Source organism: Arvicanthis niloticus, chromosome 16 (assembly GCF_011762505.2).
Source record: "Arvicanthis niloticus isolate mArvNil1 chromosome 16, mArvNil1.pat.X, whole genome shotgun sequence".
Lineage (NCBI taxonomy): Eukaryota > Metazoa > Chordata > Mammalia > Rodentia > Muridae > Arvicanthis > Arvicanthis niloticus.
The window spans coordinates 19,148,419-19,217,418 of NC_047673.1; the positions used below are offsets into that span (position 1 = coordinate 19,148,419).

Consider the following 69,000-nt stretch of genomic DNA (forward strand, 5'->3'; position numbering starts at 1 on the left):
TAAATAAATAAATAAATAAATAAATAAATAAATAAATAAATAAGCAAGCCAGCCAGCCAGATAACAATGCTACCTCAATCAGAAAGTGAATGGTTACCACTGTAACGTGTATGCCGTTGTTGCCCCAGTAGGCATACCTACTCAGGCCAGTTGTTGCTGTAGTTTTCAGGGTGAGATCAATGATTTCTTTTCTCCTCTGATAATGAGCATGGCACATTCCATGGCACGGCACCACAAGAGCTAGCCAGTAGGAATGAACCTTACAGGTGACTACAGCCTGATCTCTCCATGTGCTGTGACTCAAGTATCCCTTATTGGTCCTGCTTCCAAGAGTGGCCAAGACGGAGGGAAAAGGGAGGACAACCAGCTGGTGCAGAGAGGGGTTGTTTCCACAACATGCTAGTTACACACAGAACTAAACAGATAAGCATAGAGTCTCTGTTTTAGCTAGAAGTTAGCAGCAGCAGATGAGGAGAGGCAGATAGGGAGAAGGGTTGACATTTAAAAAAAAAAAATACATGCTTCCCCAAGACTGGGTACCCAGTGTGGATGTGTGGTGATGGTGTGCTTGACCTGCTTTAACCTAAGAGGAACCAGAAGGTCAAAAACAGTTTGGGAAAGCCAAGACCATCAGGGATGAACAGTTGGGGGTGGGGTGGGGATTGCTCTCCCCATTCTGAAATTTCCCCCAGACTCTTAGTCTAGCAGGAAAGGGACAGCCTGCAACACCCAAGAGCAGGTCTGAGGCTGTACCTATAGAGATGTTCCAGGTTGAGGGGGGGATGGAGGTAGGTGACAGAGGCTTGCCCTCCAGGGAGATGACAGTATTGCCACCTAGTTTTTCTGCCATGATGCAGCTGTCCTTGACTGCCTTGTTGCAGTTTTCCTGTGATTCATGCTTGATCCCTGTTGGCTTCTTCCCGATGGCCCCTGTGGAGCTGGCATAGCTAACTTTGCTCTTAAGGGTGCACCCTCAGGGGCCCAGAAGATGAACACCAGTTCTCCTACCTTACTCTCATTGCATCAGAGAAGACGACAGAAGCCCTTGACTGGCAGCATCTGGACGAAGGTGGTGGTCATCTTCAGGTGACTCTGTATCACCTACCAGGAACCCCTTGCCTTCCTGCAGAATGGTGTTCTTCTTGTCCTCTCTTAGACAGAAGGACATCGTCTTCATACATTTCACTTTCTCTGGCACTGAGGACTCAAACACCTTCAATGTCACTGAACGACCTGATCCCACCATCAGAGACAGTCACTTCCCGAAGTACAGAGGCCATCGTTCCCAAAGTGAAAGGGAGATGAGAACACAGAACTGAGTCTCTAGCTGTAGCTAGGTTCTGACTGAACCACCCCCGTCATCCCCCATCTCCCCCCCTCCCCCCGTTTCATAATGTCATCGAATTGATAATCACAATGAACATCACTGAACCCTAACCCCACCCACCAAGGTGGCTCACATTCTCTTCCTCTGTCTTCCATAACCTTGAAGCCTCAAGTCTATCTGGCTGATTAAAAACTCTGGCCTGCTTTTTCTCTTGGTCTCCTCTTGGCCACAGCTGCTTCTATTTCTGGGACCTGAGAGATCTGTACATATTGAAGTTGGGAAGAAGGGTGTCTGTCCTCAGTTGGGCCTCTTTACCGTCTTGGGAAGAAAAGCCCCGGGGGACCCAGAACAGATCACAGACTTCCCAAACGAGATGAGAAATTAGTTCCTTATGGACACACCATCTCAGTCCTCCAGGAAGGGCCCTTCCTTCGTGACCTCATGAGGCTGTGGAGGAGGAGGCACATCTTCAGGGCTCTCTTACACTCACACTTACCCTGCCTTTACCTTGTCCCCTCTGCTTCCTCGAACCTGGATCTTCTGTGTAAGGCACCAGGCTCTTCCTGCCCAGGGGTAGGCAGAGCTTCGGAGCCCCCAAGCTGCCTGAGTGCCATTCATCTTTTTAGTCATCTTACCTAGAACTTCCCAGGACTCTCCTTTTGTGCCACAGGGGAAACTGGAGGTCTTCTGCTCCATTCTTTCCTCTAAATCTCCTCTACCCTTCCCCCTTTAAAGTATTTCCCACGGTTTCTAACTAACCATCCATGTCCTTCTCCACTGAGTAGCTGCTGTCCTACTAGTCAGGTCAATTCCATTAAGGGACTGACATATTTTTTTCCACTCACTTAGCAAAGTGAAGAGCTAAACTTTGTTTGCTCCCCAGAAATTCTTCTATTTTTTGTTTGTTTTGTTGTTGTTGTCATTTTGTTTCGTTTTCTATGAGTGTGGAAGAAGTGGGAAGGAGAGACAGTCTTCTTCTGTTACCCAGGCTGGCCTGGAACTAATGAGCCTCACGTCTCAGGCTCTCCAATGCTAGGATTATAACTACACTGCACCAACTAGCCTTAGGGGGTTAGGTTTTTGGTTTTCTTTTTTAAATTGTTTGCTTTGTTCTTTCCTTCCTTGGTTTGCATGTAACTCTGGCTAGCCCTGGACTCCTGATCCTTCCTACCTCCACCTTCCAAAGGCTAGGATTAGAGAGAGGAGCAGCCATGCCTGGTTCCCACCTGATTTGGATGTCAACCCAAGTCCCAGGAGTGCTTCTGACAACTGGCTATATGTGGGTCCCCAATTGGGGTTTGATCAAATCGCTGGAGCTGTTCAAGAGATGTCAGGGGGAAAATGCTTATGCACATTTGCTTGGTTTGATGAAAAGATTCTGTGGGTGAAGAGGCAGGGAAGGGCTGAGAGCTCCGCTCTACCTGCTCAGCTACTTGGAAGCTTGACAGACTCCTCCAGTTTGGGCTTTATAGTGGCATGGTTACACAGGCATGATTGATCAAGGCATTGGCTATTAACCTCTTACCCACTTCCCAGGAGATTGGTGGACAGGACATGAAGTTCCAGTCCACTGATCCTTGTCCTGGTCTTTCCTCTGTCCTATCCCCTTTGGGAGCTGTCTACACTCATTCAACTCATTAACATACAAAAAGACTCTTATTTCAGAGACTCCCAAGGATTTTAGACTCTATGCCAGGAAGTGGGAACAAGACCAAATATTTATATCATGGTGTCACTGTGCTCCACTTTCATTACAAACATCTTGGTTCCCTCTCCCTCTCCCTCTCTCCTTCTTTCACCCCTCTCCTCTCTAAAACAGGATCTCTCTGTAGCCCTGGATATCCTGTTACTCTTTGTGTAGATCAGGTTGGCCTTGAAATCATAGAGATGTGCCAGCCTCCTAAGTGTGCCACCATGCCTGCTTGGTTTTAATTTCTCTTGTCCACTTTCAGCACCTTCTGTGTCTAAGACTCTTCATTTCTCAGACGGTCTGAGGTATGGTTTTCCTTATTGTCTCCTGTGAGTCCCATTTCTTCCACACTTGATGGGTCTCCAAGAGAGGGTCAATTTATATCTACTCCACAACCCACAGTGATGGTGGTGGTCCATGAAATATAATTCCATCACTCAAGAAGTTGCCACAGGGTCTGGAAATGGCTCAAACTTGGAGGAAATAGAGAACCTACTTGCACAGTTTGTCCTCTGACCTTAACATGCATACCATGGGGCATCCCTCCCCAACATGAACATAACTCTAAAGAGTAGAAACTGAGCAGAAAGATCTTAAGTATGAGGTCAACCTGTGGTGCACAGTAAGATAGCCCATCGTGAAACCGTCTCAAGATAAACAGGGCTGGGACATAGCTTAGTGGTAGAGGACCTGCCATTCGTAGGACTCCCTGAAATGTAGTTCAGTGCCTAATCCTGTTCTCTCTGTCTCTCTGTCTCTCTGTCTCTCTCTCTGTCTCTCTCTCTCTGTCTCTCTCTCTCTCTCTCTCTCTCTCTCTCTCTCTCTCTCTCTCTCTTCATACATACATTCCTCTTTCTCAAATTCTCTGGTCCTCTCTTCTAATGAGAACAAACTCTAAAGTCCTTCACTTATCTGTATATGTCCCCAAATCACTGTGACCAGCTCTTTCTCCTCTCCTGGCTCTTCTTGTTTCTGTCTTACACCCTCCATCCACACTGGCCTCCACTCTTCCTTGAACACACCACGCTTCCTGTACTGGGTTCAATCCCTAGTACTGAGGGGGGACACATCGCCTGAGCCACCACTATGGTGCTGCAGACTTGTAAACCCAGAAGCAGGAGGGCATCTGGAAGACAAGGCAGCGTGGTCTACATAGCAAGACCTTGTCTCAAAACAAACAAACACCCACTCCAGACATTCCAAGCATTTTAGAATCCCTGTTAGGAACCAGAAACTAAAACTAAGTGTGTGCCAGGCATGCCTGCAGCTCACCGTAATAACATCAGCGGCCCCAGCAAGTGGGTGGGAGCAGGGCTGGAACGGAAAGAGCTCCAGTTTGAGACCAACCTGAGCTAATAGTGAATGTGATTTGACACCAGCAGTCTATTGTACATAGTGAGACCATCACACACACACATACACACACACACACACACACACACACACACACACACACACGGACCAGCTAATATATAGCCTATAACACAATGCTTATCATCATCACATGTCCTCAGAATAAATATAATTGTTAAGTAAAATCTCCAGGTGACTGACTGGGCTGGGCATGTAGCTCAGGGTAATTATGTTTCCCTCACACATGCAAGGGCCTGGGTTTAACACAAAAGAAATTGTTGTCTTTGGAAGCCATTGGTTTGAACTGAATTCTTGCACTAGGTCCAGTAGAACAAAACAAAATGGAGTCTGTTGAAGCTCCATGTCTGCAAGCTAAGTGAAGCTCTTTTCTAGAACCTTCTGAGAAGCCAGGAGGTATGGAGAATAGCCAAGTCCCAGGCAGGCCGGCTTTTGAACATGTCCACACTCTTCATTCATCTGCGATCCTGCTAAGCCTCACATCCCCAGGTAGTGGTCCCTGCTACTTACACATCACTTTGTTTATTATTATTGTACGTATATGTGTGCGAGCCTGTGGTGTGTGTGAGGGCAAGCATGCTTGTGCCATGGCAAACATGGCACCAAGAGGTCAAAAGACAGACAACTTGACTAGTCCCTGCTTCCACCATGGGTCCCGAGGAGCAAACTCGGGGGCCAAGCACTTTTACCCATTGAGCCATCTTGCCAGCTCCTTCACGTCCTTTTATTTTTAAAAATATTGATTCCACGCATGAAAGAAAGCATGCTATATTTGTCTTTCTGAGCCTGACTTACTTTTGCTTTATGTGACATCCTCCAGTTCTTTCTATTTTCTGCAAATGACTTACATTTGTTTTTTATGGTTGAATATGTATATGTAATGTATACCACATTTTCTTTATATATAGAAAGAAAGATTATGATGTAATTACGTTTCCTCTTTCCTCTCTCTAAACCCTCCCATATACCCCCATCCCTTGTTCTCTTTCACATTCATGGCCTCCTTTTTCCTTGGTGTGTGTGTGTGTGTGTGTGTGTGTGTGTGTGTGTGTGTGTGTGTGTACAATGCTACTTACGTATTGGATAACAATTGCCGTGCTCTTTCCTGGAAGACTATTTTGATCATTCCCCCACCCCCATCTCAGTACTTCTTAATTACCTGTTGTTCTTTGCCTAGGGTCAAGACCTCATGGGCTTCTCACTTCTGTGTTAGCATATCTATTAGTATTGTCCATGTTCAGGTCACACTTAGGCAGCCGTGTTGGTGAGACTCAATGAGGATAGCTTCTGATGTTTCTAGGAGACAATCTCACAGCAGACCCCCTGTTCATCTGACTCTTACAGTCTTTCTGCCTCCAACCACATTTCCTTTATCCATCAGTCTATTTGGTAGGCACCTAACCTGATCCATCACTTGCATCACTTGGCTATTGTAATTAGTCTGCAATAAGCATGGGTAGATAATAGCTTTAATTCTGCTGCCTTGATTCATTTTGCTGTATATACAGAGTATATAGCCGGACTGTATGACCGTTCTGGTTTTATTCCTGCACTCCTTTGGGGAAATTCCATACTGATTATATTACTGCACCAGTTTATCTTCTCACTAAGGGTGTTTGAGTTTCTCTGTACCAGCCCCACTTATATTTCTCTCCATCTCTCTTTCTCTGCCTCCCTCCCTACCTCCCTGCCTCTCTGCCTCTCTCCTTCCCTTTCTCTCTCCCCCAACCCTGTCTCTCTGCAGGCTCTTACTATGTGCCTCTGGCTAATATGTAGAAATCCATATGTAGACCATGCTGGTCTCATATTCATAGAGTGCCATCTGCTTCTGCCTCTTAAGTGCTAGGATTAACAGCATGCACCACCCCTGTCTCTCATCTTTAAAACAAGATCTCCTGTAGCCCAGACACCTGCAAACTCTCCATGTAGCCAAGGATGGCTTTGAACTCTTGGTCCCTCATCCATCCTCCTACTTTTGTCTCCAGAGTACTGGGATTACAGGTGTATACCACCATGCTTGGTTTCTGGGGTCCAAAGGATTGAACCCAGACCTCATGAATGCTAAGTTAGCGGTCTACAACCGAGAGACATCCCTAACCCTGCTGGTTCTTTCTTTCTTTCTTTTTTTTTTTTTTTTTTTTTTTTTTTTTTTTTGGTTTTTCGAGACAGGGTTTCTCTGTGTAGCCCTGGCTGTCCTGGAACTCACTCTGTAGACCAGGCTGGCCTCGAACTCAGAAATCCGCCTGTCTCTGCCTCCCAAGTGCTGGGATTAAAGGCGTGTGCCACCACCGCCCAGCCCTGCTGGTTCTTTCTTGATGATAGACATTAGAACTGAAGCGAGGAGGAGTCTCAACACAGTAGGTTTTTGTTCTTGTTTGAAACACAGTCTCGCCCTGTAGCACAGGCTGGTCACAGGCAACCTAGGATGCCTCAGCCTCCCAAATCACACGTGTATAACACAATGCTCATCCTCAACTCAGCGTAGCTTGAATTTATATTCCCTTGATGGCTAAGAATGTTGGCTATTTTCCTATGCATTTAATGACCATTTGTACTTTAGAGTACTGTCCAGTTCTTTGTCTCTTTAATAACTGGATTATTTGCTCTTCTGATTTGTGTGTTTAATTTTTTTGAGTTTATTATACATGCTGGATATTAATCCCTTATCGAATGAATAGAATGCAGAGATGTCCCTCCAGGCGGTAGGAATGGATGGAATTACAGTACTTCCCCTTTCCCTTTCCTTTCCAAGCCCATTATGCTCCATCCCTTGCTCTCGTTCACAGTCATAGCCTCCTTTCGTTGTTGTTGTTATGTGTGGTTGGTGATGATGGTGATAATTGTTTCCTTTGCTGTGCAGATCGTTAAAGTGTGATGCACTTCCGTCAATTTCTAATGATCTCCTGATTTGTCAGACTCCAATTCAGAAAGTCTGTACTCATGCTTATAACTTTTTAAAAAGAGTTACTGTTAGTCGTGTGTGTGTGTGTGTGTGTGTGTGTGTGTATGTGTGTGCACACGCGTGCATGCATGCATGAGTGAGAGAGAGAGGGAGAAGGAGAGGGAGGGGGAGGGGGAGGGGGAGGGGGGAGGGGGAGGGGGAGGGGGAGGGGGGAGGGGGAGGGAATGCCCAAAGAGACCAGAAGAAGATGTCACATCCCTTTGGAGTGGGTATTTTAAGTGGTTGTGAGCGGCCCAACATAAGTGCTGAGAAACAAACTAATCCTGCCAGAGCCAGGATGCTCACCCCTGAGCCATTGTCCTAGCCCATCCTCCTGAGCCATTGTCCTAGCCCATACTCCTGAGCTATCATCCTAGCTCAATCTCTTTATATCTTAAAGTGTTTCCTTCTAAGAGTGTCAAAGTTCTGCATCTTATATTTGGGTCTTACATCAAAAACTCTGCCCAATTTTAAATATATATATATATATATATATATATATATATATATATATATATATATCATGAGAGACAGAAATCCTGTTTCATTTCTCTGCACATGGACCCAGTTTTCCTGGTACCATTTCTTAGAGCTTGCTCTTCTCCCCATGCTTCTGCTTGACTCCTTTGGCTCGACTCAGACGGTGGTAATGACGGGTTCATGTCTGTTCTGCTGCTGCTGTTGTTTTATTCTAACCCAGGCAACTATATGTTTGTTTTTGTGTCAAGAGAAATAACTTTGAAGCTGCCAATCACTTTTCTTTTCGGCTTCTGCTTTTCTCAGCCCTTTTTGGTCTGTAAAATCAGCATCCTCTGCCTGGCTAAACTGACACACTCATTTTATAGAATAAAGTATTGCCTGATTCTAGAACCACAAACACACATAAGAGAGAACAGGAATTTAAAAAAAAAAAAAGAATGACAAATAAAAGTCAATTAAACTTTTTAAATTAAGTGTGTTGTAATTATGGGTATTTTTTCCCCACTGTATTGAGATGGCATTTCTTGTAGGTCAGGATGGCCATCTATCCAAGGATGACTTTGAACTCCTGATTCTCCTGACTCTACTTCTGGAATGTTGACATTACAGTTTATATGTTTCTAGAGATCCAACCCAAGACTTTGCACATGGTAAGCAAATACTCTATCAACTGACCCACAGCCCCGACTCAATTACAGCTTTTGATATTTAATTTTATCCTCATTCAAAGAGGAGAAAGAAGAAAGAACAATAGAAATGTGAGATCAGAATCCATCAGTTCATCCTTAGCTTCTGCCTTCTGCCTGTAGGGTCTCATCCTTTGCCATGCTACCTTGGGTGAATCCAACTTGAATAAAGGCATAGTGTAAGCTTTTCCTTGGGAAACTGTGAACTTCTCCTGAGTGTTTTATATGTGGCAGCATTTGACTGCCAATGAGAGACGTGCTCACTGGCAGGTAACTATCTGGGTAGCTCCTGACAGCCTGGGTTCAGTTCTTCTAATTAAGGCACAAACTCTCAATTCATGTGCTCCAGCAAGGCGGGTACAGGGCAGTGCAAAGGGCTTAGACATCTGCCTTCTAGAGTCTCTGAAAATAGGGCTGGGCAGCACTAGCCATGTGCCTCATGGTGGCTCAGAGTTAATTGGAAGCAATGGTCCAAGACCACATTACATATCAAGCCAATGACCCACCATTATTCCCCCTGTGGCATTGTCAGGACCCTGCCTCTGAAAGACAATAAAACACAGAAGGGGTCTTTAAAAGTCAACAGAGAACATGTGAACAGCCTGAGTACAAGCCTCAGCTAGCAGGAAGATCAGGCAAGGCTGGGTTCCCAGGAAATAATACTGCAGTGGACTTCAGAGGCCCCTGTGTGCTTGTGATGTGTGTATTCTTGCATCCCATGCCCCTGTAGAGTATGCTAACCATATGCTCTACCATTGGGCTAAAGCCTCAGCCCCCAAATTATAAATTTATTTTACTCATTTTTCACCTTTTCCATCCTTTTATGTATTTCTATTTTGTATGTGTTTACTTATTTTATTTTATTTTATTTTTTTGAGGATGCTAGACATATACTCTGCCACTGAGCCACACCATTTGGGGCCCTTCATGGGGGCTTTTTTCCTCCTTTTAAGGTGTTGTTGTTGTTGTTAGATTTATTTATTGCTATTTTATGTGTACAAATGTTTTCCTCGTATGCATGTACGTATGCATGTATGTATGTACACCATGTGCAGGACAAGTGTCTTCATACACCATATGAGGATGTAGGAGCCTCTGGATTGGAGGTAAAGAGGGTTATAAGTGGTTGTGTGGGTCCTGGAAACGGAACCCAGATCCTCTGCAAGGGCAATGTTGCCAATCTCTCCAGCCACTGAGAATTTTGAGACAAGATCTTTGTTTCAATTAGGGTTTCTATCACAGTGACAACACATCATGACCCAAAGCAACAAAGGTTTATTTAACTTACATGTCCACACCACAGTCTGTCATGGAAGGAAGTCAGGGCAAGAACTCAAGCAGGGTGGGAACCTGGAGGCAGGAGCTGATGCAGAGACCATGGAAGGGTGCTGCTTACTGACTTGCTCTCCATGACTTGCTCAGTTTGCTTTGTTATAGTACCCAGGACCACCAGCCCAGGAATGGCCCCGCCCACAATGTGATGGGCACTCCTACATCAATCATTAATCAAGAATATGCCTGACAGACTTACCCACAGGCAGTCTTATGGAGGCCTTTCCTCAATTGAGATTCTTCCTCCCAGACAACTTTATCTTATGTTAAGCTGAAGAAAAGAAAAAAAAAAAAAAAAAACCTCATACACACATAAAATAAAAACATATTAATCTTTTTTAGAAAGTATTCTGCTGAGAGAGAAACCCAAAGAATGAGCGTATATAAACCCACGGGGGACGTGAAACACTTGAGGGGGGCCTTGAAACCTTTGTTTTTCCAGAAGATCATAGAGAGAAGGAAAGTTAAGAAAAACCTACACTTTCTGGGGTGTAGGTGACATGCCCCTGTAATCTCAGCACTCAGGAGGCAGAGGCAGGAAGATCGGAAGTTCAACAGCAGGCTAGAAAGATGTCACGGCAAGTTAAAAGCTTTTGCTGCTTTTAGAGAGAACCTGAGTTTGATTCCCAGAACCCACAGTAAGTGGCTCACAACCACCTGTAACCTAAGCTCCAGGAGGAACCAACACTTCTTGGCCTCCACAGGCCCCTACATTCACACACACACACACACACACACACACACACACACACACAGACATTTTGGTTTTTTAAGACAGAGTTTCTCTGGGTAGCCTTGGCCGTCCTAGAACTTACTCTGTAGATCAGGGTGATATCAAAACAACAGCAGCAAACACCACCAAAGTTCAAGATCATCTTCAACCACGTATTGGTTTTTGATGCCAGCCTGTCGTACACGAGGCCCTGCCACAAAAATAAAATAAAATAAAATAAAATAAAATAAAATAAAATAAAATAAATTGTTGACCAGATGTGGTCATATACATTTTTGATCCCAGTATTCAGGAAGCAGAGGCAGGTGGATCTCTGTGAGTTCAAGGCCATGCTTCCTAAACAGCAAATTCCAAGCCAGTCAGGGATACACACAGATAACCTATCTAAACAAAGAAAAGACGTTGTTTTTGGACCCAGGGCTGGAGTGTGTACCGATCAGCAACAGAGCACATGTTTGTGCTCAGTCTCCGGGTTCCAGCCCATTGCTGGAAAAAAATTTTAAAATTCTTGGCTTCTGTTCAAACCCTAGTTGTTTCGTTTACTATGGAAGTTTGGTGTCCTGCACTCTTTAGTTTCTGCTCTGTTAGAATAATCATCTTCAGGGGTTAAAGATGGCTCAGTGGTTAAGAGCACTTGCTAAGCAATCGTGAGGATGACCAGAATTTGGATTGTGGCACCCTTGAGTAATCCTATCCCTAACCTAACCCTATTCCCATCCCATAACCCCTAACCACTAACCCCGCCCGAGTTACCCTAACCCTAACCAACAACACCCCGCTGCATGCCCATATCCCAAGCCCTGGGGTGTTTGGAGAAAGGGGGATCACTGGAGCTTGACAGCAGGAATGCTAGCCTCCTGGTAGCTAAAAAAAAAAAGAAAAAAAAAAAATCTTGGTTTCAGAAAGAGACCCTGCCTCAAAACAATAGGCAGAGAATGATAGAGGAGGGTGTCTGTCTGTCCTAGTTTCTTTTACTGCTAGGTAAACACCATGACTGAAAGAAGCCTGGGGAGGAGAGATCTTATTTCACTTTATAGCTTATGCTCCATCATAATGGGAAATCAGGGTGGGAACTCAACTCAACCCCCAGGGACACAAAGCAGAAACGATAGCAGAAACCACGCCTGAAAGCGGCTTACTAGCTTGTTCCTTATAACACCTTGCTCAGTCCACTTCCTCATATCACCTAGGACCACCCACCAGGGGTGCAATCCACCCCTGAGTAGGCTGGGCCCTTCTGCATAAATCATTAATAGAAAGAAATGTCCCATTTGCCTCCAACAGGGTCTTTCTACATAGCTCTGGCTATCCTGGAACTTACTCTTTAGACCAGGCTGGCCCTGAACTCCAGCAATTCTCCTGCCTCTGAGTGCTGGGATCAAAGGCATGCACCACTTCACTGGCTGAAGGTGTTTTCTCAATTGAAGTTTCTCTTTCTGGATGAGTCTAGCTTGTGTCAAGTTGACAAAAAAAGAAAAAAAAATCAACAAACAACTAACCAGGACAATGTACAACACCCTCTTCTGGGCTTCACAGAGCATACCCACACATACATAAGTCACACAGAAACACACATACACAGGTAATTAGATGATTGATTGATAAATAATTTGAAAACAAAGAAAAGTTCAATTGTTCCTCCTCTGTTGTGAGGACTAACAAGCCAAGTCTTATCTCTTCTACCTTTGAGACAAGCTCCTGGTACACACTCTGGGCTACTCTATAACTCAAGGTCCCCCTATCTGGGTCACCTAAGTGCTGGAGGTTCAGTCATGCTGCCAGGCTAGACTCAGAAAATTTTAGATATAGTATTTGTATGTGTTTGTGCAGAACAGCACAACAATTTTGTTTTTTGTATTCAATATGTAATTGTCAAATTAGTATAATAAGCACTTCCCGAGCTGAGTATGATACATGCCTGTAATCTCAGCACATGGGAGATGGAGGCAGAAAGACCAGGCATTCAAGGTCATTTGAGGCCAGCCTAGGCTACATAAGATCCTGTCTCAAAAAAAAAAATTCCAAAAGTAAAAACTGAAAGCACTTCTGAACTCCTTACACAGTGATATTAATAATTCCTATGTACTGGTACTTTCATTGTTATCCTGAAAAATGTCATATAAGCCGAGTGTGTAGCTAAGTGGAAGAGTTCTTGCCCACCACATGTGAGCCTTATATTTGATGCCCTGTACTACAAAAGAAGACAAAACTGTATCATTGACTATGATAAGCAAGTTATCCTGCTGTGCTACAGAAAACCAGAACCAAGGTGCCTATCAATGGATAAAGGCAGAATATGTACATAATGGAGTATTAATTGGTCTTAAGGAAAAAAACAAAATTATATAATTTCCAGCAGTACAGTCATTATATTGGTGAACCAAACCAGGCATGGAAGTCAGTTAAATCCTACCAACGCTTTTTAAGAATGTGGCAAGAGGTGAGAGCATGGTGAGATGTGCCTGTAAGACAAGCACTCAAGATATGGAGACCAGAAGATTTTGAGGTTCAAGGCTACATAAGAGTATCAGTCTAGCTGAGGCCACAGAACGGGAACCTGTCAAAAAGGAAGGGGAGGAGGAAAGAAGAAAGGGGGGAACTAAGCCAATGTATGTGAACTCTGTATGGGTTTCGATTTACTAGAAGAAACAGGTGGGTTAACGTCTCTGTTCTTGGTCAGACTATAGTCAGACTATTCCATTATCTTGTACATAATCCTAACTTTTGCTCAAAGGTCTATTAAGTACAGTTAGAGAGAATGGTATGACGCAGTGGTAGAGCTTTGTAGGGTATGTGAAGCCCTGGGTTCAACCTCAGTGTGTGTGTGTGTGTGTGTGTGTGTGTGTGTGTGTGTGTGATCCCGACCAAGTCTGTGGAGGAAGTCTCTCGTCCCACAAACCATCTAAGTCTGAGTTGAATGCAAATGACATTGGCATGATGTTGAGAGAAGATGCACCATAGTATAGGCATTTAGTGCATATGCACACACATATATTACATTCATTGAATGCATACACACATATATACACATACATGTATATTACATACATTGAGTGCATACAATATTTACATTTCTTGAGATAGTATTGAACACACACACACACACACACACACACACACACACACAAATGTTTATTTACATTTCTTGAGATAGAAATTCAGATATCCTAGGTCAGTCAAGGCCAACTGTTGATCTCCCTGCCAATAACACAAATTTACTTGGTCAGGCTCTTTAACTAGTGGGGTTAGAGTGGAGTTGTCACTCAGTTGGTACGGTGCTTGCTTGCCTCACAACCACGAAGCCCTGGGTACCATCTATTCCCAGCATTGCATAATTGGGCAAGGAAGCATACTCCTGTAATCCTAGCACCTGGGAGGTATGGATAGGAAGGCCAGGAGTTCAAAGTCATCCTTAGCTATACGGTGAGTTCCAGGATATTCTGGCTGGTTTTGTGTGTCAACTTGACACAAGTTAGAGTCATCAGAGACGCAGGAGCCTCGGTTGAGAGAATGCCTCCATGAGATCCAGCTGTGAGGTATTTTCTCAATTAGTGATCAGTGAGGGAAGGCTCAGCCCATGGTGTGTGGGTGGTGCCATCCCTGGGCTGGAGGTCCTGGGTTCTATAAGGCAGGCTGAGCAGGCCATGGGAAGCAAGCCAGCAAGCAACACCCCTCCATGGCCTCTTCATCAGCTCTTGCCTCCAGGTTCCAGCCCTGCTTGAGTTCCTGTGCTGACTTCCTCCAATGATGGACAATTGAACTGGAAGTGTAAGTCGAATAAACCCTTTCCTCCCCAACTTGCAGTTGGGTTATGGTGTTTCCTCGCTGCAATTGAAACCCTGATTAAGGCACAGGCCAACCTGGATACATGAGACCCTGGTTGTGTTAAAAGACACAGTCACGGTAAGCCCCCCAAGTAGTGGGAAATGTAGGTGAGTACCAGGTTGCAGCCATTTCACACAAAAAGAACTGTACCCACACACAAGTACAGGCAGGAGAATACGATTGGGGGGGGGGGAGGGAAATGCATCAAGCAGCTCAGTTTGGGGGGGCACTTAGAAAGGATTTCAAAGGGAAGAGACGGCTCCTGCACTTCAAAATTTAGGTTTCTTCTTCTCTATATACAAAATGGAGGCGGACCCCACACTCTGTACATTGTGCAAAAGTGGAAATGATGCCTGTCAGAAGAGGAATGCTGTGTAAATGTCCCCACCAGGAATCTCATTCCATGACGGTGCGTCTCCCCTCAACAGCCTGCCGGTGTCATCTGAATTTGTGAGCCTGGGGTGGGGCAGGGGGTGTTCATGGGGCAAGAGACTTTGCCCTGAGCCTTTGTCTGTTAGCAGAAAGAAATCACAGAGACTGTGACTCTGTCAGAGGCCTCTCAGCCCTTCTCCATCTCTAGCCCTTGCGTCTGTGTGCCTGTTCTCTGCCCATCACTGGCCCCTTTTCTGAGGAATGCAGCCTCCACGAGGCCAGCCTAAAGCTCCTGCTGGGAGTGTCCATTCCATTCCTCATTTCCTCCGTTTGCAGCCACTATTTATTTATCTTTGGAGGCTCAAGGAAACAGAGCCTGCAACGAGGATTGACCAGGGACTCTAGTGAGGGAAAGCGAAGAGGCTGGTGTCTGTGGCCCTCAGGCCAGGGAGAGAGACTACTTCCCTGGAAAGGAGATGGGAGATCTGGCTCACAGGCCACAGTGGTAGAAAATGCATTGAGCAACCCAGTAGGACCAAGGTGGGGTCACTCTGTTGGCACAGAAGGGTCATGAGCAGGAGTTCTGCCCCAGTCCTGAAGCTGGCTGGGTACCTAGCTAGCTACAAGGGTTCTATTGAGTGAAGAAAAAAAAAAAAAAGTCATCGTTTCTGGGGAAACTGGGATGGCAGCATCCTGGGTCCTCTGACCCCAGCCTTCTCTCTTCAGTCGGCACTGCAGCGCCTCTATCACCCATAGGCGCTGGTTGTTGGTCACTGTTACTGTTGCTTTTTTAAGGCAGTTTGACTCTCCTCCCCAGCGGTCGAAGGTCAGATCCTACCTAGGACTGGCCCTTCTTCCTCTTTCTCATGCTAGTTTATATTCCTCTACAACACGACAAGCAAGGCCCAATAGACTACACACCCCTAGGTGTTATGTACAGTGTCAAGCCAAACAGCCAATAAAAGGCATCGGCTGGGCCCTGAAACCTACACTGGGATAACCTGGCTGGTGGTACAGTCTGCCCACACCCTGTTATAGTTCCCTGGGCCTTCTCTTATTTTGCCATTATTCATTTACTGCCTCCCCAAACACACACACACACACACACACACACACACACACACACACACACACACACACACAGGTTAACAGGAGGATAGCTTTGGCAGTGTCTGCCTTAACCTTTGACCTCTCCTTGGCCTAATGACATGCACCTCCTGCTGGGCAAGGTCGTTGCTCACGGGGTAAGGTCTATGGCCTCCTTGTCTCAGTCTTGTGCCCTCCTGCTGTGACTTCAATCCAAGTCTGAGGGGTGGGAACAGGACTGTGAGAGTCAACTTTAGATCAGCGCATCGCTGTTAGGGGCCAAAGAGAAACCTTAGATCTTGAGCAAAGATCAACCCCTAACAGGGAGCACCAGACAACCTAGGCCAAACTCAAACTTCAACAAAAGTCCTAGGATGTGTAGGCTGGATGAGAGAGAGAGAAAGTTTTGTGGAAAGTGATGGTTGCCTTAGAAGTCTGAGCTGGGTGGTGGAGAGAGAAAGTCCTGGCCAGTAGAAAGAGTCAACACTGGAGAGCAGTCTTGGTTCAGGGTAGGTGACGGGTTATAGGAGTGGGTGGCTGTTCAAACCGCCTTCTAGGCTTGCACTTGAAGGAGGGCAGCCGCCTGGCAGGGTATCAGGCGGCGCTAGGGCCTCGCAGAGTGACGAGGTGGTGATGGAGGCGGGCGGGGGCTGGCGGCGGGAGCGGCGCGGCGCCTAGCTGCCCCCATCCATGGCACGGAGCTGCGGCAGAGGCGGCGGCAGCAGCAGGAGCCCGGCACGATCCGCTAGATCTCAGCGGCGCGCAGAGCGAGCCGGCCACGCGCAGGGGCCAGGCTTCCGTCGGCTCGGAGCGCTGCGCTGAGATTCCGGCCGCGGCGATCGGGGGGCCACCAGCGCGGCGCTGTCAGCGGCGCCCGCGTCCCGCCCGGCCCCGGTGCTCGCAAGCCATGCCCCCGGGGCGCAGCAGCGGGGACCCCGAGGCTTGCCTCCGCCCATGGCCCCCCGCCCCGCCCTCGGGCGCCCGGGGCTCCCGCTGAGCACTCCTCCCGCACGCCCGGGTCCCTCTGGCCGGCGAGCCGTCCGGCCCCTGCGCTGTAGGTCCCCGCGGGGCGATGGGTTGATGGGCGCGGGGGGACGCAGGATGCCGGTGCCGCCCGCGCGTTTGCTGCTGCTGCCGCTGCTGCCTTGTCTTCTGCTCCTGGCTCCTGGAACTCGGGGTGCTCCTGGCTGCCCGGTCCCTATTCGCGGTTGCAAGTGCTCTGGGGAGCGGCCCAAGGGACTAAGTGGCAGCGCCCACAACCCGGCTCGAAGGAGGGTGGTGTGTGGCGGTGGGGATCTCCCCGAACCTCCAGATCCCGGCCTTCTGCCAAATGGCACCATCACCCTGTGAGTACCCTAGTCTGTGCCGAGTCAGGTCAACTAGTGGGACCTAAACGGGAGGGGTTGGGGGGAGGGAGGGGAGACGATCTTGCCACTTGAGAGCCTGGGGAAAATCTGAGTCAAGGCGTCAGCCGGGAAACTTGAAATAGAAGGATCGGAGTTTCGAGAGCCCCGGTTTGCCTCCAGAACAAGAGGCATCGCGGAAGCCCGCTCACCTGCACAGGTGAAGTGCGAATGGACGCTGGAGGGACCACTCCGTGTTCCTTGTCCTAGGTGGGCTAGTATTGCAGCCTTACGGGGCCCTGAGCTGGGTGGGAGTGGGAAGGCTAATCGGCGTCAGGGACCCATTAGGTGGCTGTGGTCCTCACTACCGTTCAGGCTTCCGAGCCTGAATGACCCGGAGCTTGCTGGTTTCAGCTGGCTAGCCTGGTTCCTCTAATTGGGATAACTCAGTCTGCTGTGCCCCGCCCCGGGCCTACGAAGCTCTGCTCCCAGTCCGGCTTCCTAGGGCAGGGGGAGCCTGAGCCCCGCTTAGCTTGTCCTTGGAATGCAGGCGCTTCTGGTCTGAATGAAACACCCGGTGTCCCAACTCCTCTTGGGCTCTCTCCTACTGCGCATATTTGGGAAGTAAGCTTCGGTTGAGCCCCAGGTCCCGGCCTATTCCTTGCCCACCCCCGCCCCCCAGGCCTCCCATGGAAATGGTTTGGCTGTTTATCGATTAACTTAATTAATCAAAGATTTGGTAGAAAACCCTGGCTGAAAGGAGGCACGTGCCTCCCGGCCTCCTTTTCAACTCGGGCCTGATTAAGCCCTTGCTTTACTGTGCGAGTGCCTGTGCTCTTTAACCCGAGTCTCAAGTTCCTGCAACCGCACACGGAGAGCCTCCCGCACCCCAGAGGTTTCCTGTGCTGACCATGTGCTCCAAGCTCCACGCACAACGTGGAGTTAAAGGTCGTGCCCTAGCGGCGGCTCCTTGCTTTCCTGTTCGGGATGTAGCCTAAAAGCCTCTTCCCCTTCCACTGTCATCCTGACCCTGGAAGCAACCTTTTCTCCAATCACCCCTCGCCCAGAGCTGGGGCTGGTTTCATCTCTTTCGATTGTGCCCAGAACAATACAGTAAGTTCTGTGGTGGGTTCAGAGGCAGCTGGCTTCCTGACAGGACACGACTGGTCAGCTTGTGATGTTGGCCGGCTGGCCTGCATTTTCTCCAGCTGGGATGTGTGCCTCGCCGTGCAGACTGTATTTCTCCTCTCTCCCACCTCGGCTTGCAGCCTTAGTGGCTGCTAAGTCTGTTCACAGTAGGTCTGAGTGTAGTGATATTTAAGGGTCCTGGAAAACTTGAGCATTCCCCAGCCTACTTAGTTCTGGAGGAGAAAAAAAATGCTTTGCTGTGAGAAATAGCTGGCCAATGTTTGTGACACACAGCTGCACAGTGATAGCTCGCTCTCGGCTGGGGGTGGAGGTGATTTGTGTGTGGGTACATGCTTCAGAGGTTCAGCGAACTCACATACGTGGGAGCTGTCTCTTGTGTGTCTATTGGTAGGGATCAGGGCATCCTAACATGGTCAAGGCAGAAGGAAGGGAGGGGAAAAAAATAGAAAAGTGGTTTTGCAGGACATCTTAGAATGATTTGGCAACTGATATTTTCCAGCCATGGCTAATTCCCATTGACGCCACTCGAAAGGTAGCGCGAGGGACCAGCTCTTGGTGAGAATATATCATGGGAGAGTAGCAGCAGACTTGACTTCCCTTCCTGCTCCAGCCTTCAGATCTTACCTAAGGAAAGGCTCCTCTCTCCTCTGGGCCATTCACCTAGCTGGCTTACAGTACCTTCCAAAGAGACTGGTCCCCAGCCTGGCAGGACCCTGGAAAGGACAGGACAAGGAAGCCCACTCATCCACCAGCCTGGAGTGTAATGGAATCTGAATCTCCCTCCAGATGTTTTTCTCAGTTTTCCACATTTATGATCCTGATGGGTTGCCCCCACCCACCCCAGCCCAGCCCAGCAGTCTCTGAAGGGAAAAAAAAAAAAAAAAAAAAAAATCAAACCAGGATCTCAGTGGAAGGTAGGAAGGAGACTCAGCCCAATCACCTCAGCCCAATCACACTGTTATCTTGGGATAACGGTGGGGCTGGAAAGGGGCTGCTGTTTCCAAGGAAGAGCATGGAAACCCTCTTACTTTTTAAAATCTTATTTATTGTTATTTTATATGTTTTGGGTTTTGCCTACATGTATGTCAGCGTGAAGATGTCAGATGCTGGAGTTGTTAGCTGCCAAGTGATTGATGAGAACTGAACTCAGGACCTCTGGAAGAGCAGTCAGTGCTCTTAACCTGCTGAGCCATCTCTCCAGAAGTGGAAGCCCCCTTATTAGTGAGGAGTTTTTGCTAGGTGTGGGGGCTAGTGCTTTTAATCCTGAGAAGACAGTGAGTTCCAAGCCATCCTGGGCGACATAGGGAAACCCTGTCTCAAACAAAACAAGACGTTAGTCTTTTTCCCACACAGATTTGCCCTTCCATTTTTTTTAAAAAGAAGCTTGTCACCAGGTTGAGCAGCAGGACTTGAGCCAGCTGTTTTTGCCTTGTGGCTGTGTCCTTCCTAGACATGTGCTGCATTCCCACTGAGGACCTTCTTTCCCCCTCCAGAATGGGTCCCCAGCTTCCAGTCACAGGAACCCTCCAGATAGAGGCCAGGCAGACACTTAGGGGTAGAACTCAATGTGCCAGATAAGGTCCCTGTCTGCTAGGGGGCCCTCCCTTTGAGCAGTCCTGTTTACCTCATTGAAAAATCCTTCCTCCAGCCCGTTATCTCAAGTCTGCCTTCTGTTTTTGTACACTGCAGGTCCCCTCTCCCCCACCCTTTGCTTTGCTTCCCCCATGGTGGACTTTTCGTTTGCAGTTTTCCAGGAAAGCAGAGCTCTTGGCTTCCTTCCTGATCCATTTCTCACCCCACCCCCAGCTTCACAGACCAGTCTGCAGGGCAGCTGTGGGTACAAATGCCCAGATCGAGGGCCTTTATGGGCCTTCTCTCTGAGCTTGATGGTCCTAGGGTAGGTGGCCTATGCTGGGGAGGATTTTGTTCTCAGTGGGAACCTCCCCCAAACTGGGCAGTGGCTAAAGGCCGGCTTTTTTGGTCCTTAGCTCTGAGAGTTAGAGGGGGTGGTGGGAGGAGGCTTGAGGATAAGGGATTCCAGGAAGGGCTGATAATAGATAAGTACAGAAGGAAATCTCCCCAGGAGGACCCCAGAGGACACAAGCCAGTGCCATAAATTCCTAGTTCATCTGCACTGAAAAGGGTCTTAGAGATCAGCGAGCCCAGGCCCACAAGTTAAGGCTTTGTAGCTGAGGATGGAGAAGTCAGAGAGATTGCTAGGTGGGATCGGTGTGGAATTAGCTCATAGGATCTCAATGTTTCTACAAGATGAGGATCTTGCTGTTCGGAGTCCAGTGGACACAAATGCTTCTTTAAAAATCCCCCACCCCTCCCCAGCAGGACCAAAGTCCTTTTGACCCGGGAACATTTCAGGCTGAGGGAAGAGGTGCAGACATGGGGTAAATCACTCCTCATTCCTTCAGAATAGGCAACCTGCTCAGCCTAAACAGATGTTCCTGTACAGAGCAGAAGGGGCTGTCTGCACAGATGTGCCCAGTACTAGCTGGGTGCTCATGTTGGGAGTTTGATGATCCTGGGTTGGGAGAGTCAGGGTCCTTATTGGACCCTGTGCAATGCTCCTGCCTCTTGTGCAAAGATCTCCCTTGGGACTCTCAGCTCTGGCCTGGGACTCAGTGCAACCACCACCGGGATCTAGTTAGGAGAGTGTGGGGCAAAGTGTGCCAACCAGCAAGCACACCGCCTGAGGGCAGTGGAAAGATGCTGGCTATAGGGGCGGGCCCAGCCTGCCTCCCCACCCCCTTCTTTTCTACCCTCTTTCCCCCATATGGTTCTCATAAGGTCTGGGCTCCGAGACAGCGGCCAGAGGAAGTGGCTGTGTACAGAGAGCTTTTGTGAGCAGGGGAGGGGGAGGGAGAGAGCAGACAGAAAGAAGGAAAGAAAGGAGAGAAGAGGCCAGAGATGAGGAGATGAGGGAGGGCTGAGTCTCTTAACACACTCCCAAGCCCTTCAGGGTGAAGGTCTCACCTCATGAACTCCTGGACCCCTTGTCTATACCAAGTGAAGGCCCAGGAGAATCCCAGGGCCTCCCTGACTCCTCCCACCTACCTTCTTGAGAGGCTGTAGGTGGTGAGCTCAAGTACCAGAGACATTGACTGTCCATGCTTGGTGGTCTTAAGAACCCCTATCCTTCAGACTCCTGGAGGGAGATATTAGGGTGCAATGCATAGTCCTGTTTCAGGAGAGCCCTGTGAGAAGAGCAGAACCACCAGGAATGGATTGCTGGCCCATTATTTACTGTGCTGAAGAGACTGGGACCCATTAGACTGGGTCCCAAAGATATACACTTCAACCCTAATTGGTACCAGGACCTGGCTTGGGAAGTCACTAGGATGGGGTAATTTGCCAGGATTAAGCGAGATATGTGTATGGACCCTCTGAGCCCTAAGGCCCTTTCTATGGGCTCCTGTGGTGAAGGGCATGACAACCTAGTCCTTGGTCATGAGCCTGAGAATCTCTCCCCAACGTACAGGCAAACCAGTGTAGTATGACTCTAATGTAGGTTGACTTATATTTTGTGGTCTTATTTATAAACTGAGAGACTGTTTCTATATTTATCCCACATGTGGGTCATAGGGATGAGACCCTCTTCTGCTTCTAAGTTGATCCAGGTCTTTCCACTCAGTTTATAACCTCTGTCTGCTTCTTCACTGAAGCCCAGAAAGGGTAGGACAACTCCCCATTGTCACACAGCCTGGCCAGAAGCAGTAACTCTCCCATCACCCCTAAGGGAGAGGCTGTACAGAGAGGAGAGGGGAGAAACACGAAGGGAAATTGCCCGGGCAGAGGAACTAGAAGGAAAATCCGGTGACCATCAGGAAGGGCCGCCAAGAGGGGCTGTTTATTTTCTTTCCCCCAGCCTGGCTGCTGTGTTCTATTTAGGGCTCAGACACTGACAGGACGGAGTTGCCTCCTCCCCTTCCTCCCTCCTCTGAGGGGCCCCCATCCTTCCCAAACTCCAGAACATTCCTTTGCTTTCAGGACTGGACCACAGAGAGGGAGGGCAATGGGGTTGGGGGGGGCGAGAGCAGAGAAACTGGAGGGAGCTGACACTGAGGCCCCACTCCCCTAGCCCCCACCTTTCCTCAGGGAAGACATGATGGGGGCACAATGGGGTATGCAAGATGGATGGGGCCAGGTGAGGGCAGGCTATGAGGTGACCTGAGGAGGGAGTTGTAGCCTGAGCAGAGGAGCCAGACATCTCCCAGCTGGAAAGGAAAGGAGAGGGGATGGGCACCCCTCTCACCCTAGCCCCTACCACTACCAGGGCTCCTGTCTTGCTGGTATTGTGTGGAGAGAACCAAACCTGTGCTTTAGGTGGAGGGGACATTAGCCCCAGAGTGGGAAAGTCTGATAAAGCCTAGGGTCTCCTGTGCAGAATTCCACCCCTCCCTGGCATACAAGCTTTCTTCTAACAAACTGGTTCTTCTCTGACTCCCTGTTGCCTCTGCAGGTGACCTCAGAGGAATCAGAACTAGGAACTGCCATGCTTCCCAAGCCCTTGGAGGCTTTCTGATCCCTCAGGGTAGTGTAGTTCAGAAGCACAGAGTGGAGTACTACATTTTGAATGAATGAAAGGGGCTAATGAAATTAGCCTTCCCTTTCTGCACTTGAGTTAGGTCTCAGAGACAGAAAGGGTTAATGGACAGAAGGAAAAACAATTTTTAAAAAGATGTTTTATTTTGTTTTGTTTCGAAGACAAGGTCTCACTCACTGTGTAGCGCTGGCTGCTGCTATAGCCCTGGCTAGCCTAAACTGGCTGTGTAGACTAAGCTGGTCCTGGCTTGACACAGCTGGCTCTACATCGAACTCCATGCCCTCTGGGCATCCCATCCTGGGAGTTCTGCTCGCCCTCATTCACTCAGCCAGTGTCTACTCATTTAATGTCCTGAAGCAGGTGAGAGACGTGTTGCTTGTCCCAAGGAGACTAAGGACCTTGAGCTGTACAATGATGGATAGATCCAGATTGACACTAGGGAGGGAAGATTAAAGGACTAACTTACATATAAGTGTGAAGGATTGATCAGTCGGTGTGGGTTTGTTCCTCTGAGACAAGGAAGACTAAGAACAGCCTAGAATGCCCAGTGAGTCTCAGAAACCATGAAAAGGTAATAGCAAATGAATCCTTTGGGATTTACTTACTTATTTATATATTTATTGACTTACTTACTTACTGGGTACCAAACCCAAGACCTTTTACATCCCAGCTCCGTTCACATTTTGAAAGAGAACTTTTCTTCCTCTGTGAGCTTAGAGACAGACCACTGATAGGATTTTATATCATGGCAGTAGTCAGTAGTCCCTTCCTCCCTGCCCCCGCTTTTTCTCCCCTGTAGAATGTTTCTCCCTCTACCATGTGTCTTTAAGAGCTGAGTGTTTGATAGGTTTGGGGAATGAACGGATGAAAGTCTAGGTGTCTATGTTCCTTGCACTCCAGCAAGGGTGCTGGGAACGCAAAATCCCCACCAAGTCTCCTCCTGCACTTTCCACAGACACCTCTAGTACTTTCTTATAGGTTTCTGCTTATAGGTTTGGTTCTAAAGCTCAAAATTACTCCTTTCTTATATAAACCCAAATACCTTGGTCTTGACCCATGGCTGTTTCTGGCTTGCTCTGCGTCCAGGTTGATCTTAAAGGCAGTCAGTGTCTGGATAGGGCTGGCTCTGTAGTACTGGAGAAAGTACATCCACCTGGCTCTTCTATTGCCTGAAGTCAGCCAGGATTGCCTGGACAGGCTTCCAGCCAAGCAAACCAGTGGTAAGCATGATCCAAACTGGGCAGGGCACCTTGCATGTCCTAGACACCAAGGGTAAACTCAAAGGAAAGGAAGCCACCGAGGGGGTAGACATTAGCCTGTATCCTTAACTAAATGTCATACATATCGCTCATTGATAAAGCATGATATTTGGTAGTCATGCAAATGAAGCATTTGTCAATGCTTCCAGTTTGTAGCATCTATTTACTTATGCTGGGGATCAGACATGGGACCTTGCATGGGATCAGGCAAGTGAGTTATCACCAAGTTCCAAACCCAGCATAGCATTTATATCCTAGAGGTGATGATTGTATTTTAGGTTTCAGGCCCTGGAGATACTCAGAGGCCCCGAGCTCTGTTCTACAGAACAATCTGGGAGCTCAGGTTTCCCCTGGATGGTTCAGCATAGCTTATCAGCAAACAGACAACATCCCTCCTGCTCAATACTCAGCCCTCTATTACCACACACCAGCAGTGGGCATTGGTGCCAGGGCCTTCCCAGACTCTACAAAGCCGGTAAGAGTCTAAATCCCTGGTGCTCTGGGCCCTAGAGAATGTGGGTCCTGACCATCCAGTGTCTCTGTTGGATCAGAGGAGGGAGGCTTACACACACACACACACACACACACACACACACACACACACACACTGACTCTCTTGGGCATGTGAGGCCCTTTCAGTGCTGGCACACGGTTCCATAGAGCAGGTCCCACGAGCCCTATGGGGTCACTTCTGATGTGGGAGTGGTATCTGGTGAGTTCCTGTGGCTACCCAGAGGCCACAAGAGCTCTTAGAGATGCCAGCCACTCACTCCATTGGTGGTTACAATCTTCACTTTCCTCCCTAAAATAGGGCCCCAACCCTGAGAGGATTCTGGAATGACTTTGGTGTACCCAGTATTTGGCCTGATTTCAAAGTCTAGAGTAGAGAAGAGGGGACCCCAGGGACTAACCCTCCTTCCCATAGAAAGTTTGATCTGAGGAAAGAGGGGGTGGGGGTTGGAGCAGAAGCTAAAGATGTCTTTCCAGGTCTCTGTGGGGCCTGTAGGGTTAGTGCGGTTGGAAGGGACTCGCCAAGTTGGCTCCCTGTGAGGCAGTAGCATGAGAGAGAAGTATGGCCTGCGGATGGATCTGACTGGGGAGTTTAAGGAAAGCCCTAACTGGAACTGTATATGGAATAGCTGGATGGGGCTGTGGGGGGACATAGCTCCCTCCTCCATCCAGGCTGCTGCCCAAGCTTTTCTGAGACAGTCAACAATGGTGGGAATGTTTTTCTTCCCATTGGATGGAGCTGTGTGTGTACGTGAGTATCTGTGCTCATTCCCCCTCCCCCCCCCCCCCCCACACACTATCAAATCTGCAACTTGAGAGTATGATCTACTCAAGACCCTGGTTTTCTTCCCCTGCATCGGTAAAAACAAATTCCTAGATCCGCACACTTGAAAACAAAAAACAACAACAGCAACCCACAAACACTCTCTGGATGATGCAAGTTTAAAGTAAAAATTCCTTGGCTCTCTTGGGGAAATTAAAGCAAAAGATCCAGTTCCGGGTATTGAGGGAGTCAGGCCATATAGCCAGCCATCTGCTGGAGTCTGTCAAAAGTGGTACTTCTGCCTGAAGGGGTGGAGCCCGTTGGAAAAGGATAAAGAACTGTTTGCCTCATGGCTGCATCTGGTGTGTGTGTGTGTGTGTGTGTGTATGTGTGTGTGTGTGTAGATCAGAGTCATGGTCTCTACATGTAGAAAACATATGAGCTTTGAGACTTTAGGGGCTGGCATTTGTGCTGGTCAGGCGAGAGAATCGTGGGTTGCAGCTGTCCCCCGCTGCAGCTCTGCCTTCTCCCAGCACAGAGGCATATAGAGGAGGAGCCCAGCTACATACAGGAGGCCTCTACAGAATAGGGTGGGATGTCGTCTGAAGCTGGTCAGGCCAAGAGATGTGTTGTTTGGGTTCTGAGTTTCATGCTGGACTGCCTCACAGGCTGGTTCCCATCTTTTGTGATGCTCTTAATTCCTATAGTGTTAGGTGTGCACATGAGAGTGTGGCTGGTCTGAACCAGGATGTGCTGGGAGGAGTACAGTACACTCCAGATTCCAAAGATCTGTTACACAGAGAGAAATAAAACATCTAATTAATAATGCCGTGAATAGATTACACGTTGAAATGAAAAGACGTTGGGTATTTTGGGTTTGGTCAGATTTTTATTAAAATTAGTTCTAAGCTTTGAAAAAGAGACTGATAGAAAATTTAAAGTTACACATTGTGGTTCACATTGTATGTATGTATGAGCCAGCTCTAAGTTAAAAGTTTGGGATATATGAAAGAGGTTAGGACTGATGGTTGAAGGGCCTGGAAATGTGGGAAGCACCCCCCCCCCCCATCACTTATGAGCCCATCTGAACAGTGGTTTATTACCTCAGATCTCAGGTTCTCATTTTGGAAATTTGGGAGTATGACATTCCTTTTTTTTAGAACTCTGATTTCAATTCGGTGATATTTCAAACATTTTTATATATAAAATACTTAATTAATTATGTATTAGAAAGCATTTTCTGCCTGATGTCTCATGCCTGTAATCCTAGCATCTCATAGGAAGAGTCACAGAGATCATGAGTTCCAGGACAGCTTAGATTACAGAGCAAGATCCTGTCTCCAAAGAGAGGAAAAGGCAGAGGCTGGAGGGATGGCTCCGTGAGTAAGAGCATGAACCTTTCTTCCAGAGGACCAGAGTTCAGTTCCTGGCACTCACATCAGGTGTCTCACAGTGACCTGTAACTCCAACTCCAGTAGATCCAGCTCCTCTGGCCTGCACACCCATGCACTCATCCACACAGCAGATACTCATGCACATAATTTAACAATGATAACATTTTAAAAAACAGGGCTGGCAAGATGGCCCAAAAGACAAGGGGACTTACCAATACCCCTGAAGCCTGAATTCTTGTCTCAGCTACAACATGGTAGAAGGGAAAAACTAGCTTCTGCAGGTTGACCTCTGACAGGAGTATTTTGATGTGTTCCTTGCACGTGCATGTGCACACGCATGCACACAAACACACATACCGTATATGTATGTGTATGTGTGTGTATATGTATAAAGCAAGAATAAAAGGGAAGAAGAGGGAGAGAGGAAAAAGGAGGGAAAACAGGAAAAGAGGGAGAGCATTTTGTCAGTACGTTTATTTATGTACGTATGGGCATGCATGGGAGTTCAGAAGCCAATGCACAAGAGTCACCGTCTTCTACCACTGTGTTTATCCTGGGGATCAAACTCAGGTCATCGGGTTGGCAGCAAATGCTCAAACCACTGAACTGTCTTGCTGGCCCCTAGTATAAGATTAAGAAAAAAAATGTTTGTAAGGATTTACTTATTTACTTACTTAGTTATTATGAAATAATCTTACTAGGTAGCTCTGGATGGCTTGGAACTCATAGAGATTCACCTGCCTCTGTCTCCCAAGTGCTGGGATTAATGTTGTACACCACCACATCTGGCCCAAAGATTTACCTTTTAAAAAAAATTGTGCCTTTGTTTCTAAAGATTAAAAAATATATTTTAAGGTTGTGTGTTTGTTTACATGTGTATATATGTACTGTGTGCATGCCTGCTGCCCACAGAGGCCAGAAGAAGGCATTGGATCCCCTTGGAACTGGAATTTATTTTGAGAGAGCGTCACACTATGTATCCCCTCAGTTGCCTGAAACTCACTATATAGACTGGAGTGGCCTCGAACTCAGCGAGACCTGCCTTTCTCTGCCTCTGTCTCTGGTGTCCTGTGATTGAAGGCAAGCACGCATTACTATCCTGGCTTGTTAGGACGTTTAATGTCTGTTTTTTCTAACTGGAGTTCTCACTCCTCAGACATTCCCCAGAACTTAGACCGGTTTCCCACTCCAGGATAACAACATCCAGCTTCCAAGCCTGAGCACTAACATTCTCTGGGACTTCTGTATTTGTGAATCGGAGCTCTGTCCTGGCCTCCTTAACCATAAAACAAGAAAAGGGGAATTTTTAAAAAAACTCTTAGGTTTTTTTTTTTTTCCTATGTCGGAGCTACCTTTTAGTTTTCATTTTGTTTTTGCTGTGTGTTGGGACTGAACTTAGGATTTGCGCATATGAACTACATGCTCCCTATACTCTGAGCTGTAGGTCAGTTCTGAATCGATGTGCTTCCCCACCCCCACCCCTGAGATGGTTTACTCTGTAGTAGAGGCTGTCCTTCAGTTCTTGACTCCTTCTTCCTCCTGTCTCAGCTTCCTGTGTGCTAGTTACAAGTATGCAGCATACAGCTGATACCTTTACTGTGCTCTTTGAAATATCAAGGTGGAGAATGTGTGTGTGTGTGTGTGTGTGTGTGTGTGTGTGTGTGTGTGTGTGTGATACTGGAAACCTAGTAATTTTCCCTAAGTCATTCTTCTTCTGGAAAACATTACCTTGTCACCCTTGGAAAGATTATTAGACTGTACTGGAAGTTGGAAGTGTTCTACCTGGAGGGAAAAGAAAGAGATGCGGCATCTACCTCTTTCCATTGATCCAGAGACACCTCCCTCTCTTGCCTCTATCTTAGCCAGCATGGGCCCAGTGGTAGAACACTTACCCAGCATTCCAAAGGTCCTGGAGAGTTGGAGCCCAGGGGTCCTTCTTCCATGGGCTATTCGCTCTTAGAGGCTTGAGGTCAGGTCTCTTCGACAGCTCCTCTGCATTTGCTTCCTGGCCCCCTTTCTCTGTATACCGCAGAGCACAGAGGCTGTCTACTCCAGAGACATCTTAAGATTTGTACCTTGGTTGTCCAGTGAGTTTCCCACTCGTAAGAACAGAGCAAAGAGTCCGGGCAGTGGTGGCACAAGCCTTTAATCCCAGTACTTGGGAGGCAGGCAGATTTCTGAGTTCGAAAGCCAGCCTGGTCTACAGAGTGAGTTCCAGGACAGCCAGGGCTACACAGAGAAACCCTGTCTCAAAAACAAAACAAAAACAAACAACAACAACAACAACAACAAAACCAAAAACAAAGAACAGAGCAAAGAAGGAGAAACCCTTTGCTTCAGCCCAGGGCTGCCAGGAGTTTAGGTTGAGAATTCTCATTAAAGCTTCCTGATAAGCAATTAACTGGAGGGTTGAGCCTTCCTGGCTGGTCTGGAACTCCTTCCTCCTAACAAGAAATCTGGGAGAGAAAGGCTGAGTGGGTGGGCAAAGATGAGACTGGGGGCCTCTTTTCTCTAGAATATAAACAATAAATAAACAAAGGTTGGAGCAGAGATTGCAAAGGGGGAGGTCTGGCTTTCTACCAGATCCAGGGCTTCATCGGTCTTTCTACAAGAGACAGTAACAGTACAGCCCCTCTGCACTGGAGATCTTGATCTCCCAGAGTGGTCGCCTTCCCGTAGGGTGCTTGACTCCAAGTCTAGTATTGGAAAGCTCTCTTCCACCAGGGTTTCCTTCTCACACCTCTTTCTCTGTCTGCGTTTTGTTTTGCTTGTTGCTTTTTGTCTTTGAGACTGGATCCCGGGTAGCTCAGGCTAGCCTCAAACTTATGTAGCCGAGGATGACCTTAAGCTTCTGCTCTTTGGCTTCTACCTCCCAAGCACTGGAATTAAAGGAGTGTGCCTCCGTGCAGGACTTTGAGGTTCCTTTTCCATCCCTGACCCGGGTGAGGCCAGTCTGCCCATCACTATGCTCTGGATTTTGGGTTGAGGAAGGACATCTGTAAGGACAGAACTGTTGGGGGTGGGGAGGGATGACTGGCAGGGGCTCCATGGGGTTGACACTGAGGCTCCAAATTGGAAACAAGCCTTCTCAACATCTACTGAGCCCTATGTCAAGTTAGGTCCAGTCTATGGGTCCTTCACTGCTTCATTGGGAGAAATATATGACTTGAGGCTCTCACTATGGTTGGACTGTTTCATCAGCTTCTCCCTATAACCTCCTAGAGTGGCTGGTAGGGTCCCTGCTGCATCACTCTAGGTGGTGGCATTTACATAGTACAGCACAGCCATCTTGGGAGCCTGGGTTCCCCGCTCTGCTCTGTCTGCACTTTGCACTGCCTAGCTTTTAACAGCACCGTGATGTCTGTTTCTTCCTGTCCCTTCAGGCTCTTGAGCAACAACAAGATTACTGGGCTCCGGAATGGATCCTTCTTGGGACTGTCCCTGCTGGAGAAGTTGTAAGTGCTGGTAGTGTTTGGGCGAGGTGAGGTGGGGGTGGGGGTGGGGTGGCATGATAACAAAAGGTGGGACTGTCGCTCTGGGGAGGATGAGAGAGAGAGGGACTGGAAACTGCAGAGCCAGAGCTAGCCTAGGGCTTGAGAAGAGGACAGAGCCGGCTGGTCTGGGAGAGGGAGCAACTGGCTTTTCCATAGGGACTGCCCAGTGATCTAGGCAAAGGAAGGTCTCTTCCCTGTTCTAGGCAGAGGTGGGGCAAAGGGAAGCTCATTAAGGCTCTTTAATGAGCAATTAGCTAAGAGGGCTGAGTGAGCCCTCTAGCCAGCCTCATCCTCCCAGCTGGGTCCTCCCAGCTGGTGGCCCAGCATGAAATGGCTGAGGGTGACTTAAAGTGACTGAGCCACTCTTTCCTCCATCCAGAAAAACAAACCAACAATCAAGGCCTGGAGGGAGCAGAGTCCTGGACTGAGGGTGGTGAGCTCAGTCATTTCTGTGTCTCGCTCCCCTCCCCGCCACACACCCCAATGTAAAGGTGCATTTGGAGAAGTATCCTTACTCTCTCCTGGAGACCCTCAGCCCATACTGATGAATGACCCCTCGGGCTGGTTAGGGGCAGTTTGTGGGACAAGGTTACTGAACAGGTGTTGGGAACCACAGGAGTTAGGGAAGGGAGACCGCAGACGACTGAGGTCTCAGCTGTGTCTGAGGGCTTGGGGAAGGAGAGATGAGACCTGGCTAGGACTCCTGACTCACTTGACTAAACCTGCCAGGTTTGCATCAACCCGCGGCCATGCTTCCAGAACCCAGCCTGTGATATCCCTTTGGGCCCTTCTCCTCCTACGGCCATGTTCCCAACCTTCCTAATGCCGTGGCCCTTCAATACAGTTCTTCATGTTGTGGTGACCCCCAACCATAAAATTACTTTCATTGCTACTTCATAACTGTAATTCTGCCACTGTTATGAATCATAATGTAAATATGATTTCCGATAGTCTTAGGTGATCACTGAAAAGGGATCATTTGACCCACAGGTTGAGAATCACTGCCTTATATGGAAGAATCCTGGTCTCTTTTCTCTTCTGGGACTGATCCTTGCTTTCTTTTCCACCCATACCCACCTCTGTAACCTCTGGTGTCCCTCTCTGAGGCGTTCCTAAGGACCCTTGTCCTCCTTTTGCACCATTTGGTTCCAAAGCCTTGGGGTCAGTGTGATGGGACATACAAGCTGAGAAGGGTGACGCCAGTGTGGTGGAGATCACACTCTCCTCTGTATATGTGACCATAGAGGAGTCTGAGGGCCTCTTTCAGACAAGTTCAAGGGAGCTGTCATCAAGACTAGAGAGGTCAAAAGCAACAGAGATGCAGAGTCTGCTTAACCGTGTTCGACTTTCTTATAAAAGTCCCCTCCCTCCCACCCGCTTCACAGGGGACGTGAAAAGTCTGCCAAATCCACCAAGGTAAAGACGGGGACCACCGGTGTTCTCAGTGGGAGACAAGAGTGGTCAAGTCCACGTGGGTTCATAAAACTCTGATCTGGGGCAGGCTGGGAACAGAAGAGGGCCCTGCGAGGGAGGCGAGGGCGCTGTAGTGTAGGGCTGTATGTCTGTGTTCTGGGTCCTCTGGCTCTGCAGCTCATATCTGTGATAATGACAAAAGGCTAGCTTCAAGCTCAGGTCTGAGGCTCAAAGAAATCCTACCTCTGGGTGGTGCCATTTACACAGATGCATCACAGCGAAGTCAGAGAGGGAGCCTGGGTCCCCACTCTATCTGCAGTCTGCACCTTCCAGCCTTTAATAGCATATTCTGTTTGTATGATTTTTTTTTTTTTTTTTTTGGAGATAGTCTTGTTATTATAGCCCAGGCTGGCCCTGGGCTCTGAAGCCTCCTGTTTCAGCCCACTAAATGCTGGGATTACAGGTGAGGGAACAAGTTCATTCTTCCATATATGATTGAGCATTTGAAAATGGATCTATGTCTTGATTTTTGTTTTCCAAGACAGGGTTTCTCCGTGCAGTTCTGGCTGTCCTGGAACTCGCACTGTAGACCAGGCTGACCTCAAGCTCAGAGACTCTCCTGCCTCTGCCTCCCGAGTGCTGGGATTCAAGGCGTGTGTCCCACCAGGTTTTTTTATGTCTTGATTTTAAGAGGGCAGGAGACCAAACATCTCTTTAGTGGTCTTTTGGGAGAAAGGCAAGCCTGTATGTTTTCCTTCCTAGCACCCGTCTCTGAACACATCCGTGAATCTCAAGCCGTCCTTCTGGCATCTCCCATCTGCCTTGCTTCCTTTGTCTCCTTTTCCTTCAGAGACACAAGAGCTACCTACTCTCCTTCCTACCTGTACAAAGGACCAAATTGGGCTCTTCTTCCCAGCACCACGGACAGGGAACCAGCAGTGAGGGTCCTTCAGAGGAAGTACCTGGATAAAGGTCTTGATTGCCAAGTTGTTGGATATTGGAGGACTGTCCCACAAGAAAAGACACGGCAAGAATTCCCAGCTCTGAGGCCACAAACCTTAGGTTTAGTCCCCAGTGTTGTGTTTTATAAAAAGATAAGGTGAAAAGAAGGAGTATGTTTGGTGTGTAGTCAGGTATGGTGAAGGGGTGCCTCCAGGGTCCATGCTGAGGCATCCCTTCCCCCTGAGGGACCAGTCACAAAACAGTATGGTGTAGAATAGAGTTTATTCAGGGCATGGGGAAGGGAGTTGAGAGGGTAGTAGAGGCAGAGAAAGGCAGAGAGAGAGAGAGAAAGAGTGAGAAAGAGAGGGAGAAGAGGAGTAGAGGCTGGCCATGAGCATGTAAAGAGAGAGGGGAAGAGAATGGATAGATCGGGGAGCAAGAAGGCAAGAAAAGAGAGGAGGGGCAAGCAGCCCCTTTTATAGTGAGTCAGGCACACCTGGCCGTTGTCAGGTAACTGTGGGGCAGAGCTTAGATAAAATGCTAATGTCCAGCACCTATAAACTGGGTGTGATAGCAAACACCTATAGCCCCTGAACTCTGGAGGGTCAAGAGTTCAAGGTTATCCTCTGATACAATAAGTATGAGGCCAACCTGGATTATATGCAAATATAATTATAAATTATTTGCAAAGACCCAATGGGCTCTCAGCTCTTTGGGAGATACAGACTGAGTTCAAGGCCACTCTAAGATACATTCGGCTCTGACTCGGGAAAAAAAGGAAGGGAAAAAAAATGCCTAGAACAGTGGTTCTCAAGTGGGTCCTCGACGCCCCCTAGGTTCAAACAACCCTTTCACAGGGGTCACCTAAGACTATCAGAAACACCAGATCTTTACATTATAATTCCTAACAGCAGTGAAATTACAGTTATGAAGTAGCAACAGAAATAATTTTATGTTGGGGTCACCACAACATGAGGAACTGTGTTAAGGGGTCACGGCATTAGGAAGGGTAGGAACCTGTGCTAGAATGGCTTCGAAAGAGAAGAGGTGGGTCACCACAGAGTGGGTGGGGAACAGAGGGATGTTACTGTGAGTGCATGTAGGTTAAAGTGACCAATAGTGGCTGCCGAGTGTGGGGTGCCCACCGTTGTAAAATAGGGAGGGGATAGAGTGGGCAAATCATGAACTTAACATCCTGTTCTGGGATCTGTGTGCTCCCTGTAGTGTCGCTTGGGGAGACCAGAAATTCAGTGAGGAGGAGGAGGAAGGGCGTTTGGGTCAAAGGGCTATGTTGTGCACAGCAGGGCAGGGAGAGCACCTAGCAGGGCTGGAGAACTCAGGCTCTCTAGCCTGCCAGTTGATGAGTGTGTATTCTAAAACATGATTGTGGGGACTGTCAAGTCCAAACTCCTAGGCCAGGCTGGTAAGTCAGACAGGAAAAGATGCTACTGTCTTGAGATAGAATTTCCTCTCAACAAGATATTTTTTTCCTGAGCCTTCAGCTGATTACAGGATATCCAACAGCATTGTTGAGGAGGTCTCGTTAAGGCCAGCTGATTGTACATCTGCAGAACACCTCCACAGTGCACTAATGTTAGCAGAATCTAACATTAGTGGTTTGTTGGTTGTTTTGATATGGGAGTCTCAGTGTGTAGCTCAGGACGGCGTTGAAATGCTACACTCAAATGATTCTCCTTGTAAGTAGTTAGGCCTATAGGTGCACACCGAGACACACAGCCAGGTGGGTGTATGACTAGCCATTGTGCTAGGGTAGGAAGAAGATCCGTAAGTAATGCAAGCCCTGTGTCCCATTCCCAGAGGTGGTAAGTCATTAGGTCAGATGGGGCCTGGGAATTTTACCCAGCAGGAAGGGAATTCTCATGCTCATCTGAGGTTGGGAACCAACACACCAGAGGACCCCTAGACTGTGAGCCTATTCATCACAACTATGACATTGTCGCCTGGTGTGTAGTTGGTATCCAGCAAACACTGATCTCTCTGTCCAGTGGGAGGACTAAAATGTCTAGTCATGGGCAGCTGAGACCGTGTCAGTTCCATATTCCACAATCTGTACGCATTGTGTCCTATGGGAGGTTTGGGATCTGGTCTAGTCACTGAGCTATAGCTGAGAGCCCATCAGGTCTTTGCAAATGGATGAAAGGGTAGTGTTTTGTGTGTGTGTTGGTGTCTTAGTCAGGGTTTCTATTCCTGCACAAACATCATGATCAAGATGCAAGTTGTACACTTCCACATTGCTGTTCATCACCAAAGGAAGTCAGGAGTGGAACTCAAGCAGATCAGGAAGCAGGAGCTGATGCAGAGGCCGTGGAGGGATGTTACTTACTGGCTTGCTTTCCCTAGCTTGCTCGGCTTGCTTTCTTATAGAACTCAAGACTATCAACCCAGGGATGGCACCACCCACAAGGGACCCTCCCTCCTTGATAACTAATTGAGAAAATGCCTTACAGCTGGATCTCATGGAGGAATTTCCTCAAGGGAGGCTCCTTTCTCTGTGACAACTCCAGCTTGTGTCAAGTTGACACAAAACCAGCCAGTACAGTCAGTGACTGTGCTGGCCAAGAGTGGACAGTAGACTTACATGCATCTGCTTCGAACTCCAGGGTCTTACTGAATGAGGCTGGGGAAAGGTACAGGTAGGCTGACAGAGATATCAGTGTGAATGTGGGAGGGCAGGACAGAGGAAGGGAAGCAGAGCGCATGCAGAAGTGTCTGTGTTAAGAGGATCTCAGTGGCGAACGCCTTTTATCCTAGCACTTGGGAGACAGAGACAGATGGATCTCTAAGTTGGAGGCTAGCCTGGTCTATGGAGTGAATTCCTGGACAACCAAGGCTACACAGAGAAACCCTGCCTTGAAAAACAAAAACAAAAAGGATCTTAGTAGTGGATCTCAGATCCAGGGGGACCCATCTCTATCAACTAGATATGATGAACCAAAAGTCCTGTGTGCCACAGGCAGCTCATGCCAGCCCAGGGACTATACAGAAGGACCAGACATGCCTAAAGCACTTTTCCTTATGGCCCCTCAGCCTGACTCAGCCTGTCTGTGACCCAAAGGAAAGACATTTGGGGCAGGGGATGTGGATGAGAGAAACTGACAAAAGTGTATGCCAGGGTCAGCTGTGGTAGCCAGACATGGTAGAATCCCAGCCCTGGGGAGGCAGAGGCAGAGGTGCTGTTGCAAGTTCAAGGCTGGCTTAGAACTTACTGTGTGGGCCAGGCTAGCCCAAGGTACCTAGCTATACCAAAGACCCTCTCAAAATGAACAAATAAAGTATGCCCCTTGCTCTGGTATAAAGAGGCTCAGGGTCAAATCCAGTTCTTTTCCTGTGTTTCTGAACGCATCCACAAGCTTTGCATGACCTGTGTGGAGAATGGAGTTAGGAATTCTCTGAGACGTTGGTATAGAGATAGATGAGTTAGTTCATCTATACAATACTTCTGAGCATAGGCTTTTCCCAGTGAAGGCAGCGCCCTTCCTTTCTAAAGAGTTCATCATCGTAAGGTGCTTGCCTGACTTGTTATGTGCAGTTGTCCAGACTGTGCCTTTTTTTTTTTTTTTTTTTTTTTGTATGCTGAGGAACGTGTATGAAGATCAGAGGGACGTCTTGCTGGAGTCTACACTTTCTTTCCACCACATAGGTTTTGAGGCTAAGATGCAAGTTGGCAAGTTTAGTCGCAAGTGCCCTCACCTGCAGAGCCATTTTGCAGGCCCTGGTTGTTTTGAGAACCTGCAACTCCGTGTGTAGTCCAAAGCTCCTCCCTTGGCCCTCTGGAGTCCTGAGATTACAGATGCAATCTGCCATGCGTCACTAGGCCCAGCTTTTGTTGTTGTTTGTGGTGCTGGCGACGGTTCTCAGCCCCGTACATACTAAACAAGCAGCGTGCCATAGAGCCATCCCCATCCTCACGTGGAGGACTCCTTCCTCCGGTGCCTCGTATGTCTTTCTGTCCGGGATCCCCTACCAAGCACATGCAATGAGGAACAGGTTGGTAGAAAAAAATCTTCAGGACTCTATGAGGTGCCACCCATGAGACCACTGGACAGATCCACCCCAGAAGAGGTCAAGGGAGAGAGAGGGACTTAGTATGCAGCAGGGTGTGAGACTCCGTGTGGATGTAGGCCCACCGAGGCTTGTGTGGAGCTGGAGCAAAGGGCCTGAGGAGGGGAGCCTGCTCAGCTCGGGATGATTTGTCATTGCCTAATGAGATTAATGAGCCCTGGGGGCTGGTATGCAGCGGGTGCTGGGGCACTCATTATAAGCAGATGTTCATGGGAACCGCTCAACAGCCAGGTGGTTTCCATTAATCTGTGGGCGGGGCCAAGGGTGAGGCCCGGGGCTCTGTCTCTCCATTCCATTCTTGTTCCCACTAACACTGGGGGAGGAATGACAAGGAGAAGCTGTCCTGGGCTCCAGTACAGCTGAAGCCCTCAGGGATGGCTAACAAAGTCAGGGACAGCCCCCTCTGGTTTGCCTCTGTCAGCATAAGTGCCAGGCACAGTGTATGTGCTCAATAAATACCTAGAAGGTTTCAGGAGCAGAAGCCCTGGGAGGTTGTGGGAAGGTGCAAGTCTGGGACCATAATGGGTTTCCTTGGCCACAAGATCCTTTCTTTTCTCCCCCACCTCCCCCCACTGCCCCCAGCAACCTCCATACCTGCAGGGGTGTGCTGGCCAGTTTTGCAGCTGGCCTGCACTTTCAAGTTGAACTCTGGAAACCTTGTAGGGCTCAGGGCAAGTTGCTGTGTGGCCAGCAAACCTATAATTTGGTTTTCAGACCTACAAGCAGGGAGGTCTGTGGGGGCTAAGAGGAGCCAATTCTGTGCAACCCTACTCTGCTTGAATGTGTGTGAGCACGCACACGCACACACACACACACAGTCACATCGGCTCGCACTTTTAACAACTCTTAATGTGACGTCATTTATTATCGCCCGTTTCAAGTGCAGGATCCAATGGGCCCTGATATATTTCAGAGAAATTGTGTAACCGTCGCTCTAATCTAATTTTAGAACATTTTCATCATCCACAAAAGAAAACTTGACTCATTAGCTGTCAGTCTCCGTTCCTCTGCCAGACCTAAGCAACCGCTAATATCCTTCCCGTCTTTATAGATCTGCCTGTTATGGACATGTCATAGAAATAGAATTATATAATATGTAATCTTTTATAACCAGATCCTCTCAGCCCGTGTAACATTTTCCAGGTTCTTCTATGCTTCATCAGCACTGGTCCCTCTTTGTAGGAAAATAGTAAGTAGCTCGTCGTCGACTGAACATACTGCACTTTAAATCTCCTATTTATTTATTGATACATTGATGGATACTTGATACTTTGTCTTTTAGGCTATAACGACTGAGTTCTTTTGGGACCTTTCCCCTGGTGCGCTCTGTGTTCTGTTTTGCTTTGGCTTCTGCTTGTTTCTGGTTTTTGGAGACAGGTTCTGGATATACACCTGTGGCCTGGCCTCAAACTCACAATCCTCCTGCTTCAGCCTCCTAAGTGCTGGGATAGAAGGTTTGCACCACGGCTGCGGCCAGCTTCGATCTCTCCCTGCTGTACTCCCACACTCACTCCCACACACTGTGTGACTGCCCTAGAAGTCTCCCTCCATTTTGCTGTCAGGGGTCCCTTCCTTCATGCTGATAACCCATGGCGGGACAAGAGCGTCACAGTAGCTAGCGTATGATCAAGATTGGACAAAAGGCAATGGGGATAGAGACACTCCATCTATGCAGTGCCTCTTCCCCAGGTCCAGCTCTGTGGAAGCACACAGGGAGTCATGGAATCCCTATTCTAGGAGCAGCTCTGTGTCCTTCGACTGGTTACTCTGGCTTGTGACCTCAGCTAATTAATTAATGGAGGATTAGCTTAGATAATCTGGAGCAAGGGTCTTTAAAAAATAAAAAATAAAAAAAAATAAAAAAAACCCAGCATCTCCCTATGTAGACTAGGCTATCTCAAACTCGTAGAAGTCCACTTGTCTGTACCTCCTGAGTGCTGGGGTTAAAGACATGCACCGCCATACCTGGAGTGTTTTTCATTGTGGAATGGAACTCGAAGCCTACACATGAAGCAAGAGGTCTCCCAGTAACCCCCAACCCCAACTCTGTGGAGCAGGGGTTCTTCTACAGCCTTTCAAGACCATGTGCCCAGTGTTAAGGGTAGAACATTCTTCTAGGGTGGGAGTCCAGGCTTTCATCAGCTTTCCCCAGCAATATTTAACAGGAAGGGTTCAGAAAAGCCCATTGACAAGAGCCTTGGATTTCTAAAATACACAGCTCCTGGGATAGCATTTCCTCCTGTCCCTGGGGAGGTACAGCCCTGAGCCACTTCCCTTATTTGGGGACCAGGAGACATGGCCTGTCCATAGGCCCACTGGGCTGTCAGGTTCAGCCCAGGGAGAAGCCTGTGGCATTTGCCCCCAAACCCCGGTTTCCCAGGGCTGGCCCATCACCTAGGAAACTGCAAGAGACCATCTTGGTCACCTCTGAGCCCGACTTGAGGAAAAGGGAGGAAGGCTGGTCCCTGTGGAAGCTGCCCTGTAGAGACAGCCTCAAGTGGCTCAGCTTCAGGAAACAGGGCAGGGAGAGGGGCTGGGGCCCCAGGGCTGCCTTGCTTCCATCTGCAGAGCATCAGTGGGGCAGGCGGGTGGGGTTCAGTGGGGTGGGGTGGAGGGGGGGAGGAAATGAGAATAAACACAAGTGAGCAGAGAGGGAAGGGGCGGGGGGCTGCTGCCTCAGCCCCTTGGCAGCCCATGAAGGGAAGTGACACACAATGAGGAATGTGTTTCCCTCTACCCGCCCCTGCATAGGGGTGGGAGGCAGATCCCTGAGAATGGCCAGACCCCAGCAGAGGCCAGGGGGCACATGCTGGATCAACAGAAGAGGGTGGGATGAAAGGGTGGAGCCTGACAGTCGAAGGGGTGGGAGGTGATACACAGGAAGGCAGGGCAGTCCTGGGCAAGGGGACTTTCTCTGTCCTCTTGACTGGGCACGCAGGGAATCTAGGGCCAGGCTAAGGCCTTCCACATTCTTAGCTTATGCCCAGCACTGGGGCACCTTCCACAGCTCGAGCTTTCTCTGGGACGTTGAGCCCTGGTGTTAGCATTCCCTTCTTCCTTGTGGGGACTCACCATCATCAGAGTCTTTGTTGTGAGAGGGAACTGAGGTACAAACAGCCTAGATAGAACTTCATCTCTGCCTCTTGTCTCTCAGTGTTTCTTTCCCCAACAGGGACTGCACAAACAGGCCCCCTGGTGGGATAGGACAGCACCTCCCCATCCTGGACACCCATTTCCTCTTACCCAGCAGGGACATAGCACAGTTAACTCTCTCCTGTCCATAATTCAGAGCTGTCTCCAAGGCCTTTAGCCTTGGCTGGGGTGGCTGCACTTTGGAAACCACATTGACCCCAAGTTGACCCCTAGATATTTTTGTCAGAGTTCTGTCGTCTTCCCCCAGGAGTGGCTTGTCTTTGCTCACCGCTCCCCAGGCTTTTAGGTGGGAGCAGAAAAGATGACCCTTAGTCTTCTAGGCAGCCTCAGTTTTAGTCTGTGTTGGCTTAGAAAAGACAGGGTTTGGTGGAGCCGTGGGTAGGCGGGTCATGATCTGTAGTCCTCTGTAGTCATGCAGAAGATGAGTAGAAGGGTACCCAGTTTGGCCCTTAGCACAGAGGCCTGCATGGTAGGTACTGGGCTGGTGCCATTAGATAGGCAGGTCCTCCTGGTTAGTGGGGCTGGGGTGGGAGGGACTTGCAGCCGCAGGGGAGGGGAGGAGAAGAAGGGTCAAGAGTTGAATTCCTGCCTCTGTGGTGTTTGAGCCCTTGAACTGGGAGTCAGGCTGCTATGAAACTCATCTGTGGTATGGTTTCTTTATGTGAAGTAGGACGACCCTGAGGAGCCATCATCCATCCTAGTGTGACCTGCTCAGCCTGGAGGCAGCTTCCTTGCCACCTCCTGACAGCGTGGGGTAGGGAGGGAATGAAGACATTACACAGGTTTTATTAGCCCTGGGCCTCATCTGGACCCATGATTAGCAACCTGAGACTGGAGCTGTACTGGGGCATAGTGCATTGCTCACCCTCCAGCCTTGCTGCCCTCTTCCTCACAGGTGAGGGAGGGGAGGAGCATGAGATTTTGGAACACAATAACTGGAAAATTCCCTCTGATAGCTAGGCATAGCTGTTTTCAAAGGCTCCCCAGAACAGCTCTGTAAGGTCTAAAGTGGCTCCATTGAAGGACCACTGGAAACCACATCTTCTATTTCCTAATGCAAAGCTTTCTCCATCCCCTGTCCCTGTTTCCGCATCCAAAGCCCTTCCTATCTCCTGCCTCCTGTATCATCTCGGATGTGTTGACATAAAACACAGCTCTTATCCCAGAGGACTAAGAGGTTCTGAGCCACAGATGGGTGACCGTGGTGGCCTAGAAACAGATTCCACTTGCCCCGAGTAACATGGAACAGGTGACATAAACTTTCTAATCTCAGAACAAAGAAATACATAAATCAATGGATTTACCAAATTAGTGAAAACAGGTAGGCATTAGAGCCAAGTGGAGACATCAGCTGCTCCGGGCCTCAGATGCTATCTGAGGGCATGCTTAGCTTTGGGTTATCTGCCAAGTCACAAAGGTCCTAGCTGATAGTCAGAAGGAAGTTTGGCTGAATACAACGTGGCTATTAAGGGGACTAAAGATAGCCCAAGATAATTGTGGCTTTTCCATTTGCAACCCAACTCTCTGTCATCATTAGGCAAGCAACTCGTGAATTAGTCCATGGGGGCTTCAGGGCAGATTTGTTCTTTTTCACGGGACTTTAGCTTACAAACATTTCTCTGACCAATACTCCCTATTGGTGGCCCAAGAGGCTGAAGAGACCTATTGGGTCGGGGTGTGGGAAAGCAGACGTAGAAAGAAACCAAGCCCCACAGAAAGCCAGCATCTGGGGGACAAAATGCCCCACCCAAGGAGCGGGGCAGCCCTCAGACAGAAGTGCGAAGGTCTCTCCACTGCTCCCCACAGGGACCTGAGGAGTAATGTCATCAGCACTGTACAGCCCGGAGCCTTCCTGGGTCTGGGAGAGCTGAAACGCTTGTGAGTGGCATGTCCTGCCCACCCTACCCCCAGCCCTCCCCTTATCGACAAAGAAATTCCCAGATACCACAGGCACCCACCCTTAGTACCCACCCTGCCCAGTCCCTTCTCAGACACCAAGCCTTTACTCAATACATTGGCTGGGGCCAGACGTGAAGGTGTTTCCAGCTTTGGTCCCAAGCCTTCTGCCCACATAATCTCCAGCTAAATGTCTCCCTCAGAAGAGAATCTTCATCCTGTTGTATTTGAGGACTTGCTGAGTGTGCATTTCTCTCTCTCTAGAGATCTCTCCAACAACCGGATTGGCTGTCTCACCTCTGAGACATTTCAAGGCCTCCCTAGACTTCTTAGACTGTGAGTGATAGGCCTTGGAAGAGGGAGGGGGAGGAAAGGACCTGGGAGGAAGAAGTCTGGGCCAGACTGTTTCTCCTTCCATCAATCTACTGGCTTGGCCCAGGGAGTCCCTAAAATCTTACCTCACCCTTCCCTGCCCTCCACAGAAACATATCTGGAAACATCTATTCTAGTCTGCAACCTGGGGTCTTTGATGAGCTGCCAGCCCTTAAGATTGTGTGAGTATCTTTCCCAACATAGGAGCAGCCTCCTGGTCCTGTCCTCTGTCCAGAGGGAGACACCTGGAACCAGGGGACTTGGAAGGACAAACCTCAGCCCTCACCTTACCCCTAAAGAAACTCCCAGATCCTGTGAGCAATCATGTTACCTGCCACTCCACACTGTCCCTTCTCAAACTCCCATTCTCTATTCAACACATTGATTGGGGCCAAATGTGTGGCCGTTTCTAGCCCCGAGGGGCAAACATCATGCCTGCTGACTAGGCAAACTGCCAGAAGTGCCCCCGAATTAGTCATGTCCTGGGCAACAGGGCACATGTGTACCCGAGGTTGTCTTCTCCAGCCCTTACCTGCTTAGCTTCATCCCTGTGAGCCCACACTGTTCCTTGTACCTGCCCCGCAGGGACTTTGGTACTGAGTTTCTGACCTGTGACTGCCGCCTGCGCTGGCTGCTGCCCTGGGCCCGGAATCACTCTCTGCAGCTGTCAGAGCGCACACTCTGTGCCTACCCCAGTGCCCTGCACGCCCACGCCCTGAGCAGCCTCCAGGAGTCCCAGCTCCGCTGTGGTGAGAAACCTGTCCCAGGCCGCAAAGAGCAGGTCCCTCACCCAAAGCTTGCTAGGTCAAGACTCTCTGGACTGTGTATGTGGTTATATAATGACCACGTTTCCCAGGCCCCAGTTCCATGGAGTGACCCTCCGCTAGCATGCCTAAATCTCTTCTGGGTCTGTTTGCTTGTTTATGTTTTCATCTGGTCTCCCCCTCTGGGTAACATCACCATATACTTTTCTGTTTTCCTTTTTCTCCGGGTGGATCCTGACTCCCTTCATTCCCAACCAGAGATCACTAGAGGCAGAGGGTCTGGGCCTACTCTGTGGGATCCCACTCTTGCTGTGTGCTGCCCTTTAATCAAGGCACTAACTGGAGCCACTCACAGACATAGGCTCACGTGTGCATGAACTCAGGCCCATCCCTGATGTCTCATGCACAGAAGGGGCCCTGGAACTGCACACACACTACCTCATCCCATCCCTGCGTCAAGTGGTGTTCCAGGGTGACCGCCTGCCCTTCCAATGCTCGGCCAGCTACTTGGGCAATGATACCCGGATCCACTGGTACCACAATGGGGCCCCTATGGAGAGTGATGAGCAGGCTGGCATCGTCCTTGCAGAAAACCTCATCCACGACTGCACCTTCATCACCAGGTAGGGGCTCTGTTGTCCCTTTCTAGTGGAGGGCACAGAGATGGGTAGCCACAGTTGCCACTGCCCTCCAGACAGTTCCTGGAAGAGGAGGAAAGAGAAGAGAGAGAGAGGAGGGAGAGAAGAAGGAGAAGAGAGATTATAGAGAGCTAAGATGCAATCATAAATGGTCTAAATAGGGCTGGAGAGATGGCTCAGCCATTAAGAGCACTGACTGACTGCTCTTCCCAGAGGTCCTGAGTTCAATTCCCAGCAACCACATGGTAGCTCACAACCATCTGTCATGAGATCCGATGCCCTCTTCTGATGTGTCTTAAGACAGCTACGGTGTACTCCTATACATAAATAGTTCTTTAAAATAAAATAAAATAAAATAAAATAAAATAATTTGGTCTAAATAGAGTTTAGAACAAAATCCTCACTGCCTTCTGATTGGAAGGGCTTCCACAATGCTCACAGTGCCCATCCAATCAGAAGACAGTATGTATGCACAAGGATCTCTCATTCCATTAAAGCAAGAACCCGAGCTGGTGTCCCAGGACGAGGCATAAGTGGATGGGCTGTCCAGGGAGGCGTGGCTGGGCCTGAGAGCGCTCACCAAGTGTCTCAGTTTTCTTTCTAAAAATTGCTGTGATAAATACCATGTCCAAAAGCAACTTGGGGAGGAAAGGGAGGAAAGTCAGGGCAGGAACCTGGAGGCAGGAACTGAAGCAGAGACCGTGGAGGAGCGCCGTTTCCTGACTTGCTCCCCATGCTTTCTTAAACAACCCTGGACCACGTGCCCAGGAGTGACGCTGCCCACGGTGGCCTGGGCTTTCTCACATCATACATGAATGAAGAAAACGGTCCTGTGATAGAAGCATTTTCTCAGTTGAGGTTCCCGTCTTCTCATTTGACCCTCGCTTGGGTCAAGTTGACTAATAATGATAATGAAAATTGCTGCTGCTGCTGCTGCTGCTGATGATGATGATGATGGTGGTGATGGTGATGATGGTGATGATGGTGATGATGACGACAACCAGAGCACAAAGCCAGCTCCCCCTCCCCCCCCTGCAGTGAGCTGACCCTGTCTCACATCGGCGTGTGGGCCTCAGGTGAATGGGAGTGCTCCGTGTCCACAGTCCAAGGCAACACCAGCAAGAAGGTGGAGATAGTAGTGTTGGAGACCTCTGCCTCCTACTGCCCTGCAGAACGGGTGACCAACAACCGCGGGGACTTCAGGTTGGCTGTTGCTGCTTTATAAATGGCTGCCCCCTGCCTCCACCCTTCAGCTGTAGCCTCTGAGAGCACAAGTGACCAGGGCCACCCATTTGCTTTCTTCTTGTCATTTAACCCACAATCTTGCTGTTACATCTCAAGAAGACGAGCATCTTTTAATTGCTTCTTCCCACTTTGGTATGCAGATGGCTTTCTCAAGACAGTGTCACCCTTTAATAATGCTCTAGAGGCCCTCTGTGTGGAGGGCAGTTATCATTCTCCATACTTTAGAGCTGAGAATACCAACGTCTAGGGGGGAAATCAGCATATTGTCCAATAAGGGGCAGAACTTGTCTGTGAACACAGATCCCTGCAGTGTACCTCCACATGTTGCCTGCAGTAGCATTATCTGAACAAACTGAAAGAAAGAAAGCAGAACTTGGGAACCCCTTAAAGTCTGTCAGGATACCCTTTAATGAACCCTTCATTAAGCTCCCAGGAGTCTGGTGTCGCAGTCCTGGGTTAGAAGGAGATGGCCTTTGTCTAAAGGAGCCTTGGTCACGACCGTTTCCCATCTCTACCACTAGGTGGCCCCGGACCTTGGCTGGCATCACAGCTTACCAGTCCTGCTTACAGTACCCCTTCACCTCTGTGCCCTTGAGTGGGGGAGCCCCGGGTACCCGAGCATCACGCAGGTGTGACCGAGCTGGCCGCTGGGAGCCAGGGGACTACTCGCACTGTCTGTACACCAATGACATCACTCGGGTGCTCTACACCTTTGTGCTGGTGAGGCTGGGCCATCCCCAAACTTTGATTCCTGGAATTGGCTGGGATGGAGCCCGATGCCTCGTAGGGGAGGCTGTACCGAGGTTCTCAGGTGTGCGTTAAGAGTGGGTTCAGAGCCGGGCAGTGGTGGCGCACACCTTTAATCCCAGCACCTGGGAGGCAGAGGCAGCCTGAGTTCGAGGCCAGCCTGGTCTACAGAGTGAGTTCCAGGACATCCAGGGCTACACAGAGAAACCCTGTCTCAAAAACAACAACCAAAACAAAAACAAAAACAAAACAACAACAACAACAAAAAAGAGTGGGTTCAGCTGCCAGGCACAGTGATGCATGCCTTCTATCCCAGCACTCAGAAAGTAGAGGGAGATGGGTCTTTGTGAGTTCAAGCCCAATCTGGTCTATGTAGTGAGTTCCAGGATGACCAGTTATATAATGGGACCCTGTTTCAAAAAGCGGGTAACAGCAAGAACTATGGGCTGACATCTTTTTAATACCTTGGTGCTTGTCTTTTCCCGGGTCAGGCCTCTCCTCTCCTCACCTCTATCCACCATCACATTGGTTTACAGCTTTCCCATCCTTAGGCTAAATGGTGCTTGGCTTAAATAGCCTAGATGTGTGATAATCGGTGACTCATGTACCCTTTTGGTCATGATGGTCTCAGTAGATGGTCTTGGTTCCTCTCCTGTGTTGGTCCTGGGTTCCAGGAACTAGCTCTAGGACAGAAAGGGGAAACCAGGCTGATCTTCTTTTTTTCCTAATACCCCCAGATGCCCATCAATGCCTCCAATGCACTGACCTTGGCCCACCAGCTGCGCGTGTATACAGCAGAGGCTGCCAGCTTCTCAGACATGATGGACGTGGTCTATGTGGCTCAGATGATCCAGAAATTTTTGGGTTATGTTGACCAGATCAAAGAGGTGAGATTCAGTGTATCCTTTGGACCCCCCCCCCCGGAAGCAGCCTCACACAGACTGTGTCCTAAATACCATCCCTGCCCTTAGTAATGGCCCTGCTTTCCTCCCTCCCTCCCTCAGCTGGTGGAGGTGATGGTGGACATGGCCAGCAACCTGATGCTGGTGGATGAGCACCTTCTGTGGCTGGCCCAGCGAGAAGACAAAGCCTGCAGTGGCATTGTGGGTGCCCTGGAGCGAATCGGAGGAGCTGCCCTTAGCACCCATGCCCAGCACATCTCTGTGGTACCATAGGTTGGCGTGGGAGGGACCCTTCAGGGGCTAGCACTTAGGGAAGGGAGCCTGAGAGTGGTGTCCATAGAAGGGAAGTATTTCGCTCTCCCTAGGACACCATGTAGCAGGCTCTGATAGCATGGTGGCAAGCACAGCTCAGCTGTGAACTGTCAACTGTGATGGTGACGATGTGGGCCTTTCTGGTTGGGGGATGAGTTGAGGGTTACTGTCGGAAGTAAATAGGAGCATAGTGGGCGTGAGTCCAGGAAAAGGGAGGTTTTGTCAGGGCAGACAGCACTTTCAATGGAATGAGGAGTGTCACAAGTTCACTGAGGGTCAGTGACATCTCTAAACTGGTAGAATGAATAAACATGGCAGAGCATCCCTGTATAAGATGTTGTGCTAGACACTTGGGGACTTATGGGGGGTAGACATGGACCCTGCCTGACAGCTGAGGTGCGGGCAACAGAAATAGCAGGTAGAAGATAGGGAATGTATGGGAGCAGCAATGCCTTAGGCTCATGACTGGAAGACATGAGTGTATGCACATGTGCATTTGCACACGTGCATGTGTGTGCACAAGCACGCAGTGTGCATATAGGCGACTCCACGGCACACGTAAGACTTCCCATGCTTTGAAGAGACAGTAAAGAATAAAGGATAAAGGGAGAAGCTGAAAAGAGAAAATGTGTGGTCTTGCGTAGGAGACCACTCTATCTCAGACACTGGGTGACAAGTTTCCTATCCTTAGAACTCAAGGAATGTGGCATTGGAGGCCTACCTCATCAAGCCTCACAGCTATGTGGGCCTGACCTGCACGGCCTTCCAGAGGAGGGAGGTAGGCATGTCGGGTGTACAGCCAAGCGGCCCTGGCCAGGATGTCCCACTGGACCCCGAGCCCCTAGCCGATCAGAAGCTTCGGTTCCGCTGCACCACTGGGAGGCCCAACATTTCTCTGTCATCCTTCCACATCAAGGTGGGCACCAGGGGAAGGGATGAGTGTGGGTGTGGGGACCAGAAGCTGAGGAGGGTGGTGCTGAGATACAGGTGTCAGGTGGTGGGGTTGGAGGTGGGAGGCAGGACCACACAGGAGACCGGAAGGGGCTGGGAGACATCAAAGCCCAGGGATGCTGAGTATCTCTGAGGACCTCCTATGTCCCCTCAGAATAGCGTGGCCCTGGCCTCCATCCAGCTGCCCCCCAGCCTGTTCTCAACCCTTCCGGCTGCCCTGGCTCCCCCAGTCCCTCCAGATTGCACCCTGCAACTGCTGGTCTTCAGAAATGGCCGTCTTTTCCGCAGCCACGGCAACACTTCCCGTCCTGGAGCAGCTGGGCCTGGCAAGAGGCGTGGTGTGGCCACCCCAGTCATATTTGCAGGAACCAGTAAGGGACTAACTTCCTGCTCATCTGTCTTGCCCCTTTCACCTCTGTGGCTCCCCCACTGCCCTGGTGTACAGTTAACAGAGGATAGCAGAAACCTTACCAGTTTTCAAGGAAGGGTGGGAAAGGAGCTGTCCTGTAAAGGAAGAGATTGGTGGAGAATAAGCTTAAAATGAGACGGTTTTATATCCCAGACAAAGGACAGTTTTATATTCCAAGCATTTGACATGTCAGAAAGCCTACAAGCACAGAGCCCCACTTCCTTTCCCTCCACACCAAACCCCTGGCTTCCTGCATTGCCACACATGGCCCCTGGTCAGGCAAGCAATACGGTATGAGCACATCCCAGAAGCTTAGCGCTATATAATACCACTTAGGTAGTAAAAGGAGGAAAACATGAAGGCCATAGCCTGCCCCATAGAGGCTTCTGCCTCCCTGAGTAGTGGAGTATTTGAATAATCCCCCTGAGCTATTCCAGCCAGAGGCTCCTCAGGTCGATAGACCAGCAGCCCCCGGTGAGAAGTATCCAAAAAGGGAAGACAGCCATGGCATTGCAGTTAGGGGTGGGACAGACAGAATCAACCAACCCCAAGGGGAGTCAGAACTTCCAGACATAGCATACATGCTAGAGACTAGAGCCGGAGGGATAACTGAGGGGGGAGGATACACTGCCTTGTTGGCAGTCTGGTCCCCAAGAACTGAGTGGCTCACTGTAGCCCTGTCCTTAATTGAGCTGTCCCATCAAGAGCAGCGTCTCCCCCACCGCCTGCCCACATGTGTCTTTCTGAGTCCCTCTTTCCTTCTACCTTCCAAACTCCGGCCTTGCTTGCCAGGCAGCCTCCATCTACAATGGGACCCGCACTGTCACTGGGTTTGCCCTCTGAAAAGAACACCAGACACACAAGAGTTCCTTCAGGCACTACACACACACACACACACACACACACACACACACACACACACACGCATACGTATATGTACCCCTTCCTCTTCATGCCATGCAGGGTCCCCTGTGTGCCATGAAGTTGTTGCATCACTACCCGGGGATCCTTTCTCATTCCTAAAATGGGCTCTTTCCAGTCTCCATGGGAACACTTGTTAGTACCTAGCATGTGCCAGTACCTGGTGGACTAAGACCTGCTTGATCTCAGACGGTTGTGCCTGTTCCCTTAAGGGCACACACGCCAGCTGACAGGCACCGAGCAAGCTGTTAGAAGTGGTGTCACCTGTCTGTCTCTCTCTCCCTGGGCATACTGAACCCAGACGTATCTAGTTCTGTCCCCAGGCCAGCAGTGTCTATCCCTGCATGCTCTGAGCACTCTGGGCAGCCTTCCTGACAGCTTCATGTGTCTACACGAACTTCCTCGTCCCCGCAGGTGGCTGTGGTGTGGGAAACTTGACTGAGCCGGTGGCTGTTTCACTGAGGCACTGGGCTGAAGGAGCTGACCCCATGGCCGCTTGGTGGAACCAAGATGGGCCTGGAGGCTGGAGTTCTGAAGGCTGCAAGCTCCGCTCTAGCCAGCCCAACGTCAGCTCCCTGTACTGCCAGCATTTGGGCAATGTGGCCGTGCTTATGGTGTGTGTGTAATGGAGGGCGGAGTGAGATGCAGGGAGGGAGGCCAGGAAATATGTGTGGGAGGTAGGGACTGGGGGACTTTGATCACTTGGAGCCATAAGAAAATACAGAAAGGACAGCAGCCTTGTGCTCTACTGATGTCAAAGTTCATGGGAAATGACCCTCTAGCCTCTTCCATGCCCTCCCATCTTTCAAGAGGGATCTGGAACCATCTAGCTTTGGCCTCAGGCCCTTTGTTTTTTGGTATGGTTTGTCTGGCTGGTTTGAGTTTTTGTTGTTTTGTTTGTTTGTTTGGAGACAGGGTTTCTCTGTGTAGCCCTGGTTGTCCTGAAACTTATTCTGTAGACCAGGCTGGCCTGGAACTCAGAGGTCTGCCTGCCTCTGCCTCCAGTGCTTGGATTAAAGGCATGCACCACTGCCATTTGAGTGGTTTCTGGTTTTTGAGATAGGATTTCTTATAGCCCAGCCCACTACATAGCTGACCTTAATTGGTGATCTTCTTGCTTCTGCCACCCAAGTGCTAGAATAATGAGCATGTCTCACCAGGCTTATCTTGACCTGAGTTTTTCTAGTTGAAAACCAATCTGGGAACATGTCAAGTCATCCCTTCCCTCATCCCACTCCTCACCCAACTTTTGCTGATGCTGTACAGAGACACAGCCATATCACAGTCTTCCTCTTGAGTTTTCTTTTTTTCATGATTTATTTCTTTTTTTATTCTATGTGCATTGGTGTCTTGCCTGCATGTATGTCAGTGTGAGGGTGTCAAATCCCCTGGAACTGGAGTTACAGACGGTTGTGAGCTGCTATGTGGGTGCTGGGAACTGAACCCAGGTCCTCTGGAAGAGCAGCCAGTGCTCTTAACCACGAGCCATCTCCCCAGTCCCCATAAGGCTTGAGTTTTCAACTGGGCATCTGAAAAGAAGCCCCCAGAAAAGCAGACCACTAAGAGGGGTGAGGCAGGCAGAAGGAGGATGGCCAGTGTTCCTGAGGCCAGCTTCTCACACTTATATTCTACCTACCATGGACTGAAGCATTCAGACGTGGGTTCAAGGCTGGCAGGGATCAAAACGGGGGAAATTGGCTTAGAGACAGACAGGAACAGCTCAGCCATCTCCCTCTTTCCCAGGAGCTGAGTGCATTCCCACGGGAGGCAGGAGGCTCTGGGGCTGGGTTGCATCCTGTTGTGTACCCCTGCACGGCTTTGCTGCTGCTCTGTCTTTTCTCCACCATCATCACATACATCCTCAACCACAGGTGAGAGCTGCTCCGGGGAGGTGGGGGTGGGGAGGTCTCGCCATAAACCGGCAGATGCTTCTCCTTCAGGCAGGTGCAGGACCTGGAGTTGGACAACCTATTGGGGGAGGGTGCGGGGGGGGGGGGTTGTTAGGAGATGAAGGATAGCTTCCTCATTGCCTAGAGTGCATTTATATACATGCTCATAGAGAATGCGTCTCCCTCTTTTTGGCTTTCCCAGTGGTCTTGAGACCCCGTGGGAGGTTGGACAGCTCATTAATAAAAGACTCTCTTCTGAGGCAGCTCCATCCACGTGTCCCGGAAGGGTTGGCACATGCTGCTGAACCTGTGTTTCCACATGGCCATGACCTCTGCTGTCTTTGTAGGGGGCGTCACTCTCACCAACTACCAAATGGTTTGTCAAGCGGTAAGAAGGGGATGGGGACTCTAAAATATAGGGTGACTTTAGAGGAGGAGCAGGGGAACATAACAACAAAAAAATAAGGTGTGTGGGATCAGCCCTGGGTTCCTCTGTTCTCTGTGCTAGCTTTGTAGGGCTGGGAATGGGTAATGTGGAGAAACACAGGAGTGGGCAGGCTAGCTCCAAGATCACTGAAAATGGGGCTACTACGAGGAGAGTGGGGATTATAGTGGGGAGAGGTCTTGGACCAGCCAGACAGCTACGCCTGGGTCCCAGAGGATCCCTAGGATGGGAGAGGGCCCTGGATGGAAGCAGAGAGGACACCCACCAATGATCAGTGTGATGGGTACCCGGATAAGCTGCCGGAGACATGGGAATAGTGAGAACATGCTTGGCCATTGACATTCCAGAGTGTAGCCCAGGCAGCAGCTCAGGTCGCAAGCCTCGGTGCCTTGACCTTGTAGGTGGGCATCACTCTGCACTACTCTTCATTGTCCTCGCTGCTCTGGATGGGGGTAAAGGCTCGAGTCCTCCACAAGGAGCTTAGTTGGAGGGCGCCCCCTCCAGAAGAAGGAGATGCAGCCCTGCCTGGTCCTCGCCCCATGCTCCGGTAAGTTCTTTCAACCATCAGCTGTGAAAAGGGCCTCAAGACCCAAGACAAGGCTGTAACAAGGCTGGGGTGGGTGGGTGAGTACAAGATTCCTGGGGAGCACCCTCCAAAGGCAAGAGGCAAGCTTCTCAAGGCATGACAAGGGTTAGGGAAGGAGGTGGTACCAGAGGGCATTGGGCAAGGATATTTAAAAATATCCCTCACTTGCTTAGGTGGGGAGAGAGACCAGTTCTTGGCCAAGCTCTGAAGAAGCGTCCCATCCCTTAGGGGTCTTCTATACCTGCCCCATCCCTCCTCCCCAAATCACACAGATTTAAAGAGAACAGAGGAAAAGACAGAGACACCAGTTTGAGAGTTCTGAGCACCTGATTCCTTTATCTCCAGTGGTTCATCATTCTGACCTTCAACCTCCCTCCCCCAGGTTCTATTTGATTGCTGGAGGGATCCCCCTCATAATCTGCGGCATCACCGCTGCGGTCAACATCCACAACTACCGGGACCACAGTCCCTAGTGAGCACCACTCCCTCCTGCCTCAACACTACCATCTTCCTGCCCAACCTTCACACCAGCCCCATGCCTGCTGTTCTGCCCAGCCAGAGAGTCCCTGCATGCTGTCTAAGCCAGGTCCTGCCTGACCTCTCTACTTCCCACAGCCTACCTCATCAGCCACCCAGCCTGTGTCCCATCTCCAGGGCTCTCCAAACTCTTCATCCACTGCCTCTGTCTCCCCCTAGTTGCTGGCTGGTATGGCGTCCAAGCCTTGGTGCCTTCTACATACCGGTGGCGTTGATTCTACCTATCACCTGGATCTACTTCTTGTGTGCGGGCCTTCACTTACGGGGTCATGTGGCCCAGAATCCAAAGCAGGGTAACAGTAGGCTCTCTCTGGAGCCAGGGGAAGACCTGAGGGGTTCCACCAGGCTCAGGAGCAGTGGCGTCCTCCTGAGTGACTCTGGTTCTCTTTTGGCTACAGTTAGCGCAGGAGTAGGGACACCTGCGCCCCCAGAGGATGGTGATGGCGTATATTCTCCTGGAGTCCAGCTGGGGGCGCTGATGACCACGCATTTCCTGTACCTCGCTATGTGGGCGTGTGGTGCCTTGGCGGTGTCTCAGCGCTGGCTGCCCCGAGTGGTGTGTAGCTGTCTGTACGGTGTGGCAGCTTCAGCTCTGGGCCTATTTGTCTTCACGCACCACTGTGCCAGACGTAGGGATGTCCGGGCTTCCTGGCGTGCCTGCTGTCCTCCTACTTCACCCTCAGCCTCCCACGCCCCACCCCGGGCCTTGCCTGCGGAGGATGGATCCCCAGTGTTGGGGGAGGGACCAGCCTCCCTCAAGTCCTCCCCGAGTGGCAGCAGTGGCCGCGTGCCGCCACCCCCCTGCAAACTCACCAATCTGCAGGTGGCCCAGAATCAGGTGTGCGAGCCAAGTGTGGCCGCCCGCGGGGATGGAGAGCCTGAGCCCAGCGGCTCCCGTGGCAGCCTAGCTCCCCGGCACCATAACAACCTGCATCATGGGCGCCGAGTACACAAGAGTCGGGCCAAGGGGCACCGATCCGGAGAGACTGGTGGTAAGAGCCGGCTCAAGGCGTTGCGCGCGGGCACGTCCCCAGGAGCTCCTGAGCTGCTGTCCAGTGAAAGCGGCAGCTTGCACAACAGCCCGACCGACAGCTACCCGGGCAGCAGCCGCAACAGTCCCGGCGACGGTCTTCCACTAGAGGGTGAGCCCATGCTTACGCCATCGGAGGGCAGCGACACGAGCGCCGCGCCGATCCCTGAGCCAGGGCGCCCCGGGCAGCGCCGCAGCGCCAGCCGTGACAACCTCAAGGGCAGCGGCAGCGCGCTGGAGAGGGAGAGCAAGCGCCGCTCCTATCCGCTCAACACGACGAGTCTTAATGGCGCCCCCAAAGGGGGCAAGTATGAGGATGCCAGTGTAACTGGTGCAGAGGCCATAGCAGGAGGTTGCATGAAGACCGGCCTCTGGAAAAGCGAGACCACCGTCTAGGGCCAGATTTAGGATAGTCCGGCCATGCCAGCTTGTTACTTCCAAATCCTCCTGGGCGGTCCAAGCTGTGTATGTCAGTTTAAGACGGCCATGCTGATGGCTGCCCCTGGGTTCACCATCTTTAGTTACCCAGGCTAGGGAAGGGGGAGCCAGATGCTTGCCACTACTCTAGTGGACTGTCCCTCAGCAGTAGCGACAGACAATCCCAGACCAGTTTTGATGGCCAAGTTCTTGGTATTCTCCCAGGTAGAAATGAAGCATCCATCAGTCCCTAGGGTGATCCATAAACTGAGTAGAAGAGCCCAGCCCAGGTAGGCTCAGGAAATGAGAGGGAGACCTGGGAACTGTGTCATCCACGCCAGCCTGGCAAGGCATCCTGTGCTGCCAAGATCCCAGGCCTCTCCCCCAGTTTTGGCTTGGGAAACCATCCTAGCAGGTGAGCCAGGGGGCATACATAACAGGTGCTGCCTTTCAGATTAACTATGCAAAGGGGTGAGAGGGGTAGGGCGGTGTGGTAGGCAGCTCTAAAGATCAGCTAGTCCCTCGAGAGGCAGGCGGGCGGGTGGGAAGGGTGCCCAATCAGAGACATAATCCGTGACTATGGACGTGGTACAGTTCTTCCATCAGAGTTCATAGCAATCCCTGAGAAGTGATGCTGCCAGCAGGTGCCTGAAGACTCAAAGGGAGGGAGTTGATGTTTGGGTCTCACAACCTATACAGTGGTTTGCTAGTGGCTCCACTTAGCTGCTCAATTATGATACCCAGTGCCTGTTCCCAGCCCTCCAACTCCGGGGGACTGAGGGGAAAAGCCATGCTAATAACCTGATCCCTAACTCCAGTTAGAAACCTAAAATGCCAAACCACCTCCTAACTCACTGAAACCCAACCAAACTCTGAGGCAGCATGTGGGTCCAGGCTCAAGAGCCTGTGCTTCCACTACTTGCTCAGAACTCCAGCCTCCATTTTCCTCAACCTAAGATGCCTTTTACTGCAGAACCACATGGAAGTAGAGGAATCCTTGGGCCTGTGAAGTGGCAGGAAACCCAGGTCTGGTCAAACAAGAACACAGGGGGGTTAGAATCCATACACTTTGAGATGGGCCCCATTATGTATGCTTGCTGCACAGATGATATTAGAGGAAAAAGCTTTGTATTATTCTTCCACATATGCTGGCTGCTGCTCACATACCCTGCCAATGCCTTAGCACTGGAGAGCTTTTTGCAATATGCCGGGGGAAAGGGGGGGGAGGGAATGAAGTGCCAAAGAAAACACGTTTTAAAAGCTCTGGTTTCCTACGATAGAATGTTTTCCAGCAGATGCCTCTTTGTTTTAATATATTAAAATCTTGCAGAACTCTTTTCATCCATGGTCCTTTTGTTAATGATGTAAAGGATCTTATGAAATCTCCAAACCACTAGAGCCTAGACCAGACACGGGCCAGGAACTGCTGCTTCTGCTCATGGTGGTTGATGCCACTAGAATGCCAGCTCGTTCACAGCAGCAATGCATTTACTGCACACTAGAGTAGAAGACAGATGGACAGATTCCTTAGCGGTCTTAGAAGGATCCATCCTAGACTACAGACAGCTGGCTTGGTTACCTGCATCAAGGGTCAGGACTTTCCCCCCACAGACACTGCACTGGCCGCCCATCTTCTCTAGGACCTTGGGTCCAATGAACTGCAAGGCTACACTTGGTTTCTTTAAGAAAGGAATATCCAAGGGTCATATACAGTCACTTCTTGCAACACAACAGGCCTGTTAATAAATTGCAGTCAGAACTGAAAACACCTTAAAGAATGTGCATCAGGGAGGGTTAGGGACACTCATGGCTGCCTGGCTAGCAGCTTGGGCTCTCTCGAAGTCTCTAACTTCCTGAGGGGTGCGCAAATATTGCTCTATTTCACTATCAGAAATGTTCTCATCTCCAGTCACTACAGATTCTGGGGGCATGGCATGGGTCCGCTTGGGGGGCTTCAACATGCAGGGTGGGAGGAGGAGGGCAGGACTGGCAGGACGTTTCCTCCTGGGCAAATCGAAGGAACCATCCTCCACCTCTTCCTGTTGTTCTTGTCCCTGCTGCTGCTGCTGCTGCTGCCTGATCTCCACTTCTGCTGCTCCATCTCGAAAAGCCATTCGGATCAGCATGTGGCGGTGCCGGAGAAGGTCACCAATGTGTTTCACCACCGCACGCTTATCAAGTTTTAGAACTCGTAGCCAGGCCAGCTGGCCGGCCATCTGAAGGAGCACGGTCAGGAGCTCCTGCAGGCGAGAGGCAGCTGGGTAGGGCAGGTCCACATTAGCCAATTTACAAAACTGGGCAAGAGAGCAGGTCAGCCGGTTTGAAGGCCGCAGAGACTGCCATGCCAGGAAGGCGGCTGCAGTGATGATGGGCAAGGGATGCCGTCCAGTCACGAGCCACGTCTCATTGGCCAGCTCCACCAGCAGCAAGGTCCGAGACAGCATCTTGTCTTTGTCCTCCACGTATTTGGCGGGCATGGATGGGGACGCCTGGAACAGTTTGAAGCTGAAAAACCAAAGTGAGGGCCAAGTGAGTGAGTGACAGCGGTGCCCTCCAGGGTGAAAAGCATCGTCCTCCCAAGATGAACTGGAAGCTGTTTGTCCTGGAGACACTGCGGCTTGCTGGGGAGAGGGACTAAGGAAAGGGGGCAGACACTTGCCAGCTGAAGGGCACTAACAGAGTTGAGCACCTTCCCCTCCCCACAGTCCCAACACCCTCATTCACTCTACAGAAGGTGTGCTCTTACCTGCATCTACTTAGGATGTGACCAAGTTTCAACCATTACTGTTTTTTTTTTTTTTTTTTTTAAACATAGGGTCTCATCATGTTGTCCAGGCTAGCCTAGAATTCCTGATCCTCTTGCTTTAGCCACCCAAGTGCTGCGACTAAGAGTGTGTGCTATCATACTTGATCAGCCATTTTGTGGTTTTGTTTCAAAGTATACTAGTGATAAAAAAAATAATTTATGAAAACAAAACAAACAAAGGCAGACTAAGGATAGTAGCGTAGCGTACACCTGCAATGCCAGCACTAGGAGGATGGGGACAAGGTGACCAGACGTGCAAGGGCAGCCTGGGCTGTATGAGACTGTCTAAACAAAACAACCACCCAAACTCCCCGTAAAACCTTAGCATCTAACCCTGATCTACCGCTGACTAGCATCTTTGAACTCCATAGAGAGGTGATCCTGCTGGAACAGGGCCACTGTGTACCGTGACACATGGCCCCTGCCATGTAATTCCAATGACTGCCATTCATAAAGCAGGAATGGGCAATTCAGCAGTACTATGCCAAGGCTGGCTAAGAGACTTTTTTTTTTTTTTTTTTAATTATCACAATCCTATGGTGGAAAAGGAATTTGAAATTACAACATTTTGGAATATTATAAACAGTATTAACTTGTATAAACTGTATAAATAGTAGTAAACACAAAATAGGAAAGACCCTTGCATCCTTTGAGACAGGCTGTGGTAAAAAGCCAGCCACGGGTGACAGAATGCACAGGATCCACCCGACCCAGTGCTCCTCCTAGACAGGTACCTGCTGCAGTAAGACTTCACCAAGTCTGCCAGGCACAGGGACGGCACGTCCAGCCCTAGGAGCTTGACGATCTGCATGTAAGTGCTGGAAAACATGTCCGGATCTGCATACAGCAGAGTGCAGACGGCGCCCATGGTGAGCGGCCAGTTATGCTGCCGGCAGGTGATTAAGACACAGCATCCAACTAACACTTCCTTCTTCTGCAGCCGAGAGGCGCGGATGCCAGACAGCCGATACGCCTTTTGGTAGTAAGAGACTGCTGTATCCTCAAACGTTAGTGGCAACTTCAGAATTCGACACAGGTCTCTTACTCGACGGAGATCTAGGAAAACACACAGCAAGCAGAAGGCCAAAGGAAACCATGTACAACTGCTAACAAGTTCTGCTAGGGCTTCATTTACTTTGGTTAAACTCGCCATATATACCAGATGCACAAACAACATGCCCTTCTGTGCTAACAGGACACTTGATATGGCCGTGTGTTTTGTGATGTTGGAGCTAGACTAGAGACCCCCAATCATGCTTGGGCAAGCCTTTTATCACTAATTACATTCTTAGCCCTTTAGAACTGTGGTCTTTCCAATGGTACAGAAAGGTCACATTCAATCCACCACCTTCATATGTGTTATTTTAACTTACAAACAAGGCAAAATTTAATATTTGGGGGGGGTGGGGGGTACTAGGGATTGAGCCTCAAGCCTTACATGTGACAAGTGCATATTCTATCACCGATCTACCCCCTAGCTCCAAAGCCATGCTTTTTCCTTGGGCTCTTTGAGGCTACTTTAAGCCCTATGCAAACCTAAGCCTTCCTTTACCTCTATTCCTTTTTTTTTTTTTTTTAAACTTTTAGTTTTTTTTGAGACAGGGTCTCTGTGTAGCCCTGGCTGTCTTCCAAGTGCTGGGATTAAAGGCTTGTGCCACCACTGCCCGGCTCCTTTTGGTTTTTAAGACACACTCAGTATGTAGGCTGGGGTGACTTCAAACTCTATCCTCCTGCCTCACCCCCCGACCCCTGAGTGCTGAGATTGTAGGCACAAGCCACGTTAATAACTGTTCTCTTGCAGCCCTACATTACACTAGTAATGCTTAAAACAAGAACATATAGATGGACTAGGTCATCAAAACAACCATCTGTAAAGCCACAGGGTCATAAAAGGTTGATACTTCGGGCTGGAGAAATGACTAAACCGTTAAAAAGCACTCGCTGCTCTTGTAGACAACCTGCGGTTTGCTTCCCACCATCCACAGGGCCGCTCACGACCACCTATAACTCCAATTTCAGATGATCCAACACCCTCTTCTAACTCCGTGGGCACCAGGAATGCACAGAGTGTACATACATACATGCAGTTAGAACATACCCATAGACAGAATATAAAAAAATATATATATTAAACAATGACATAAATAAAGGCAAAGCTAAAATTTAAGGGGGAAAAAAAAGGTTTGATTCTCACCTCGTTGCTGGCTGCGACTAACTTGTTCGTTTTCCCCTGTGCTTCGAGAATATGTCACTTCTGTAAAATAGCAAACATCAAATTGCACAGCTGGCCTCTGTTCACCACCTCCTTGCCCTCTGACTGCATAAGGCCAGGGAGATTTCAAGTGACTGTGTACCGGTCCATGTAAAAGGAATAGGACAGAATTATATTTGAGAGAGAGAGCGAGAGAGCAAGAGAGAAGGAGGGAGGGAGGAAGGGAGGGAGGGGGAGAGAGAGAGAGAGAGAGAGAGAGAGAGAGAGAGAGAGAGAGAAGAGCACTGGCGATTCCGGTTTTCCAGTTATTTCTCGGATACACTCACTTTTGGGGGTTGCATTAGTAAAGGACTAGGAGTGGTTCTCAACCTTCCTAACGCTGCGACCCTTTAATACAGTTCCTCATGTGGTGACCTCCAACCATATAATTATTTTCGTTGCTACTTCATAACTGCAATTTTGCAATAGTTACATGAAGATAATGCATTAGTTATAGAACAAAGACAATTATTGATTACATTATGAATCATAATGTAAATAGCTGATATGCAGGATGGTCTTAGGTGACCCCTGTGAAAGGGTCACGACCTACAGGTTGAGAAGCTCTGTATTAGGGCACAATGGCGTGGAATGCAGAGCGGAGCATTGTGCCAATTAGTGCTAAAACCTGCTATGAGATAATGGTTCGTGCTCTATTTCCAAATAATTTACAGGCACTCCTTCAACACTCACCAGGTCTGGCAAGATGAATAAAACCTTTTTCGTTTCATTCACTCACCGACTGGTATACCCACCCAATCCCAGACACCGTACGTAGGTAGCGGAAAAATAGATGTATCGCACCCTCCTTCGGCTAATTTGTTCACTTAAGCCCGCTTCTCCCACATTTAACTGTGTGCAGGACCAAAAAAGGGAGGAAGCTAGGAAGAGGAATCTGGGTTTAAAGACTACACTGCCCAAGGCTAACCTGGGGTTCAAGACCAGTACCTCTGAGGTTGCCCTCGTCGCTGAAGGTAGTAGTAAGGACCCCTTCGGTGACCACGCAGCCGCAGTCGGAACACACCAACTGGCTCTGAGAATAATGCGAATCTTCCACGAGCTCAGAGGAGCCGCAATCCGGGCAGCGGCTTCCGTTCGGCATCTCACCGTTTGTCAAGTGACAGACACCAACTCCTAAGCACTCATAACTGAGCAGCTGCAGTAAAGTGGCGGGGGCCCTTATTCCGGATGCACCATCCTCTTCCGGTCAGCTGGCCAATCGGCTGGTGGTTTGCCCCGCCTCTCCCTTGTACGCCACTTCCGTTCCCATCTGTGGACTCAGGTAGAAACCTGAGTTAGAAAGGGAGGTTCCTGGGTTTAACTGTGTCTCAGGTTATCTGGCGTCTGGAGGTTGGGCCACGTTGGGAGTTGACTCAAACCACAGATGAGGAATTGTTGTCTGCGAAACACTATTTTTTAAATATTATCTAATTTATTTTTTATTTTTAAACTATCATGCTGTAGCCCAGGCTGACCTAGAATACTTATCCTCTTGCATGCTGAAGATTACAGACTTGCACCACCAAGCCTGATTTAACCCCTTTTAAAAAGTGGAACCAGTTTCTCCCTTCCTGTGTAGTAAGGAAGGTTAAGTTTGACCATAGTAGAAAATAGATCACTCTGCAGTGAGAGAGCAGTAAATTGGGTTGTACTTTAGGGACCTCCCCACACCAAGTTGCCTCTCTCTTTCAAAGTCTGTTTTGTTATTGTTGTTTTTTCAACTATAAAAATGGAATTGAGCCAGACATGGTAGTACACACTATCATCCTAGTGCTTGAGAGCTGGAGGCAGGATGATTAGGAGTTCTAGGTCATCCTCTATATAATAAGCTGAAGACCAGTCTGTGCTACATGAGATGCTATCTCCAATAAATCAAAATAGCTGGGTATGGTGGCATATTGCTTTAATCCTAGAATTTGGGAGACAGAGTTTGAGACCAGCCTGGTGTACATACTGAGCTCAGCCCAGCCAGAGTAACTTGTGAGAACCTGTCTCTAAATAAATACAATAACATGAATTAAAATCTTGAGTGGTAGACTTAGATATCCTCAGAGAATAACATGCAAACCCGCAGTTCCCAACTCAAAGAGGATACACAAAAGTTTATGCTAGAGCCAAAAAAGGAAGACTAGAGCCCAGGAATAGATAGATGCAATTTTCTCCAAATAACACACAGAACTGTATAAGTGGTTACATGAAGATTGCATTAGTTTTAGAACAAAGAGAGACATATATAATACAATGATGGGAGCCGCTGGTAAGCATGTTACAGGATATGGGAACACCTTTTCTATGGGTTTCAGATGCTATCTGATGACATTAGAGCTTCTGGATTGGTAGAGGCTAGGAGTTGGCTAAGAATACATTTTAAATCATTGGATTTTGTTGTTGGTTTGGGTTTGTTGTTGTTGTTTGTTTTGAGACAAGGATCACTTTGTAGCTCTGGCTTTCCTGGAACTCACTATATATACAAGGCTAGCCTTAAACTCACAGATATCTGCTTACCTCTCTCTACCTCCTGAGTGCTGGGATTAAAGGCATGTGCTACTACATCTGGCCTTCAATCCATCACAAGCTCTTGTACACACACACACACACACAGAGAGAGAGAGAGAGAGAGAGAGAGAGAGAGAGAGAGAGAGAGAGCGCTAGGCATGTTCTCTCTCCTCTCACTCTTCAGCTTTTGGCAAACTGGAAGATACAGGCTGATTCAGACATGTTTAAAGCCTTGAACTTTGAGCTATCCTTGTGGCACACACCTTTTATTCTAGCACTCAGAAGGCAAAAGCAGGCAGATTTCTGTGAGTCCAAGGGCAGCTTGTTATGTATAGTGAACACCTGGCCAGCTAGGGCTAGCTAGACCCTCTCTAAAAAAATTTTAAGAGTGAAAGGGGAAAAAAAACTTGAACTTTAATAAAACATGCTTGTTGTTCCAGGGAAGTTAGAGGCAGAAGAATCAAGAGTTAAAAACAAGGGACTGGAGAGATGCCTCAGGGGTTAAGAGCACTGGCTGCTCTTCTAGAAGTCATGAGTTCAATTCCCAGAAACCACATGGTGGCGCACAACCATCTGTAATTGGATCCAATGCCCTCCTTTTTGTGTTTTGGTGACAGAGTGCTCATATACATGAAAATAAATAAATAAATCTTAGAAAAAAAAGAGAATTACAAACAAGCCTGGCCTACTGGAAACCATGTCAAAAAAAAAAAAAAAAAACTAAAGTAGATACTGCTTTCAGTGATACCATTACAAAAAAACAAATTACAAATTAGATGTGCTTAGTGTGTTGGTGCCATTGCTCCAAAGACCTGTGTTGGAAACTTAGTCCCCATGGAAACAGTATTGGGAGACGGGGTTTTTGGGAAGTTATAGCCATGATGGCTCTGCACTTAAGAATGGACCAATACAGTATAAAAAGGATATATCCCATTTGGCCTTCAGCCTTCTGCCCTGTGAGGATATAGAATTCCATCCCTCTGAAGGATGCAGTCTTCAAGACTCTCTCTTGGAAAGAGACAGCAGCCCCCACCAAACACCCAGCTGTGCCTTGATCTTGGACTTGCCAGGACTGTGAGAAAATAAACTCTTGTTTCTTTTCACACATTTTTATAGTTTTTTATATTATTTTTTATTTATATGAGTAACTATAGCTATCTTCAGACACACCAAAAGAGGGCATCAGATCCCATTACAAATGGTTGTGAGACACCACGTAGTTGCTGGGAATTGAACCCAGGACCTTTAGAAGAGCAGTCAGCACCCTTAACCACTGAGCCATCTCTCCAGCCCAAATTCTTGTTTCTTATAAATGACTCAGACTTGAAAGTGTTCTGTGTGGCAGCACAAATTAAGACATGGTGATATATAAATATGAGTTTAAATTAAGCAACAAAAGTGTTTTTTAAAGAGGATTTATTTTTAATTATATGTATGTTTCTGTGTGCAGGTATTTGTATACCTGTGTAAATATCCTTGGAAGCCAGAAGAGGGTTTCAGACCCTCTGGAGCTGGAGTTACAGGCAGTTGTGAGCTGTCAGACACGGCTCTGGCAATTAAACTCAGGTCCTTGGCAAAAGCAGCAAGCATTCTTAAACACTTAGACATCTCTCCAACCTTTTGTATTTTAAAGTAGGAGGCCATAGGGCTGGAGAGAGGGCTCAACGGGGAAGAGTAATTGACACTATTCCAGAGTTTGGTTCCTAGTACCCACGTTGGGCAGCTCACAACTGCTTTTAACTCTAGCTGGCCTCCAAGGGCACCCACAGGTGCGTGCACACACACACAGCCTACGCTTACACAGGCATATGCATATAAAAAATAAAACAAACCTTGAAAATATAGGATCCTATGTATTCCAGCATGACCTCAAATGAGCCGCGCAGCCAAGGACAACCTTGAAATGTTAGCTTTACTGCCACCACCCGCAAAGGGCAGGAATTACAGGCACATGTCACCACACCTGGTTGACAGCGTTTTTTCTTTTTTAAGATTGTATTTTCAAATTGTGTGTGTGTGTGTGTGTGTGTGTGTGTGTGTGTGTGTGTGTGTGTGTGTTCAAGTAGATGTGTGCACATGTGTTTGCAGGTGCATGTTCACAAAGTTGCCCATATGGCAGAAGGAGGGGCGGGTTCTGATCCTCTGTAACTGGAGTTACAGGTGTTTGGGAGCTACCTGATGTGAATCCTGAAGACACAGCCTGCCTTTTTGTAAAAACAGTAGGTGCTCTTAACTGCTGGGTCATCTCTCCAGCCTTTGAGATTATCTTATGAACCAAGCCTAATTGCATTCTCTGGGCTAGCCCAGCAATAGAACACTTGTCTATCAACATGCTGTGTTTGATATAACAACACACACATTTTTTATTTTTTAGAAGACAGGATCTAGCTTTATTGCCCAAAATAATATCAAATTCCTGGGCTCAATGCCAGGTGGTGGTAGCAGCCTATGCCTTTAATGTCAGCACTCTGGAGGCAGAGGCAGATGGATCTCTGTAAATTCAAGGCCAACCTAGTCCACAGAGGTAGTTTTAGGACAGCCATGGCTACCTAGAGAAACCCTATCTAAAAATAAACAAACAAAAACCAAAAACAAAACAACAACTCTCCTGGGCTGAAATAATCCTCCTGTGTCTACCTAAGAAGGCAGGGTTGCAAATGTGCCACTGTGCTCAGAAATAGTATCAATGGAAAGGCTTGAAGGTTTTAGAATCAGTTGTATCTGAAAAAATGGGGAAAAACGAGTTAAATGTCGAGAACAACCAGAGACTTTAGGAATCTGAGAGCAGCATGGATTCATTGGCACCAGGGCTTCAGGTTTGTGGAGAATCCTGCTTCTCAGGCTCACAACGGAGAACATGCAGACTTTACAGGTGGTTGTTAACTCATTTTCAGCCTTGAATTGGAGGGGCAATGTGAGACCAAACAGAAAACTATTGTACAGAAAATACTCCAGATAGTGTCTTACTAACTTCTTCATAAATTACGGTTCTCTCTTAAGGAGTATAGCTACCTTCTTCATAAGAGCAATATATTTTCATGCAACCAATAAACAACAACCCCAAAAGAGAAATGATGCTTATTTGTCAAGAGCCCAGGTGTCACAATGACCACGTTCAGGGTGAATCCTCAGCTATAAGAGCTGAGCCTCGGGAAGACCTATTTTAGTAGGCAAGGCTGGCTGCTCTCGTGAGAGGTATAATCATATGTAATGAGCTTCCTTTGTATCCAGTGAGACTGTGTGTTCCCAGAACTATAGCTGAGAAAAGAAACAGCTTGCTGACCAATGTTTATAACACAGCCGTTTGTCCTTCCCTGCTCGGATGACACTTCTCTCTACTATAAACTTGGAAAGAGGTCTTAGGCCTTGCAAGAATTATCTGCAGAGCAGACATTTCTTTTACAACCTTTATTTGGAGGAGCAGTGGTGGCGTATGCCTTTAATCCAGCCCCTGGGAAGCAGACGCAGGCAGATCTCTGTGAGTTCGAGGCCAGCCTGGTTTACAGAGTGAGTTCTAGGACAACCAGGGCTACAAAGAGAAAATGTGTCTTGAGAAACAAAAACAAACAAACAAACAAAAAACCCCTTTGATTCACGTGTATGTGTCATTGTCACATGTGTGCAGATGCCTGCACTAAACCAGAAGGCATCAGATCTCCTGGAGCTAGAATGGCAGGCAGCCGCAAGCTGCCCAGGTTGAGTACTAGGGATGGAATTCAGGCCTTCTAAAAGATCGACAAGTACTCTTAACTACAGAGCCATTTCTACAGCCCCAATAAAAGAATTCTTTAAAAGAATGGCCTGGGTGTGGTGGCACACACCTTTTCAAATGCCAACACTTGGAAGGTAGAGGTGGACAGATCTTTCTAAGTTCTAGTTCAACCTGATCTACACAGTGAGTTCCAGGACAACCAAGCTGATAGGCAACTGAGGAGGGACACCTCACTGGCATCACAGGGTTAGGGTTAGGGAAACACACACACACACACACACACACACACACACACACACACACACAAACACACAAAGAGAAACTGACTCTGAGATCCAGCATTTCTCCTTGCCCCTACCCTCTGTCAGGGAGCTTTTCCTATCACTGACAGGTACATGTGCAGGCATTTCTTCCAGATCCTTCCTTCAGAAAGGATGATCCTTTTGTACAGGAACTTCCTTTTCCAAATCTCCTGTCTGGGCTGAACAAAGAGGGGGCCAGTGGGGATGACAGGATGGGAAACAAGGGATGGCCAGCTCAGTGGGTGGATTTACTGATTTGACTGCTATTCATTTAATTTCTTAGATTTTCTTTTTTTTTTTTATACGTGTTCGCTTTTCAGACGGTGCAGCTGACATTTTTATTCAGATCTCAAATAGCAACACAGTTAGCATTAGAAATAATAGTGCGTTCTCAATCATGTTTTATAGTTTTCGAGACAGGGTCTTCTTGTGTAGCCTAGGCTGATTTCCATCCCTCAGTCTTCCTGATTCAGCCTAGGAGGGCTGGGGTCACAGGCACATGCCACCGATTCTGCTCTGAAGTCGTTCCTATATTACTCTACAGAACCGAATCAGATCGCTTGCATCCGTGACTGTATGCAGCTCTTGAACTTCAGTGCATCTAAGGGGGAAAGGAGATTTTGCAGAACCAGGATGTTTCACTTTCTCCATCGTTCAAAGACGAACAACATCATAAAGCCTCTCACTGGTAACTCTAAGGGTCAGAGGAGTGAACACAGGTAATGGACATTTAAGTGACAGGAGAGACTGCTCAGATAGATCCAGGACACACTCTGCCAAGTCGAGCATGCCCAGTGGTTCTCCATCTCCTTAGGAAGGAATCAATGTGTCTTTCCTGGTACTTCTGGAACTTCCTGTCATCTACTCTTGAGAGCTACTGGCCACCCACAATGGTGACGGTTTTATCTGAGACAGTCCTGAGAGAATGCCACAATGGCTGTATTAGAGCTCTTGGGGAAGGAGACATGAAGCGGTAGCTCCAGACCGCCCAGAGAGACTGCTGAGAAGACTGTCCAGGCATGGTCCATGTTTGCAATGCCAATTTTGAGGTCAGGGCTTTTTCTAGAAGGGAGACTGAAAAGGAATGTACTCAAGGAGAGGCTGGTCTGGAGACACAGAATTCCCGTCCACCCTGGGCTAGATACAGCCATTCTAGCACACAGCCAGTCTGGTCTGGCCCATCTTCCCTATGACTGCAAATTCCTGAGGCCTGATCATCTTAGGGAGGGCTAACCACTGTGTAAAAAAAGGTCCAGTTGCTATGAATAGTAGTCCTGGATGGGCCTGGGAGAAGCGCTAAATAGATGGAATTCCTCAGATTAGACCCTTCTAATCTAGTGTGAGTCACCAGTGAGGTTTGTGACCCAGCCCCAGCAGTGTTCCTCTCTGCTCTCTTGACCACAACTTTGGGTCTAGGCCACTTTCATTCTGAGGATTCTCCTAGTCACTCCAAGCCTGGCTGTCCCATCAGGCCTTGGGGCTGTTTTGATTGCATTTCTTCTTCATCACCTAAGCTCTATAGTGGACTCCCCTAGATCTCAGTCACCTTTCCCTTTTGTGTGTGTATATACATATATACATATACATCATATACATATACACACATATATACAATCACACAAGCATGCACTCACGCTCACACATAATCTCAGACATGCATGTGCAAAACACACACACAGAGATATAATATATATATATGAAGATTAATATGCCCAGCTTCTCAAAAATCCACAACTAAAGACATCTGTTAACATTTTCTTTACTTCTTCTTTTGAAAAAAAATATTTTGAGACAAGCCCTTATAGTCCAGGCTGACCTCAAATTCATGATCATCTTCCTCAGCTAGGATTTCTGCGTGCCACCACTTCTGGCTGACATGTGATAGATAAGAAGTGGTTCTGGGACCCCCTGTACTGCACTCAGCAGGGATACTAGCCACACCTCCGGACCTCTCTTCTGGGAAACTGTAGATTATCTGGCCTTATTCAAAGTCTCTGAGGGAATTGAATTACGTGGACTCCATTTTCCTGCTCTGAGCTATTTTCATAATTCTATAGACTCAAAGAACATTATCTCCTTGACCTGATAATGATTCTAGAATAGAGTGTGATAAGCTTTTTCCATAAAAGGCCAGATAGCAAGTATTTTGGATTTCGAAGACATGTTGGACTGTGCTGAAACCATGTGACTCTTCTATTATAACATGAAAATAGCCAGAAGACATAAGTATCCATGTACACAAATGAGTAAGGTTCTGCCTAGTGAATCTCCTTCTGTGCACACCAAAGTTTGAATTTCATGAAATTAATACTATCATTTTGATTTTTCTTTAAATCACATAAAATCTACAAATCCCCCTTGGCTTGAAAGCTGTTTGAACACAGGTGACAAACCAGAGGTTGATGACCACTTTTCTAAACCTCAAACTCATGGGCTGCAACAATCCCCTGGGGGAGTCTTGGACTCCTCCTGTGCAGCTGTGATTGTAGGTACATGATGCCACACCTACCTGAATCCGTCCTTTGACACTCAGATGCGACTTAGGCAGCTAAAAGTCTCCTGTCTCTAAGTCTATCTTTAATAGACTTAGTCTGTCTTTAATTTAATAGACTCAGTATCTGCCTTGACCAAAATTAAAAGTGGTTTGACGCCTCCCCTTCTGCAGTGAGGGTGCAGCCTGAATCTACCACTCATCAACATTCATGGACAAAAGCAATTCTCTCTTCTCACCTCTGTGGAGGCTGCATCTGTGTCACCAACATGACCCTTTCCAGACCTCAGGATACAGTTTGTGTGTGTGTGTGTGTGTGTGTGTGTGTGTGTGTGTGTGTGTGTGTGTGACAGAACAGAGAATCAAAATATTAAGACCATTTTGTTTTTGTTTTTTTGAGACAGGGTTTCCCTGGAACTCACTCTGTAGACCAGGCTGGCCTCGAACTCAGAAATCCTCCTGCCTCTGCCTCCCAAGTGCTGGGATTAAAGGCGTGTGCCACCACCGCCCGGCAAATGTTGAGGTCATTTACCCTTGAGCTTTTGGCTGTGGGAGATGCTGGGCCAAGAGAGCCAGTTTGGGGTGAGAACTGATGGTCAGGATGCCCTAAGTGAGACTGTCAGGATCTTGAAGATGGTTGCTGAAAGGGAAGCCCCAAACACAAGACCCGTTTGGTTGTTAAGCCCAAGGGTAAGGAAAGCTGCATGCTGACACTTTGGGTTTGCCCAAGGATGGGCAACATCATGTAAATGTTTTCCAAGGGGGAGCTGATACCAGAGGGCTCTCCAGCAGCAGGTCCCCTTTGTGGCCCATAGGTGGCAGTCATGATTCAGGAAGGACCTGGCTCTTCTTGGTGGGTGGATTCAGCTGAGGGACAGGGTGTGTATCCTCCTCTGAATCTTATCAGCCCATTGTTGGAAATTATGGTCATCTTCAGGAGGTATGTTCAAAACAGAGGTACTGTGTGTTGTGTTAAATGT

General features: G+C 48.7%; 2 protein-coding genes and 1 pseudogene across 3 annotated transcripts; 1 reads left to right on the forward strand and 2 right to left on the reverse strand.

Annotated features, from left to right (window-relative positions):
- Positions 1–578: 578 nt before the first annotated feature.
- Positions 579–1,280, reverse strand: LOC117721721 (cofilin-1 pseudogene; annotated as a pseudogene).
- Positions 1,281–16,479: 15,199 nt separating this feature from the next.
- On the forward strand, positions 16,480–55,303 carry Adgra2 (adhesion G protein-coupled receptor A2). Of its 2 annotated transcripts, XM_034520968.2 has the most exons (20): positions 16,480–17,189; positions 30,200–30,271; positions 41,708–41,779; positions 42,062–42,133; positions 42,280–42,351; positions 42,755–42,918; positions 43,343–43,556; positions 44,610–44,774; positions 45,338–45,536; positions 46,301–46,450; positions 46,568–46,729; positions 47,469–47,693; positions 47,883–48,099; positions 49,473–49,672; positions 50,802–50,929; positions 51,212–51,335; positions 51,794–51,939; positions 52,361–52,450; positions 52,675–52,808; positions 52,914–55,303. In XM_034520968.2, exons 1-20 carry the CDS (start codon positions 16,798–16,800, stop codon positions 53,939–53,941), a joined length of 4,026 nt encoding a protein of 1,341 aa, XP_034376859.1. In that variant the 5' UTR covers positions 16,480–16,797; the 3' UTR covers positions 53,942–55,303. The 2 variants fall into 2 exon arrangements, with proteins under 2 accessions (XP_034376859.1, XP_034376857.1); XM_034520966.2 differs by having other exon boundaries at positions 52,675–55,303.
- Positions 55,304–55,665: 362 nt separating this feature from the next.
- Positions 55,666–60,220, reverse strand: Brf2 (BRF2 general transcription factor IIIB subunit). Its single transcript, XM_034520969.3, has 4 exons — positions 59,968–60,220; positions 58,963–59,022; positions 57,503–57,824; positions 55,666–56,467 (listed from the first exon to the last, which is right to left on the reverse strand). The coding sequence occupies exons 1-4, from the start codon at positions 60,119–60,121 to the stop codon at positions 55,747–55,749; spliced, it is 1,257 nt and encodes a 418-aa protein (XP_034376860.1). The 5' UTR covers positions 60,122–60,220; the 3' UTR covers positions 55,666–55,746.
- Positions 60,221–69,000: the final 8,780 nt, after the last annotated feature.

Coding starts and splice junctions, on each gene's coding strand:
- Brf2 (XM_034520969.3), bottom strand. CDS start 60,121: ATGCCGAACGGAAGCCGCTGCCCGGATTGCGGCTCCTCTGAGCTCGTG. Junction 59,023..59,967: donor CGACGAGGGCAACCTCAGAG/GTACTGGTCTTG, acceptor GCTATTTTACAG/AAGTGACATATTCTCGAAGC. Junction 56,468..57,502: donor GTGAAGTCTTACTGCAGCAG/GTACCTGTCTAG, acceptor TTGGTTTTTCAG/CTTCAAACTGTTCCAGGCGT.
- Adgra2 (XM_034520966.2), top strand. CDS start 16,798: ATGGCCCCCCGCCCCGCCCTCGGGCGCCCGGGGCTCCCGCTGAGCACT. Junction 17,190..30,199: donor CCAAATGGCACCATCACCCT/GTGAGTACCCTA, acceptor CTGTCCCTTCAG/GCTCTTGAGCAACAACAAGA. Junction 52,451..52,674: donor TACCGGGACCACAGTCCCTA/GTGAGCACCACT, acceptor GTCTCCCCCTAG/TTGCTGGCTGGTATGGCGTC.